Raw genomic sequence first — 72,089 nt, 5'->3', positions numbered from 1 at the left:
AGCATCAACATCGACCATGTCAGTGCTATTCCAATAATTTGGGCGGCGACACGAGTCCAGTAATGACAGCCCGCGTGTCCGGCCTATTCAATGCAAATCTGTTTGGATCGGGATAGTACTCATACTTAATGGAACCGACTATTATATGTATACATACATATGGTCACATCTATATCCCTTGCGGGGTAGACAGAGCCAACAGTCTTGAAAATACTGATAGGCCACGTTCAGCTATTTGGCCTAATGATAGAATTGAGATTCATATAAAGTGACAGGTTACTAACCCGTCGCCTAAAAGAAGAATCTCAAATTTACACAATTTACGATATCCATGAGAAAGAGATGGAGTGGTCCTATTCTGGTCTTGGAAACCATACAGCACTCTTCAATGAAAGCCTAAAAAAATCGCATATATTTTCATAACAAATGCAAAACATCTTCCAACCACATAACAGTACAACGATATTGATCATCACTATGCTCAATACAAATTATTATATTTTAGTCATACACTAGCCTGCACAGGTCTCGTCTCATGCAACACAATGACCGCCCGATGACAGGGCAGCCCACACGCTAATCACACCTATCTTGACGGTACGGCGCGGGTGCAATCCACTTGGGTCCAATTATTGGCTCCTATATGTCTTTAAGAAGATGGAGAAACTTATTTGAGCACTCTGGAGAGGAGCATAGGGCATGCCTTCGACCTTGCATGGATCGTTGATTGGATGAGCTTAATCTACTTATCCCTATCTTAACTAATGTTATATCCAACAAATGCGAAAGTATGTTTATTGTTTGTTTTACTAACTGTTAAACCATAAAACCGATTTTAATGAAATTGCTTGATTGCTTTATAGTTGAAAGTTTGGAAAATGATATAGGCATTTTTGGTAATTACTACAAAAAAGGGAAAGCTAGTTTGAAATTATTTATTTATATACAGCATATATAAAACAGAACTTAAGTTTTAATAAAAACTTTGTAAGTCCTACACTACAAAGAAATTTCTCTCAATAGTAGTTTAAAGAAGCATAATTATTTAATTCTTTTTTAATTAATTAATTAAAAAGGTTGGTCCTAAGCGCAAGAACAATTGAGAGTACACTTCGATACCGCTGGCCCATTCATGCATATTTGGATTGCTTTTTTGTCTGTACGCCCACGTGGGTGTTTGACGATTAATTGTTTTAATTTTAGATATTTGAGGTTCTGTTATTAAATTTAGATCTATCAATGGCCAGAATTTAATTAATCGATCAAATGTCAATCATGTTAATCGATAAATGTAAAAATAATATTAAGGTCTTATAAGTTGACTATTAATTTATGGAGGTTCTACTCTTCGAAACCGCTGATGAGATAAAATGAAGGAAGATTTGTAAACTAATCCATCTAGTAGAGCAATAAAAATAACAACGTGTCATTAAAAAAAATGGGACTTTTAAACTCTTTTAAAAAGATTACTTATGAAATACATACATAGTCACGTCTATAGCCCTTAAGGGGGTAGACACAGCCAGCAGTTTCGAAAAAACTGATAAGCTATGTTAACCTGTTTGGCTTAATGATAGAATTGAGATACTAATGAAACAATAAAAATATAAATCATAAGATTAATTCAAACAAGAAAACTTACTCACTTATTAAAAATCAAAAACTGTAATTTTACACAGTTTTATTTTATTTATATTATAATATTTTAAATTATTAATAACAATGAAACCTTACATGTAATAAAATCACATTGTTACCAAAATGTATTCTTAGATGAAATGTCAAATCCAAACAAATTTACATATTATAATAAGTGGATGGACAGCGAAAGGTTGTCTGTCCGTGCATTTTGATGCTAAGAGAGTCCAAACTGGCCAGTATGCTAATGCGTACAAGAAATGTCAAGCCGCGGGTTTGTTGTGATTTGTGACGATGACTGTACGTCTTTGTGGACACGCCTTTTAGGGTACGGTCATAGATTATGCATGTATCTTATGTAAAAAACTAGCTGCGCTCCGGGACTTCGCTCCCGTTGGTATGACGAGATAAAAGTCCTTCTATCCGTCTGACAAATTCCATCAAAATCTGTGTAGTAGGTTTTGTGTGAAAGTGTAAAGAGTATAATTACTAACTGTCGCATTAATAACTATTATAATTATTGGCGAAATTGAACATATGAGTTAACACGTTCAAAACAGCTGAATGTGGCCTATTGGTCCTTTTCGAGACTGTTGGCTCTGTCTACCCCTCAAGGCAATACGTGATTATATGTACGCATATATGTTATATTTTATTATCCTTAAAAATTATTAAATGATAAAATTTCTAAAACATCAACAGAACACTTTTATATCTATAGTAATACTGTTGTCCCGGCAAACGTTGTTTTGCCATATACATTTTTTAAAATAATTTCTATTTAAAAATAAAATGTTATGGGTGAACAACCCTTATCACTAAGGGATATGAAAAATAGATGTTGGCCGATTCTTAGACCTAATCAATATGCTCACAAAATTTAATGAGAATCGGTCAAGCTGTTTCGGAGGAGTATGGGGACGAACATTGTGACACGAGAATTTTATATATAAGATATTGACACTTCCGCTCCTGTCACGTCACATCAAACTGTAGATGTGAATAAGCCTTTACTTGCTAAGTCACCGTTGAATAGGTCATTCATAGACCCCATTCATGTTATCTGAACATTAAACTTATTGTAATAATAGATTTCGAATTGTTTTACTAATAGAATTCATATTTTTTTGGACGATCTTTTGAAGAACTTACATACTAATAAGTATTATAAATTAGAAAGTTGGTCTGTTTAAATTTAACGCTTTCATTGCTAAATCGCAGGACCTTGTTTTTGTCATGATTTTTTTATGAACATGGTTATATCGAGGTCTAATAAATCAAATTATATTCTGTAAGCGAAACTTCGGTAAAAAGCTAGTTCAAAATAATCCAAATAGAATAATGCCTCTTTCCTGGAGGGGTAGGCAGAGAAGTAAATCAGGATAATCACCCAAGTGTCGCAAAAAATTTATACATAATTCTATATAAATAGTCATACATAGTTCTGAACCACGTTTCACGATATCTTTGTAATTTAGTGCTAATTATACAGTAGTAATCGTTTTAAATTATTGCAACTAATAATTTGGATTTGTGAATGCAGTGTTGTTTATTTATATTCTTGCAACGAAACTAATACGTAGGCGGAAGATTATGGTACAGGCGCAAAGAAAAATGCGCAACGCCGTTTTTATCGCGCGAAAAACGATCGCTATCCCGTTTCACGTCACAATAAAAAGCGAAACAGCGATAGTGTTTCGAGTAAACTCCAAAAGCAGAAAGTTAATGTAATATGTTAATAGTAAAAAGTGAAAAAAGTACATAATTAAAAAGAAATAAATAAATTGCATCGGCGGTCTCACTCCGTGACGAGATCAACTAATTTAAAGACGGCAAACAAATTACCGACAAATTTAAAGACGTTTTGTACAGAACTGTACTTCACAGTACCACAGATCGAGTAGATCTTAACTATCCTACGCAAGCACAGCATCAGCTGTGGGCAGAAGTCCATTTAGCAACATCACCTCATCAGCCCTCATTAATTACACGCCAGTTAGAGTTCGTTATTAACAGACAAAACCAATTATATATTTCCCAATAGCCAATGATTGATGCGCGCATTTATTTCAATTTTTATTGTGACTGTACTTGCGGTTACGAAAGGTTAGACAAAAGGTGTGATTTTTCTTTTGAAATCTTTGGGATTTTAACTGCCTCCGTGGCAGGCCTTGGGTTAATAGGCGTGGGTTCGAATCCTATGAGAAGTAATTGAATTGTAGTATGTACTTTAGTGCAAAAAAAACAGGGACGTCCTGGTGAATGGTCGGATCAAGTGTACCTAAAGCTTGCATGAATAATTATAAATGTGGATGAAGCGAAGTAAGTGTGAACATGTAGGGATCGGGGCAAGTGGAAATATTTAAACAGTCTCTGCCTATTCCTCCGGGAAAGAGGCATGACTTTATGCATGTTAGTATGCAATATAGGCTACTTATCTCTCTTTCTTATTTATGACAGTATAGATGCCGTCACTTCTAATTTTTTTACGTATTATATCTTGATTACTTACTAGAACCAATGAACCTCCTTTCTATAAACTCCATCTCAAAAGTATCAGATGAAGATATACTTATACCGAAATTACCAACTTGACATCATAGCCATTAATTTGAAATCCATGTAGTTATTTAATACAATTTTTGTATCAACCAGAGAATAAAAACTCACATAGGCCACATTTCAATAATACAATTGTCATGACGTCTTCGTAACCTCTTATTAAATAATCATACAACATGGCGTTCCTGGTCATTGTATAAATAAGTAATTTGAAAGGACCCCCAAGTCGAGCAGTTGTCGTAATGCCAAAAACTGAACCGCAGAGTGAAAGCTGCGTAAATACTTAATCTGCATAGAGTGAAGAGCTCGCGAACGTTCGGAGTAAAAAAGTAAAGACGCTTAAAAATTTGGCGTCGGGAATCGCGGGATGGGATAGCAGCCTGTCACTATTTGAATCTCGATTCGAGCGTTAAGCTATTTAGATGAACTGAAATTTGACTACTTACGGCGCTCAGTCTTAACTTTAGTGGTTAGTATTTTTGCTTATAGATATTGCAAGGCAAGTGAAAATAAATAAATAACCAAATTGATATGATTCCATCGATTTATCACTAAACATTCAATTGAATTACGATCTTATTCAGTGACACTTGTAACAATTATGCGAAAACAGAAACAATGACACGCAACAATACAATTAACTTTACATAAACATATCTTACATTTATAAATTAATGTAAGTATACAGCGTATCGGAACCAGTTTACCGAAGGATAACGTGTGTGGCAATCACTCTATTGACAATGCAAAACACACTGCTTGGACGATGGCAATTTGCGGGCTGGAACAAAAAATCCATGGAGTCAAAATACTGTGTTCATTTATTTATATTTGTTGAGCATTAACATTTTCCTGGCGTATATAATAGGATAGATTTATTTTCTAAATTGGATACAAGGTACCTATCACTTATTTACGTCGCATCACTTAAATCTAATTATAACTACTAGCGCATGTATAGAAGAAGCGGCGGAACACACTACACTGCAGCATTTCCATCGGACGTCAATTTACAAATATAGATCTCTTAAATCTAAATGGAGGAGACATGTCTCCTTACCATGAACCCTGCATATCTCGTGCATCATCCAGATTAAACTTTTCATTAAAACTGGTCCGTTCAGGGCATTGTCGACTGACTTTTTATGGATTTTAAAACAATTTTTTTTTAATTTTACATCTAAACAATCTAACTATAATTAACTTTAATACAATAAATAAAACATACATGCATACTATAATAGTGCCGTGTGGTTCCCGGCACCAATGCAAAAAAGAATAAGACCACTCCATCTCTTTCCCATGGATGTCGTAAAAGGCGATGGGCTAGCAACCTGACACATCTCAATTCTATCATTAAGCCAAATAGCTGAACGTGGCCATTCAGTCTTTTCAGGACTGTTGGCTATGTCTACCCCGCAAGGGATATGGAAGTGACCATATGTATGTATGTATGTATGTATGTAATACTATACATGTCTTATAGTATGTCTCCCTTACACCATAAGAGCAAACAGTCACGAAAAGACTGACAGGTCACTTTTCGCTGTATAGCTTATTATGGTAACTTACCTATACCAAAAAAATTTTTTATAAAATTGGAGACTCCATACATTCCAATCTGACCGCAAGTGAAGCAACATTTGGCCCGACCACGAATCATTGTTTGACACGGATATACACGGATAATACGAATATATTCAGCATTATCTCATTATCCAATACTGGTCATCACAATACCTCGCAAAATAAAGACGTTTTGTTACAATTATTCCTATTTTTTAACCTGGCAACATATGTGCTTCGATACAAAATTTCGGGTTAACTTTGAATTGAAATCGTGACTGCATCAGCTGTCATTGCTTTCGTAAACGCTTAAAATTACAATTTGTATCTTCCTTGTATTGTATGAACGGTAAATACTTACATAAAATCAAAATTGTTTTCTCTTTAAGAATGAGTCCATAGACAAACCTACACCTAATTACCATAGGTTAAATAGACAGGCTAATTTTACGAGTCAACAGCTTCTAAATTCAAATTCATATTTAGAACGTACGAGTACGACGAGCCGACCTCCAGCCCACATGGCGGCCCACACCACACCACACAGTCATTTGCGATTCGGGCCGCGCGTCCATTGTTTTACTTTTATTTTGAATTTGGAATCTGATGTTTCGACAGTTGAAGCGCCAGTCGTTTATGCCAGCAACAATTTAAAAAAGACCTTTATGAGTTAAACCTCTTTGTATTTTTAAGTGTTTTTATGTGTCAAGGTAGAATGGTTCTTAGTAATATTGGTCAGCCGTTCCAACTTTCTCCGTTTGCAAAACGTATTAGTGTTTGGTGGTTTTGCTTGGCTCATGATCAAGTATGTTTATGTCTCGGACTGTGTCATAACTTTCTTAACGTCCATCTTATATCCTTGACAACGCTCACTTTCCAAGAAAAATTACGTTGTTAAACTTGCGTGATGCACATAAAATGTATGTGAATAAACTTAAAAAAAAAGAAGACATCAGTGTGTTGAATAACGAATTTTAAATAACAAATAAATAAAGCCTAAATTCCATATCGCTTATTATATTTTTATATCTTCTGTTTTAGGACGTCCTGGTAAAGGGTCAGGTCAAGAGTACCCGAAACCGCCGAGCTTGCATAAAGAGAGTTATGAATGTGAATAAAGCGAATGAAATACTAATGCAGAAATCGTGGTTAGTGGAAAGATGTAGTCTCTGCCTACCGTATGTGGCGTGATTTTATGTATGTATGTATCTTCTGTTTTTCCATTAGCTAGGACCATATCGACCGATGTTTAGACACAACTTTTTCATGGAATTCCTATGGGAATTAGCAAACAGGCAAATACTAGTTTCATAAGAAATTCTCAAATTTTGGAAAAAAAAGGCAATAATGCAATTTCGTTCCATTCAACCGAATAGGCTAAAAAGTTTTTTCAGCGTTCCGTTTTACGTAACTTAATACACTACGAGGCTGTCAAAATATTTGCTTTAGCCGGTAATTTTGGACAATGGCACAACAGCTAATAATTCCTTAGCCTATTGAGAATTTAAAAGGTGAGCGATTGTCATTCTAATTCGATTGTTGGCGCGTTCGCAACTATTATGTAGATGTTCGACATTTTATCGATACAATCGAGATTCGTCTCGAGATAACGATGTATCGTATTGCGAATCGATATTAATTCGAGTAGGTTTTTACAGCTGCTAAAGTGAACGTGTGAAATAATTGTGTCAATAAATAGATATTCATATATAAAAATACTAACAGAAAAGACTGAGCTGAGCCCTAGTGCCACAGTAGGTCGAATCCAGGCCAGGGCATGATGAGAAATGAACTTTTTCTGATTGGCTCGGATCTTGGATGTTTATAAATACTCGTTTATGTAAGTATTCATTATTAAAGATAGTATCGTTGAGTAAGTATCTTAGTTAGTACTTACTTCAGGGTTAACTCAGTCTGTGTAATTTGTGCCGTATATATTTATTTATTTAAAAAAAAAACACCTTAAAATGCTGCTTCATTTATACTAATATTATATAGCTGTAGAGTTTGTTTCTTTGTTTGAACGCGCTAATCTCAGGAACTACTGGTTAAAATTGAAAAATTATTTTTGTGTTGAATAGACCATTTATCGAGGAAGGCTTTAGGCTATACTATATAACTACGCTTCAACTATTAGGAGCAAAGAAATATTGGAATATATGATAAAAACGGGGAAAATTATTCACCCTTAAGGGCTTCAGTGATGCCGTGATGAAAAAACTATTCCACGCGGACGGAGTCGCGGGCACAGCTAGTTAAATAACTCGGGTCGTACCTATCTATATAAATATATAGATAGGTACTAACACCATACAGTAATAAGCAATTATTAATATCATTATAGAAATCTTACAAAAACTGGTTGTCATTACATATATGACCTCTTATGGTCAAGTTCGATCCTAATTAATTCCTGATGGCTCAGACCAGGGTCACGGAGAAGATGACGTACAAATTAACATACAAACAGAAAATGTATAATGACCATACGGTCAACTAAGGTCATGGTTTTGTTAGATTTTACTATATTTCTATATTTTATGATTGTAAAGGAATTTAAGCTCTAATGTCAAAGATTAAAATTGAGAATTGAATAGTGTGTTCTTAATTTTTTTTTTAGCTTGTTCATGGGTCGTCTTGTTACAGAGTGACAGACAATAGATTTTTTTTTACTAAATGGGTACTAACATAGCTCACATTTTTGTAATGAAATTTTAATGAGTTAGGTGAGTTATGAATTTTCTAAATTTTTTATTTATCTTGTATCGGTGTGCGGTTCTCGGTTATCCGTCGATGTGGTAAGAGACGACTGAGGGATTTAGTACTTTGACCAGTTTGAAAACGTAAGAAACATTGGCATAATTTTTTCAGGCTTTGAAGGCTTACCACTATCTCTGAATCTAAATTCCATCATAAATCTGGACATGGTCTTGTGTCTCTGTCATGACTCTGTCTACCTCGTTTGGAATAAAGACGTGACTTGTGTATTATTCGGGAGCTCTCCTTACACATCTCAATTATCTTTTTTAAGTGTTCCAAAAGAACTGTTTAAACGTAATCCATCGGAACATATTCCCTTAAATTCTAATTAATATGAATAAAGGCTCAAAAGGCTATTGTGCTGTCTTCACACAAAAGCTACAAGTTAATAAATGTTGGGTAATTTTACGAAGAAAGCTGATATTAGCGTGTGTGTAGGCATTCTTTGTGGTGCGCGCATGCGGGTACCAAGACTTTAGTCTTGGCATAAAAAAGAAACAAAAAAAAATAAGTCATGATTTTACATACATACATATACTTTATAATAGGTAACACGTGGCCACTCCATGGATGGATGTCGTAAACGGCGACTAATGGAAAGGCTAAACTTGGAATTCCTCTTGTAGACTGTGGGCTACCAGCCTGTCACTATTTGAATCTCAATTCTATCATTAAGCCGTACAGTTAAACTTGACCTTTCAGACTTTTCGAAACTGTTCGTTCTGTTTACCCCGCAAGGGATATAGATGTATACTGTATACTGTACGACTACATGTATATACATATAGTCGTACAGTATTCATACATATATATGTATGGTATGTAAGGAGGTTTCTTTAATACTCAGTAGAAGTGTCAGACTACATGGCAAACACCACACGGAAACCTTATGCAAGTACTCAAAATAAAATCTTATTTCATTTGTAGGTAAAGAATAAGTAAACTAAAACAATAATACACCAATTTCGATGGCATTTGGCACAGGGATACATAGAAGTTCAGAGAAATAGTCAATTGTAAAAAAATTCACAAATGTATTGTAAGAAGTTGAAACACTATGTACTCAATGCTCATAATTTCCGCGACATATAACGGTTCTGGGTTCTTCATAGTTTTCTCCATGGAGATGTCATATGCCTTGACAGACTATCCCAGCTCATGCATAATGTTTTACATATATACATACGTCACGTCTATATCCCTTGCGGGGTAGACAGAACCAACAGTTTCGAAAAATCTGAAAGGTTAAGTTTAACTGTTTGGCTTAATGATAGAATTGAGATTTAAACAGTGACAGGTTGCTAGCCCATTGCCTAAATGTAGAATACCTATAGGTAACAAGATTACGTTATGTTATTAGAGTAGTGACTGAAGAATATAATTATAGTAATTAAGATTTTATGCATAAAGTTTCTATAAAGTGTTTTAAAAATAAAAATATTAATCATCACACACATACACATGGTCACGTCCATATCCCTTGCGGGGTAGACATAGCCAACAGTCCTGAAAAGACTGAATGGCCACGTTCAGCTTTTGGCTTAATGATAGCATTGAGATTCAAACAGTGACAGGTTGCTAGCCCATCGCCTAAAAAAGAATCCCAAGTTTATAAGCCTATCCCTTAACCGCCTACGCCATCCATGGGAAAGAGAAGGAGTGGTGCTATTCGTTTTTTTTTATTAATGCCGGGAACCACACGGCAGAAAATAATACTCAGTACGGAAAAGGACATAATATACCTAGTACTCTTTACCTCGGACAAAGCCAAGGGTGTTATCTAGTTCTAAATATCGACCAGCTGAGTCACGGTTCTCACCAAGCGATGCCGCGGTCAATACGTGGTGCCAGGCCGTGATAGACCCCATCTCAGGGTCGCACCCCTGCCCTGGTCTACCCCCAATTCATGGTGGTTAATTGACTCGTGTTACAGTTTCTTGGGTCATTTTGTATGTTAATTTTTAATGCCGTGAAAGAAAGAATTGGGACCACTCCATCTATTTCCCATGGATGTCGTAAAAGGCGACTAAGGGATAGGCTTATAAACTCGGTATTCTTCATTTGGGCGACGGACTGGCGACCTCTCACTGTTTGAATATCAATTCTATCATTAAGTCAAACAGCTGAATATCAGTATTTTTAAGACTGTTGACTCTGTCTACCCCGCAAGTAATATGGACGTGATTATATGTATGTATGTATTTTATATGTTACTAGCACCCCCGGGCTTCGCTACCGTAATAATTTCGGCTTAAAAAAATATTGTGCTCTACCCGTGTAGCAGATTTCACCAAAATCAGTATAGCAAGCGTGCAAGAATAAAAATCTTACATTCACACATACTTGTAAACTTTAGCATTTAGAATATTAGCTAGTTAGCACGTTATCCTACTAATATTATAAATGCGAAAGTTTGTATGTCAGTATGGATGTTTGTTACTCTTTCACGCAAAAACTACTGAACCGATTACGACGAAATTTGGTATGTGGGAAGCTGAAGACCCAGAATAACATATAGGCTACGTTTTATGCCAGAGTTCCCGCGGGATTGAAAGGGTTTCCATGCAGACGAAGTCGCGGGCGGCCTCTAGTATTCAATAAAAAAAGAAGATTAGATGAATGTGCTACAAGGCCAGATCTTGGTGACATCTCGTCTGCGTTGGACTGACCAGACATAACCCTATAGCAGAATAGTATAAACGTTGGAATAGAATAGAATAGAATAGATTTATTTTCAAAATTGGATACAAGGTATCACTTATTGACGTCACATAACTTAAATCTAATTATAACTACTACCGCTTCCAAAGCGCATGTGTAGAAGAAGCGGCGGAACAAACTACACTGCAGCATTTTCATAGTTGGCTCGATTCGTCTGTCTGTTTGCTCGGCTATGTCTCCAAAACGATTAATACTCGATATGTATTAGGGTGCTTCAAAATTGTTCGAAAAAATTTTTTTTTTAATTATTGTAACCGGGCACCTTTTCGATAGTTACCATAACACTAAAAACTTACGGGGGATTTTTTTCAGATTTTTTAAATAGGTTTTAGGGGTCGCTACCGCCTTTTGAAATATAGAGAAAAATAAAAAATCATGTTTGACATGAAATAATTTTTATTAGAGCATTATTATTTAAAAAATGAGAGAAGCTTTTAAAGTGTGATGTTAAATCAATATTTTAATATGAATTATTTTAAAAATAACGTATTAAAGATGTTTAGAAATCAAATTAAGATATCAAAGTGGACTTATTTGTGTTAGGAAATCTTTTCCTATAATCTTTGACCGCCAAAAGCAAATATTGTTTCTGCTCCTCATTGGTGGTATGAAGACGATTATATTCCTCCATGAGAGCTACTCCTCTTTCCGCTAAATCATTCACAACTTTCAAACATTGTACATATTCTTTACATTTGGTGTAATCATTGTCATAATTCCAAGAATTCACATCTTTTTTCAAAAAATCGCACGGCACTCCAATTGTTTTGAAAAAAGTGAATGTATTGTTTGTAACAAAATCTTCTAAGTTTTTGTTGAGGATAAGGTCACGATCAAGGGTCACTCTTTTAGGTGGATCTTCTGACCCTTGAATTTCGAGAGCACTGACCATCTTTGCTTTTGTTTCCGCTGTAACATTGTCGTCGAAAAATGCCAAGGCAACGAGCTCCTCAGACAAGTACCAAAGATGTCCTGTCATTTTTTTCAGTGCAACCTGTGCCAGTGATTTGTTAACCTTCTCGTAAGCCACCAAGTCCTTCAAAAGCTGTAAATCATTCTTTGGAGCTGACCTCGCGCAAGGTGCTTGGTACCAGTATTTTGCGTAAATTAGGACAACAAAAATGCAAACATCTCTTAAACCTTTGATTTCTTTTTTTGTAATTTTTATCTGTTGTCTAAATAAATACATTTTTAAAGCATAAATTGCTTTCGCCATCCATCTGGCTCGATGCAATCCTGCAGGTGCTCTAAACGATACGCCCTTTTCTGGTGTTCCTCCCAAAAAAATCACAATGAGATTTAGCAACTCCTTGTAATCGTCTCGTGGTTGAAACTGATTCAACTGTTGTGTGGCAAAAGAAATCATTGTGTCACTTATATCTTGGACATCCTTTAATGTGTCAGGGTCAGAAGTAACTGGTTTGAAGTCTCCTTGGTCAATTTGAGGCCAGTTTTTTTGAAACTTTTTAAATATCTGTATTTCTGGCCCACTTGAACAACCCAATGCCAAAACTACAACCGCTTCAAGTACGATTTCTAAAATATGGTGTCTGCACGCCAACCATAATAGCGGTTTTTCTAATTTTTGCTCAAGTAAAGTACAGGCTCCATTTATTCGCCCAGTATTTGAAGCAGTGGTATCAAATCCCATCGCCTTGATTTTATCACTTAGACCCCATGATAACAAGGTATCAACAACAGCAGAGGCCATTGCCTGTCCAGTTCCATTTGGCAGTTTTGGAACAGCTAATAGCTGATCTATTCCTTGGCCTGAAGCTAAGATTGGTAAACGGTCGACAACTTCATGTCCCGTTATATCTTCAAGCATTTTACCATCCCAGTGAACGGTTAGTGGGACCTCGGGCTTGAATTCACTTTTAAGGGACTCTGCAATTTTTTGTCGGCGCTGGATTCGTTGACGGCGAATAGACGATGAACTAATGTTGTAACTTGAAACGTCACAACCTGCGCTCTTAAGAGTTGATGTTAAAACAATGGCTGCTTTTCGGTCACTTAGCTTAGCAACGTCGAGACTTACAGCCAAACGGTCGTCGACTATTATCTTCTTACTTCTTTTTGGTTTTGTAATCGATGTAGATGGTTTTGGCGACGGAGTAATAGGTGGACTTGATTCTTCAATACCTTCCAAAGACGATGAAGATGATGACAACAACTCACACTTTTCAGTTAGTCGTTTTATACATTCTGATTCGCGCACCTTTCTTTTTTCTAACTTTTCATCCTGTTGTGATTTGATCGTTTGTATTTGTTCGAATTTTCTGTCTAGGCTGCCTATTTGTCCTGGACGTCCCATTGTTCTTTGTGCAAGTAGAAACTGTTTGTCTTCCTCTATAGTAATCAAATCTAAAGCACTGGCATGAGCGATATCAAAAAGACAATCCAGACTTTGCTTCCACCGTTCTTCCTTTAATTGTATCTGAGCTGAGCGCTTTTTCTTATTTTCTTTATTTTTTTTAAGCTTCTGCCATTCAGAGAAATATTTAAGTATTTTTGCTACGACATGTTTCTGAAGTCTAGTGGGAATACTGGCTTTTTCCCATATTTCAATAACCTTGTATGCCGCACGACCCGCAGCTTTGTTATTTTGATCCTTCTCTATAGTTTTGAAGTAAAAAAATAAACTCATTACTTCTTTGATAGACGGAAGTTTTACATGAGACAAAGTTGGTGTGACATGTCCTATTAACCAGATATCAGTATTTTTTCGCGTTGTTACACCACTTTTACTGGTAGACGCCATTATTCACCACAATCACAATATTGGCGGACTTATCAAAAATACGTCTTCACACTGGCTACTTTGTTTGCGATAGTGACACGTTTTAACACGATATTTTTTGTTTAGAACAATGCTGAGTCCTTGTACGCGGTTTATTTATGTACTTGCGGCGTGTTTAGATAACTTGCAGGGACATGTTTAGATTAAAGTACCGGAGTCATATTGCACCAAATAGAGTTTATTTTGCAAAACTTTGATGACCGGTAGCGACCTCTAAATTTCACTTAATTCTAAAAAGAAAAAATACGTATTCGTTTATTTTTATATTGAAATCAAATGAGAGTGTGCCCCACAAAAAAAATTAAAGTTAGATTTTTTGAAGCACCCTAATATGTATGAATCGATAAAAGGAACTCTTGTTGACCTTTGATTCAGCGGTCAATAATCGGTGCTCGACAGTGCCAAGCGCCGAGTAGCCACGATAATATCGCTTAGGGTTATTCTGGATACGTGGGTACAGAGTCACCCCATTGTTGTTTTAAATACGTCTTTATACCTTAGGGGGTGGACTGAGAAAGAAGTGAGTCGAAGGTTATGTCCAACTGTAAGGCTTTATAATACACTAGCTGTGCCCGCGACTTCGTCCGCGTGGAATAGTTATTTTGGGCATAATTGAAGAATAATTTTCCCCGTTCTTTTTTCACATTTTCCATTATTTCTTCGCTCATAAAAGTTGCAGCGTGATGTTATATAGCCTAAAGCCTTCCTCGATAAAGGGTCTATTCAACACAATAAGAATTTTTCAATTCGAACCAGTAGTTCATGAGATTAGCGCGTTCAAACAAACCCTTCAGCTTTATAATATTAGTATACATTTATCTAACGGACACTGTGGCGCAGCGGTAGTGCGCTTGTCTGTGACACTGGAGGTTTTGGGTTCGAATCCCAGCCAGTGCACGATGAGAAACGAACTTTCTCCTATTTTTCTTGTTCTTAGATGTTTATCTATATAAGTATTTATTATAAGTATACACTATATAAAACCGATCAAAATCAAAATCAAAATCAAAATCAAAAATATTTTTATTTTCTCTCAAATATCAAGTAGTAGTAGTAGTACCGATTCATATCTATTTATCTTTTTCGCTAAACGGCATCAGAAATTCGTGAACATAAAACAACATACATACAATTAGGGCACGCGTTTGTTGTTCTAACCCTTTGTCCAGGTAAGCGACCCTCCAGTTAATATGGGTTCTTATCAAAAATGCTTAACAAATTCAGATCTCAGGTTGACCTGCTCTTAATAAGGGTTAAAAATCATAAGAAGTGTGAATGGGACTGTTGGAGTGGGAAGGCCTAGACGTCTCCTAGGTCGTCTAGTAGGTACTAGGTAGGACGTCTACTAGAACGTCTCCGATTTGAAGGTACGAACGTACCTTCTAGCTAAAGGTCTGGTCAAGAATACCCGAAACCGACAAGCTTGCATGAAGAGAGTTATGAATGTGGATGAAGCGAAAGAAGTGTGCAGGGATCGTTGCAAGTGGTAAGATGTGGTCTCTGCCTACCCCTCCGGGAAAGAGGCGTGATTTATGTATGTAACATTAATGTTAGCCACTAATTTTTTTAAACAAATATTGTCTGTCTCTAAGATAAATATAAATACATTCATATAATCACGTATTTATTCCTTGCGGGATATACAGAGCTAACAGTCTAGAGAAGACTGAAGGTCACATACTGTTGCATGGCTTAATCGAGATTCGAATAGTGACACGAAGAAGTTTATTAGTTCCCTTAGGGGCCTTTTACGACATTCATGGGAAAAATATAGAGTATTCTTAAATCCACATCTATATTTAAAAATGTAGATATATATTTTAGTTTTTATTTGGATGAAAGATAAGTACCCTATGTTCTACTTGCGTCTCTCAATTATATATACCTATACGTAATATTTCAAGAAGATTAATTCAGTAGATAGCCCGTGAAAAGTCACAAACAAACTAACAAATAAACTTTCGCATTTATAATATTAGTTATGATGTTATACCTTCTCAGTACCCAAATAAAATTTCCTTATACGAGTATAAGTATATTGATGATCTTATGATAATTGGTTTGCAGATTCCAATACTGAAATAACTTGCCCTTTCTCATCAATACAAATACTATGAAATCAGATCGTAAAGCTTGTTTGTTCGGCGTGTGAAAATACCATAGACTATTCATAATGTGGCCTAACAAAGCTGATTGTAAGCCCACATAAATTTCAAATGTTTACACTTTAATATGGCAGTAATACAAGCTCTACTTCTGAGGTTTGCTTTCACGATATTTGATTTGCATACATGATGAAATGTCGGAAATATATATAGTTTATACATACATATTGTTAACGTCTATATCCCTTTCGGGGTAGACAGCGCTGAGCGTCAGACAGACTTTAGATGATTTATAACTCAAATGAGGTTCAAAATACAATCTGACTATTAAGGGCCTCTGTTGTGACCATTAGCTCTGTCTCCCCCGTAAGAGATTAGGTACATGTATTATATTATATTGATATTGTCAGTTTGCAAGAGTATGTTTATTTTCTTTTATTTATTTCGGTTCAAGATAAATCGATAAACTTACGTACAAAAAAAAATATTACAAAAAAATATAAAAAAAAAACACCATAAAAAAGATCAATATTAAAAAAAAATACATATGACAACAAAGTGTGCCAATAATTTTATCATCAATTTAACAAATTCAAAAACTACTAAGTAAATGAAAGAAATTTTCAATATAATATTTATAATTAATAATGAAATAATACATTGACGAACGGACAGGCAATCAAAGCCTATCGCAAGGTTATGAATCAGCTTCGGGCGTGGGCGGAGGTTGCAATATCTGAGGATGCATAGACTTGCGTAACAGACTATAGATTAATATACATACATACATACTTATAATCACGTCTATATCCCTTGCAGGATAACCAACCTGTCACTATTTGAATCTCAATTCTATCATTAAGCCAAACAGCTGAATGTCTCAGTCTTTTGATGACTGTTGGCTCTGTCTACCCATGAGACGTATTTATATGTATGTATCCCTTGCAAGCTGACAGACATAACCATTTTGAAGACTGAAATGTCATGTTCAGCTGTATGGTTAAATAATGGAATTGAGATTCAAATAGTGACAGGTTGCTAACCCATCGCCTAAAAAAGAATCCCAAGTTTGTAAGCCTATCCCTTAGTCACCTTTTACGACATCCATGGGTAAGAGATGGAGTGGTCCTATTCTTTTTTTTGTATTGGTTCCGGGAACCACGCAGCATCGAATTTTAATTTAAACATAATCGCAAATTCTCATACAAATCTCCCGGCTATAGTGACAAAAACAGATTATTTCACACGATAAAAGGTCATTAGTGTGACTTAATATCACGTTTCCTTATGAAGTATACTGATTAGCGTGGGCGACTGCATCGTTCATCCTAATTAAATTCATCCTACTGCATCTACAGAAGTAATGTGCCTAGATTTCTGTGGATGCAACACTGAATAAATCTCTGATGCTGGACATAAATTGAAGACGCGTACTGGACTGAATATTATATATTCATTTATTTATTTGAATAGTGCCGTGTGGTTCCCGGTACCAATAAGAATAGGACCATTCCGTCTTTTTTCTATGGATGTCGTAAAAGGCGACTAAGGGATAGGCTTACAAACTTAGGATTCTTTTTATAGGCGATGGGCTAGCAACCTGTCTCTATTTGAATCTCAATTCTATCATTAAACCAAATAGCTGAGCGTTGCCTATCAGTCTTTTAAAGACTGTTGGCTCTGTCCACCCCACAAAGGATATAGACGTGACCATATGTATGTATGTATTTATTTAAAACTACCTATATTTAGCCTCAAAGGCTTACTGCTAAAACTTAGTACTTAACTTCGTCTTGTCCTTCCATCCTTGTACCGTGTGGTGCCCGGCGCTTAAGAATAGGACCATTTGGACTCTGTACCATGGATATCGTATAAGGCGACTAAGGGATAGGCTACGCAATGGGCTAGCGCTATTTGAATTTCAATTCCATTATCAAGCTATACAGATAAAATTGGTACTTCATTATTTTTAAGACTATTGGCTCTGTCTACCTCGTAAGTGACAAAGACGTGATTATATGTATGTATGTATGTCTTGTCTTTCCAACGTTTCCAACGGAACTTATGTAAAGTTCAGTCCAGCAAAACAGCGTCTAATAAAGGTCAGTGTAGCAGTAGGCCTGATGTATAAGACATTGTTTTGGGTGTTTATAATGTCATGTTATCCTTATTCAGTGCGAAAATGCATTAGGTATTGTGTTGTAGTTGCTAAAGAAGGCATGTCAAGATGGTCATCGTAGCCAACTTTTGATCGTAATCTGAAGACATTGAGATAGAAGTCGTGTGGTTCCCGGCACCAATAAAAAAAAAGAAAAGGAGCACTCCATCTCATTTCCCATGGATGTCGTAAAAGGCGACTAAGGGATAGGCTTACAAACTTGGGATTCTTTTCTAGGCGATGGGCTAGCAACCTATCACTATTTGAATCTCAATTCTATCATTAAGCCAAATAGCTGAACGTGGCCATTCTGCAAGGGATATAGACGTGACCATATGTATGTATGATTTCTTATTTATGATTGTATAACGAAACGGAAACTTTTACACCATAAATGGATTTCCTGCCACAAACGAAACGAAATATCACTATTACGAGACCTACATACTGTCAACCAAACCACAGATTAGGGATGCGTTCTATTTTTAAAATTAAGGACACCCTTTTAAATACAAACCGTTATTTTCAATCTTTAAATTTCGAACGTTTTAAATTTCGTTCGTATTTCGAATGGCATAAGATGATGTCTTGATTCTGAGACGGTAAGTATAAGGTTGTCACGTGTCGTCGCTTCACCGACATATACATTAATTTCTGTCGACTGTCTATCCCACGTGTCGTGTCCTTGAAATGGGCCGAGTGTCTATTTAAAACCAGACCCCTCACAAAGGGCACACGGCTATTTTAATTACAGAAATCATTTGTCAATTGATAAATGGAGATTATGTTTCAAAAGTGCCGTGTGGTTCCCGGCACCAATACAAAAAAGAATAGGATCACTTCATGTCTTTCCCGTGGATGTCGTAAAACGCGATTAAGGGATAGGCTTACAAATTTGAAATTCTTCTTTTAAGGCGGCGGGTAATTTCAATTCTATCATTTAGCCAAACAGCTGAACGTAGCCTATCATAGTCATTTCTAGACTCATGGCTCTGTCTACCCCGTAATTGATATGGATCTGATTATATGTTTTATTCATATGTAGGAAAGATAAATAAAGAATTCTAAATATATACGCAATATGATACGCAAATCTGTACGCCTTTAGATTAATGTTAATTAGATATAATTTAGTGCTATTCTCATGTGAAGTGAATTTTGTAATTCTTAATGAGAATAAAGATCTTAAACCTAAAAACAAACATTCCATACTGACATGCTCACAAACTTTCGCATTTATAACATTAGTAGGACTATGTTAATATACATCAATGACTATCTTTAAATAGACAGTCTCATTTTTTTTCTACACCCTATCCTAATTGAACATTTCAACGGATACTTTTTTTTCGATCTTCCTCCCAGATGTGGAGCCCGGGGTTCGCGTCGAAGATTGCTCAATGCCTGTAACGTTATACGGGAGTGGTGTCGGGTTTGATTCCCGTTTTTGTCATTTGTCAACGTGGAAGTTGAAATGTGTAATTTAGTTGCTAGAGGCGGGAGGTTTGACAATTTAAGATTTTTACCGAATTGTTTTAAGCGTGGGTTATGTTTGATCGGATGTTTGTTATTGCTAGCCTTTAAGCCTGATTCAGCCTTCTGTTATTATTTCTAAAAATACTTTATTAGTAAAAACTAGGTACCTACGCAACAATTATATTTAGGTTGAGGCGCTATGCTGAATTTCAATTTCAAGGTACGTATACATAGTGATTTAAGCTATGAAAAAGTTAAGATTTAAATATAAATGTATGTCAATTATTATTTTCATATTTACTTTGAAATCATTAAGGAAGGATGGAAAAGACATTTTGAGAGGTATAAGTATTGAAAAAATTATTTTATAAATATTATTGATGCATTTGTCTTTGTATATTATTGAAATTAATACCAAGTGGATTTTTGTAATCAGATACAGGTAAGTATACAAATTCATAGTACCTTTTTTGCACAAAAAGAGAATAATTCTGTTTTATTGAAAAGTCAATTTCAAATGTTTTTATGTAACTTATACAACGAATTAATATTGATAACCGAGAAATCTCATAAAAGCTTCCTGTTCATAATTTGTGTCACATTTCCCTACCAACTAAGGGATAGGCTTATAAACTTGGGATTCATTTTTTGGGCGTAGACCTAGCAATTTTAACTGCTTATCGAATCTCAATCCTATCATTAAGCCAAACAGCTGAACGTGGCCTGAATACTGTTGGCTCTGTCTACCCCGCAAGAGATATAGACGTGATTATATGTATGTATTTATTCCAAACCAACCTCGACTTAGTAAAGAACCAAGTTCGATTCGAACGCCGTCTAGCGTCGAGTAGCGTCGTGAAAATTCCCTCCAACCCCCTAACACCCACTATCCCTTTCCACTGTCCCACACATCCCTACACATGAACGAGATGGCCATATATCGCCAGCGGAGATTTTCCACAAGAGAAAACGGACAACCCTTCATCTATCTCAGGTTTCGGGTATTAAGTCAGGTGATTAGAAGAGGACGGGGCAATTTTCAAGGTTGCATTTCTAGATGGACACGCGATGACCACGATTTTTCTCGCTGCTGACCTATCGGGGTGTGTTTGCGTTGCATTTTATGTTTTTCGTCATTACAGTCCTAAAAATAGAACAAAAGCATGGTTGGGAAGCAGATGTTTCTTAGACGTTCAAGTTTTTTTTTAAACTTATGAAAAGCATTTTTCATAGTTTACTTTTGACAAATTTTCATAACATTACAAATTAATTGCTCTTTCTATTTAAAATTAAAAAAAAAAAAAAACATTGTCACACCACAAAATGCTGGCCGAAAAGAAAATAATAAAACGAAAAGAAAGTATCCAAACAGTCAATCGGGAACAATTTGAAATTTCAATAATCGAACGCACCATTCCAAGTTCACCGAGAGACGGTTCAGAAACAATTATGAAAAAGTTCTTTTTCGCCGCCGTTCCCGCGCCAGTTAAGTCTCGACTGACACTCATAAAACTTATTAAAGTCAAGGACCGACCAAGATAAGTTCCTCGTAGCATCTTAAGTAAAATAACGTCGGGAAAAAATGTGCCGGGAAACTTGCAAACGAGAGTGAAAGATCTTTTCTTAGCAGTTCGACTACGTGTTGCTTTTGGTTCATGAAATATCAGTGATTTTAAATTGTTCATTTTTGCATAAAACGATTGGTTTGCTACGACTGCTACGATTAAAAATAAATCGAAGTTTTGCGTGTGCTACGATGCGGGTGCTACGAAACTTGTAGCAGTGTAAGCTACGAAAGACGTAGACCAATTTTTTTTTGCTACGACATATTAACGCTACTACATTGTGTTATAGCAATCACATTATTGTGCTATAGTAATCAACAAATTGTTGTTGTAATAATAAAAAAAAAATTATAAAAATAATGACAAATATAAAGGCAGCCCTGAAAGAAAGAGTGAAAAAAATACAGAAAAAAAAATTATCAATTTGAAAATGTTAAAAACCATAACGGTCTTTACAGTGTCCGCGCGTCCATCCAATTAAAAATTCCATCTCCTAATCGAGTCATGAAATATGCAAGCAAATATTATCCCTTTTCTTTTGTAAGCTGCATCTTCGCCCCACCCGCACGCACACCGACGCACGGCACTTGTGATTTATGCCCGTCTCTCTCGCACTTGCGCGGGCGGAGTTTCCCCACGCGTGGTTCATCTCCCTCGATCTGCCGAGACGACGGCGACCGCGAGTAACCCCTGGCCACTTCGTGCGGACTCGCACGCGCCGTACTCGGCCGGCCGAGCGAGACGGCGCGAGTCGTGGACATGCGGAGGCCGACGAGCCCTCGCGCGAAGGGACACAGGACAGACGCTCTTGGACATCGGGCGAGAGCGGGCGACCGGCCGCGCACCTGCCTCGCTTCGCACGCGTCGTGCTCGATCGCGAACGATAACAAAACATTTTCAAATTGAGAATTGTTCTCATCATATTCTAATTTCAATTCAAAATTCAATGGAACAATTTTAGTTTTAAATTTTTAAACGGACAGTGATTTTGAAAAAGGACTGAATAGTGAAGAAGTTTTTATTGTTATAAATTTGCGGAGTGACCAGTTGAGTTTTGGCGAATCGCAAGACCACTGACTGGGCAGATTAGATACGAAATCAAGTTTCGATAAGGCCGTATGACCACTGAAAATTGACGAATGAAAATTTGCAATGTTTTATTCACATTCATAATGAAAAGGAAAAAATCAGAAAATTAATAGTGGTTTTTTTTTTTAAATTGAAGATGAAGAAATTTAGAAGATGACTAAAGATGTTATTATTATTTTCCGTCGGACTTTCGACGGTTGTGTGATGCGTGGTATATTATCGGCGGTTTAGGGACTGCTATCAGCCGTTTGACCGGCGGCCCGTGTGAAGTGAGTTACTGAACTGTCATCCAAAGACAAGATATTAAGATAAATAATTCTGGCGATAAAAGAAGTTGTTGAAGATCTAAAAATAGGTGACCAAATCAAGATGAGAATTAAGATGCCAGCTGTACGCATCGCGCAAGGTAAGTCAAATTTGAGGAAAACATTTTATGAAAGTCAGCATTTTCAATAATTTCTTTTATCTAATCATCATCAAAATAAATTAAAAAAGATGCAAAAAAAAATTATCACATAAAAAATAAAAGAAATATTCTGTAATTGTTTTTTTTCGAACACAGACTATATTTCTTTTCACAACAAAATACGATTTCTTATTAATTAAAATATAAAACAAAAAAAAATTGCGAGTCCCACTAACTGCCTCCCGTAAAGATATCGTCTAAAAATCTAAACAAACAGACGCAATGCCCCATCTGTGCGCTATTCATGCGGGAACGAGCTACTTAATGCCCAGCCAGTGTCAATGTTGACACGAGACCTGGTCATCTTGTCCGAAAGGGGAATGAAAAGATGTCCGAGAGACGGACTTAAATATTCATCGAACTATGCATTAAAAAAAATACCTGTAAAGTTGTTTGGTGATAATTACTTAAGTTAATAAGTTTTTTTGGACAAAACATTACAAATAATGAATACTTACGAAAATATATCCTCCTATAAAATAAAAAAAAAAAACACTACTTTGAAAACATTTAGGTCGATGAGCGAACAATTTCAAAGTTCGGCGGTTCATGCATGATGTAGAACTTGAAAATGCTTGAACAAAAATAAGATGACAGAATAAGAAAATTTTACATTGTCTAATTTATAAGTTTGGTAGGGTAATTGCGCTGGTTTGGCGTCCAGTTCTACTTTTCGTCCATTTCACTTTTAAACGCATATAAAAAGAATATAAACACACCTATGCACGCATGTTGCAACTTGTCACGATCCTTCATACTTAAGCAACAGTTCTAACAACCACAAAATCCAATTTGTCAAGTGAAAACTTCGAAAAAATTAAACTCAGTGGCCGGCATGTGTTCGTGTTTCGTAGACGTCATTGCCGATACAAAAAAATAGCTGGTGCAGGAACACTCAGTGGTGGGTTTTATGACTATTTCACATAGATTGGGTAATATTTTGGCATGTAAGGATATTTAAGAGTATAACTAACATTATGTTAAGGTTATTTTACAATGTTTTTGTAGTAATCTTAGTAAAAGTTTGCGGACGAATACTGACATGCCAATTTTACCAATTATTTGGTATCCGTCCACGTGGACGGAAACTAAAACAGCAAGCTAAATATTTGGAATGTTCATTTTACTTTTTCAGACCTATAAAAAAATATGTGTTTTCTTTAGATATGAACTTTATTGGCTATTTGACAAGATATTTAGTTAACGTCCAATAATTTCTCAGTATTGCTTGTTTAAAAAAATGTTTAAATGGCATGGACGAAAACTAAACAGCAATTTTTTTTGTATTAGTTTTCGTCCATAATAGTGTGAAATCTACTTCTAACACATTTTCTTGTTAATTCGTACAGGTTTTTCTAGTAGGTACTAAACTTTGAAATTAATTGTTATAGATGGATTCGGGGAAATAAAAAAAGCAGGAAATCTACTGCTGAAGAATAAATATTTTTGTTGATTAAATAAAAGATTATAAAGACAGTTTTTATTTAACATTGCACTTTTACTCTTTTTTACATACTGGACGGAAACTAGATCACACCAGGGCGAAAACTAAATTTTTTGGACGAAAACTAGTGAAATCTGCCATTTAACATTTAATTATTTATATAAAAAACAATGAAGTTATAATTAAAAGTTTCTTAATTTTTATCAAAAATAGACTATATGAGGTATATAAACAAATATGAGCTATTTTAATTAGGATACTTTATCATATTATTTTTACGTCTGAAAGCTAGCAACTCCGCTAATTGGACGAAAACCAGCGCAATCACCCTATATCTTCTTTAAATCATAACATTATCTTGTCTGCAATGCCTGAAATATCTTTAATTATTATAGTAAACAATTAAATAGAAAATACTAAACTACAAAAAAGAAAAGAAATGAAAACATTATAATTTCTGAAGTTTGTCAACAAAGTAAAGTAACTTCAGATAAAGATTTATAGCCCAATCACGATCGGAGAAACGATAAAAATTAAATGGTTATTGAAATGACCATTAACCAAACAATGTAAGAAAAAAACATTCTGCCAGATGGTGCAGTTAAAATTTATGATTAAGGTCATTTTGACAACTACGTGTAATTACTGACCCATGCTTAGCAATTAGAGAACAGCCTTAATCTGGGCCCTGAGGTCAGTGGTAATAAACTTACAATGTATCAAATTGCCAAGCATAATTAATTTATTAACTGCAAAGATCACTGTAGGTGTATAATCTGAGAGTATTAAAGCAACTATGTTTTCACAGACAATTATTACAAGAAGCATAAAATTTTCCTGTGACTTAACTATGTTGTCTCAGCTATATTATATTAAAGCTTATATAGGTTGCTTTCTGAATTGTCTGATCCAACATTTGAGGCCCCTTAAATCAACATGTAACATTTAATATTTTTCAAGGTGTTGAAAAAATTTTCAATTTATCAAAACTGTGACAGAAATTATAGGTACAGTCACAAAATTATTACTTGAATACATTTTTATAGTATATCAATTGAACAGATTTTTATAGCATAAAAATGGAAAAAGCCACACATACCTAATACTTATTGTTAAAAAAAACACCTATCAAAAATAATTACCTATCATTCGTGTGATTGTTAAAATTGTTGTTTGATTTATCATAAATTATTTCAATGACAATGTAGATATACTAAAAACGATAATAATAAGCAAAATGGGTAATGTGAGATCTATCGTGGTCAAATCAACACAAATCATGTTAATTAAAGAATATTCTTTTGGCATTAATTTTCATTGTGCAAGTCCTTTACGTTCTACTGAGAACTTTCTTATTTATTCAAATGATCATAAAAGTTAAAATAACAGGTGTGTTTAATAACAATCATTCATTATTATAGAATTATTTTAGATTTATCATCATTTTTTCATTGATTTTATTCTATAACCATATTTTTGCCAATTTATACGTGTCTTGTGTTAACATTAGAAACTCTTTTGGCTCCATGCCTTCACCATTGTCCCCTTATCTTTAGTTCTCACTGGCCACCAGTTAGCGTTAATTTAATTACTCATTATGAGAAAGTGTAACATTCCCATGCTTTACTATAACCTTAATGTAATGGTCAAATCCGTCCGCGTATGAGAAAGTCACAACTTTAAAATAAAAACTATTTTATCATTGTTATTGTAAATTCAATTGAGGTTTACTTTGTTGGTCATAATGCAGACGTTTTCAAGTTCATTTTCGATCGTATCACCTGAGTAAATAGTGTGGAGAAGTAAAGCAATTGATTGCAAAGATAATAAACATAACATAGTTGATGATGATTTAATTTCATAATAAATATTATCATCTAGGTATAAATGGAAAATATCTACTTGATCTTTTTATTTAATTCAGCTAGAAAATCCTCAAAGAACTCCAACCGAAATCCCTAAATAATAATATTTCGTTGTATTAAAAAAATTAACATACTTTGTTTTACGAATACCGTAACGGAAATACGAGTCATTGAAACATCGGTATACCTATGTATAATCTTAATTGGTATTGCACGTGTGTGTGTCGCGACTCTTGCGCACGATTTCTTCTCAAAAACTAGCGTTGCGGCACACATGGGCAATTAGTCCAAGTTGACCGGAGGCGACGGGCCACTCTGATTGGTCGTTGTACACGTGACGTCACCGACAACAGCGGCCGTCGCGCCCGATTGGTCGACACGCGTCATTTCGTCGATGACACATTTGTTCTTATTTCAAAGCAAGAAGTTCGAGGAACACGCTTTTTGTCGCACCATACAATGCAACCCTCCTTACATGAAACTGGACTCTTTTATGTGGTCCCAAATATAAATGTAGTTGCTCAAAGCATCGAAAATTATTACTCTCATTACAATAAAAAAAATAAGCCAAACGCAATGAAAATACAAATGGAAGAAGTTGAACCAAACGTTAGAGCGTTAGCATTAAAAATTAAAATGGTCCAGGCTAACGCGATCCCAATTACGTTTAAAGGTAGAAAACCTTTCGACTTTTTAAAGCCGCCCTCAAAAGTGTGAATTAGGGAATCGTAAAATTACTTTATCAGGGACACCGCGGGCGTAACTTTTGAGCGAACTTTTAAAAATCCAAGTTAACTTTTTCCTGCCCGAGTGAAATAAAACATTAAAGGTCCCGTTGTTTTTTTTTTACAACAGCATTCACTAATTGATGTGGGTTCGCGTGTCCTTTGTCAGTTTTTTAATTGAAATTGTTTCTGTTGTTTTGTTCGATTTAATATTTTATTGGTGGTTTTTGCCTTTGTCTTTTATGTTCATAGAATATTCAGAGATACAAAGAGGACGTTTACATTGAAAGGTTTGTTTGAATGTTCGTCTCTTATTTTACTTTTTTTTGGTTTGCAGGATTGTTATGCTTAACGCTTAAAACTGTAATAAATCCAATTAGGATATGTTTGATAAAATTTACTATCCTACCTAATGAATCCGAACCTAATTTAAAAAAATATCTAATAACAATTGTTTCCAAAGATCGACCCAACAACAGGTTAACACAGGTTCTTTGTCACCCTCAACAATCTATATATATATATTTATATATATGCACTAATTTGTCAATTTATCCGTTTTTTGACCTAACTCATAACTATGCTCCCGTAGGATTTTGCAAAAAAAGACACAGCATTTTCTTCATTAATGTCAAATGTTATCAATACACTCTAATAGAAATGTATCCAAAATCTGCTAGATTATCTAAAAATCCAAAAGTACAAATATTTACTCTTCATAATATAATTATAGTTGAATGGATAGTATAAATAATATGGAGCTATTGACTTTCCCGAATCGAGCGGATGCTGCATAAAAGAACCGCACGTCAATTTAAACATTGCCTATATCTTGTCCGTTGCCACTTTGCGATTCAATATGTCTTCATTAAGCGAATATCGAAGCATCGCATTCACGAACGGAACCTTCCATCTTGATCCTTTGGCCTGGAATTATTGCTTCAATGTCTGTTGGTACGAGCATGTAAATGTCGTCTTTATAAGATGCACCTATTGATGCCATGAGATCTTCTTTAATTATTTATTCGTCATATTTTTATGCAATAGGACTGAATGTGCTATGAAATTTTATAGTTTGTTTGTTTTCAGTGTCTTAGTCTTTGATAAAAATCTTTCCAGTTAAGTCTATTTATTACAATAAAACTATAAATCATCGAACTTTATTATGTTAGTGTGAATACGGATGTACGGATAAAATAAAGAAATATTTAGATAAAACAAAGAACAAAGAAAATGGAGATAAATCAGATAAAAATCATAAGTAATTGAAATAGCACTTCATTTTAAGTCACGTCTTAAACGAGGTGCTCGATGACAGTGATAAGAATTTTGAATTGAAACAATCAGAGGTGTCTAGAAGTAAAGAACTACAGGTCAATGAGTTGTAATTATTATAAAGCATTCTTACAGCCGTTAATGTAATTTATAGCAAACAGCATAATTACGCAGCGAAACGCAACAAGAGTCGTGGGAAACAAGAAATCGGCTTCATCTCTACGAGCGGCAAAGAAACCAATAAATTGAATTCGTCAACAGTACGAATAACTTAGCAATTGACATCCTTCGTCCATTAGAGTAGGACAAACGCAAAGAAAGAGAAAGACCCATCGGATAATTTATCGCAGAGTACCGCCAGTTGATATTTAAATTATGGGAATGAAGTTAATTTTCGTATTTAGAATAATGATTCCGCGGACGACGGCCACCCGTTTGAATTTCGAACTGGACTGGATGTTTTTATTTTTCTTTTTAAACGATCGCATCGATCGGCATTCAGCATTTGTGATTCTTAAGATAAAGACGTATTGATTTACATATGTTATGTCAGAAGCGGGAGATACATTTAAATTGGATTTATTAGTCGGCCAATATTAACAAAGCGACGTAGGAGGCAGTATCTGGAGGTTGCATCTTTAGAAATTGTATGAAATTAAACCCGCAGCTGGAAACGTATATCGTCGCCTTTGTTATTTAGAACACAAAAATAATGCAGTATTTAAGTTAGTAAGAAAATGAAAACACTTTATTGCAACAAAAAGAAAACAGATGTAACATATACCAAAGAATATAGACAGTTCAAAAGCAAGTCTTCATAATAAATGCTGTCCTTAAACCTACCCTAAAGATTAACTTTACTATTAAGCAGCGATAATGTAAAATCAAAATAAATAAGGTAACTTGATTTAAAAAAAATCTCCATTGTAATTTACATGAAGCAGTAAATCTATTTATAATAAAAACCCATTGCAAAAATGAGGTAAATTAAAAACTATTACATAAAATGATCATCATACTAAAACTATTAACTAAAAAAAAACAAAACAGCTTAACGTTTGACGAAACTTTCAAACACCAGAAAAAACATGTCAGATTTTTATTTTTATTTCATTCCTAACTATCCTTTCCCTAACAAAAGGCTTAACTCTACTGACAATACAAATCGAATTACAAACATTGTAAACAGTAGCCATTTTTTTTTAAGTTTACACTTAATCTCAAGTGTTAGATGAGGCGTGCAGATAAACAAACATTTGTTACTTTATCTTAAACAAGTAATCTCTATTGTATATTATTCTTCGTATTGATGATTTGATCAATCATACTTTCAATATATGTATTTCGAATGAACAAATTGTTTGAAAAATAGTAATCATAGCGTCTTTGAAAGATTTTTTATTAGTATAAAATTCATACCTATTTGAAAGCTTTAACAATTTTTTAAATAACATAAATTATGTAACAACATAAAACTTAAAAAAGTATATGTAACTACATATTATAATTCGTAAAAGGTTCTTCGTAGACAAGTATATTTTTTTAAATTCAAAATTTTTATTCATTACTTTTATAAAGTGAGAGAAGAAAGCAAGAAATCAATATACATACGTTGATTAAAATAATAACCAATTTCTTTAATAGTTTCTCACATACACATTTTCTGATAAATTTCTACCAAAATCCTAAAGAATTTATCTAAAATTTTTAACATATCTCGACGACATTATCCTTCGTGTCCACAGAATTTAAAAACGATCCTTTGTTCTTACATAAGATCAATCGCAGACCTAATAAGGTGCGTTGGGGTAAATTCGGATTGTTTTTCGTTGTGTTTGACAGGTCATGTTTATGTTTTTTTTTCTAGACTTATATTTTAATTAAAACATTAAGTTTAATTGGGAATTGTTTATGAAATGTCAAAGTATCAAATCTAAATGCGGATATCTCGTTAAACTAAATGATTGCCGCATAAACAGAGTTTAAAGTACACAAAGATTTTTTTAAATCCATGGGTAAGATCGGATGTAGTGGGGGTAAGTTCGGAAATGATATCAAATCGATTTTATGGCTCAGAACATACAGCCCATAATAGCAAAATATGCGACCTTTAACTTGCCTTTAACCCAGATCAATCAAATTTTACTGGAACAGCCATAACACACAAACGACGCGGCTCAGTGACGGACGCGGACTGCGGGGAGGTGCACAACAAAATGGCATCTAGCGCTATGTTGTCAGTTTAGAAAAATTACTAATGATTTCGTAAATATTCAAAGAAAACGGTCTTCCCCCATTCACGATGTTACCCCAACGCACCTTACACCTACCAAAGTTTAAATCGTCTTCTGTTGAAAGGCCGACAATAACAAATTGGTATTAGAGCTTGACAAAGATGGACTCCTCCAAATGTCCACCCACTCTTTCTTATTGATCATGGTTCACAATAAATTAATTCTTATTAAGATTTCGTATTTCAAATGCTGTTCTAAGGGCTATTTTATTCTAATGGGCATTGGTCAAAAGCTTCGTATAAAAACGTTAATTGTATGAATTTGAATAGGATAGTTTTGTTCTTTTTGTAGGATTAGTTAGTGACGGATATTTCAAAGGTTAAAGAATGAAGACTTTTAAAGAGTTGAAAAAGACGGGTGATCTATAAAAAAATGAAATCCAATTGGGATAAGTCCGTCATAGTACATATTCTTCTAAATCCAATGACTGCTTTGTATTTTGTTATATTATTCTTAATGTGCAATAAAGAGTTTTCAAACAAACAAACTTTTGCATTTTAGAACTGTTTTCAAGATACTAGAACAATTGCTGAATATAAAAAAATACTTATAAAATCGCAGAGAAATATGAGCAGTAACAAAATGTGATAATACCCAAAAAGGAGCAGCAAAAACAGAATCAAAATTTCGATCAAAAATCAACAAAGACCCAAACAGGTTGACAATAGGATATCTCCGATAGAGGCACCTGAACCTCCGATATTTTCCCATGGTCCCATGGTCAATCGACAAACACCTTTGCAAAAACCAGCGTTCAACAAACAATTGGTCAAAGAATTTTTTTTTTCGTCAAAACAGCACCCACATTTCGATAATAATCGAACAATACAGAACGCTGTAGGCAAAATACATTATTGTGTCTCATTATTCGATACCCTTTCACCAATTTTTGGAGAAAAGAATTTACAAGTGTCACTTACTAAGATTTTTTTCTGGTATTTTGAGTTGAATAGTCCTGCTACCGCTGCCCCCATTTTTGTATAACTTTTTCGTTTTCAGATACAGTTTTAGAGATAGGCTGTTTTGTAGTGGTAAATTTGAGATGGATTTAGTAAAAGGTGATTAAAGGAATAAACGAATACATTTAGTAAATGGTTCTATATTTGTGATTTTTCTTTATAGTAATGGGCTAGATAACTTCAGAACGTATGGTACTGAACGCTTAGTAAGATAATATCATATTGAATATCGCTAACATAATGTTCATATACTTCAATATATGAGAACACATGTTGTTTAAACAAAGGCTATATTTTTATAAAGGCTATATCATACTATATTTTATAACATTACTTACCAATAACCATGTTTTCAAATCACCAGTTTTGTTATTAAAAAAATCAGCAAAAGTTTGATTGAAGGAAAAATTGGTATGTGTCTGAACTACCTGCGTTTTATATCGACCATTCTTCATCCACGTGAGTGATCCGTGACCATTGTCCAACTGCTTTTGATTTCTGAGATCTAAAACTTCGCTTTTTTCTATATTTAGGGTTCAGTATCAAATGAAAGAAGTGTGTCTTAGTGAAAACCTTAAAAATGTGAAATAATAAAGCAATAGAATTTAGTTATGTGTATTAAAAGTGTGTCCGAGAAACTACTACTTTAATAATAATTAGAAGTAGTCTACTACTTTAATCATAATTTTAAATTTAAATTTAACTTTGAAAGAAATTTTTTTTTTAAATTTTAAAGTATTTTAAAGTAGTAGACTACTTTAATAATAATTTTAACATTTTTCTAATCTGTGCCTTGTGGTTCCTGACACTCTAGATTTGTATCACTTTATCTCTTAAGTTTGCTAGCCCATTGCCTTGAAAGAAAATTAGTTTACTACAATTTCTTCTATAATTCTTCTTCTTGCTTCTTCTTTGTCCAAACCTTATACCATTATTTTGGGTTGGGCCTTCTCACTAGGTTAATTTTCCTGGGTTGTCACATCGGGAAGTTGGGCTTTCTAGAGGTCTCTGTATGCTTGACCTAAATTCAGAATTCATAATCCCAGACATAATAAGCCTTTCCTTGATCGCCTTGTACAATCTGCGTGGAAAGAGAAGCGTACAGCACATTTTACGTTTTTTTGTTCACTAACTGACCGGTACTAGAGCTTAGATTATATGAATCTGCTTATTTCCCTAGTTGCTTTTTACAACATTCACGAAAAACTGCTGGAAACCACACGGCCACTGAACCTAGAATTGCATTCATACATCATTACCTACATTATAATTATCTTCCGTGTGGGTTCCCAATTTAGAATAGGACCACTTCATCTCTTTGACATGCATGTCGTAAAAGGCGACTAAGGGATAAGCTTATTAACTAGGGATTCTCCTTGCAGGCGATGGGCTAGCAACCTGACACTATTTGAATCTCAGTTCCATCATTAAGCCACACAGCTGAACGTGGCCTTTCAGTCTTCTCAAGAAAATATGATGTTTGATGTATGTATAGGTATATATCTACAGTAAAGTTATTATGTGTTGTTTTTTAATTTTATATAATAGCATTTGCCATTGTTTTTACTTACGGAACCTACCACATATCATGCCAACTTGTTTCTAACCAATTTTTTCCATACCCACACGGGCTCACATGTCAAGACGAACAATTTACCAGAAGATCGCTTTGTGTCGGTAATTCAGGGTTTGAGTTCTGTTTGATGGAACGCATTTTTAGTTTTTTTTTTTTGGTAGACCGAAGCAAATATGTTCGGAATATTGAGAGTATTCAGCTGTATATACAGTAAACGATGTTGTTCCCGTCTTATTACATGTCTTTTCAGTTGTAAGAGACGACTAAGGGATACACTTTATGCAACAAATATGGTTACCTGTTTAGTTAGTATGTCTTCAGCTGAATATACAGTAAACGATGTTGTTACCGACTTACTCCTAGTCTTTTTAGTTGTTGGCGTAAGAGACGACTAAGGGAGACACTTCATGCTACAAATATGGTCCCCTGTTTGGTTAAAGTGTGTTACTTTGGGGCTAGTTCAATCTTTATTTTTCACATGATAGGTTTACATATTTATTTAAGTCCACTGCTAACTGAAGTCACTTGAATTACTTTTATTCATTCATTCAATCACGTCTATGTCCCTTGTAAGTTAGACAGAGCCAGCAGTCTTGAAAGACTGACAGGCCACGTTCAGCTGTTTGGCTTAATGATAGAATTGAGATTCAAATAGTGACAGGTTGCTAGCCCATCGCCTAAAAGGAGAACTAGGTTTACTTACATTAAGTAATTGAATTATATTTTATTTCTGGATTGTGGTGATACTTCAAAGGAATAACTGGGATGGTACAACTGTACCAGCCACCGCAGCATTGCACGCGCTACGCCGTTTTTATCGCGCTAAAAATATCGCCATTTCGCCTTTCATTATGACGTAAAACGGGACAGCGATAGTTTTTCTCGAGTGTGCTGGAGAATATTAACTTGTCAACAAAACAAAGTATTTTTAAGAGATTCCTAAGTGAGCGAATGTTCAGGCAAACGCTAGTTACTTAATCACGTTAAAATCTTTAATCATGCACCTGACCAAATCTAGGCTAAAACGGTTTGCGAAATATCACACTTTCTGTTCTCTATTCATTAGCTTCAAATAAATAGAGTTACTTAATGAATAGACCCGGCGCTACCTAATAAAAAAGAATCTTTATCTCGCCGACGGCAATCGTGTTGCAACATTTCAAAGGCTTATTGTTTCGCTAAAGAGATTAAGTGGGTGTTAAAAATCATAAGACACATAACCATAGGAGTGAAAGATGATAGGTAGATGTTCGTTTTTGATTTATATTGTGTTGTGGTGTATGTTAGAGCATTGTTCATCTGTCGCTTTTATTGCGTGGGCGGCTGTGTTGGATTTATAGCTCTTTACGATTTAACTAAATACGCGTATTCAATGACTGTTGCTATTTTTTTTGTGGTTAAATGTCACTTTTACTTTTTTTGTCAATTATTTGACAGTGATTTCTTTATTTAAATATTTTCTTTTTTAACATCTAAGTATAATAAGTATGACATTTTTTATATCTATAATTTTAACATTCCACTATCTAAATTTCAATTCTGTCATCCAGGTGACCATGACCACCAAGTCTTTTCAAGATTACTGGCTCTATCTACCTCGTAATTGTTGTTAACGTGATGTGTGATATCATTGCTAAACTAAAAAGATAAATATTTACACGTAATAAAACATTGTAATTGAAGGATTTCAATAACTTTAAACAATTTTTTTTAATTGATACCACATATAAGACAAAATTCTAAATTAACGTTGTTTTCCTGAAAAGGAGGAGTGTAGCAATTTCCAAATTATAATTTCAACACTCATATTTTTGCTTAATATATTTCACCTATTTCTTCTTAACTCTCCACAATCAATTAACAGCCACACTCATTAAAAGTCGCAATCAAAAATTAAAAAAAATTAAAAAAGAAGCTATAGACTAATTAAGTTCCCACATTTTGCCAGCATTGCAACAAGAAATGCCACTTGCCGTGAGGTCGTAACATTTGAGAGGGAGCTTTCCCAGAGCGGGCATTCGTGACCGCTGACACACAATATCTAGGGTACAGATAGGTTAATAGATACTTAATCTTTTAGTTTAAGATTTTTAAGTATAAAGTGCATACGTAGTACCTTTATAAGTAGGTACCCACACCCAGTTGAGTAATAATAGCCACAATTGTTTATGTCGTGTTATTAAAAAAAATATAGATTTTATTAGTTTACAAATAAATAAGTAGATAACTATTTGAAAAAATAATGACTTTGTAAAATTTAATAAACATAATCCATCACATTGTTTTTTTTTTAGAAATTTAAAAAAAAAGTTTTCGTTTTTAAATATTTTTATAACTATGAGATTAAGGCGTATAAAATTAGTCAAAATTCAAATTAAATTTTTTATTCATTATTATAGGATACTTCATATCGCTTAATAATTGTCAAAACGTATGGTTTAACAACATTGGTTGACGTCAAATAAATTACTTAAAACTAAGTTTACTGCATAGTATCTAATAATTTATTTAATTTCAGTTATTAACATTGCAAAACTTACCATGTAGGGGAGATGAATTGGTCTTTTCTGTAATTTTGTAATTTGTATTCTTGCTTACCTATGACCTGCTTAGATCATTTCAACTCAACGTTATATTTAGCTTAAAAACTGCCCGTTTCCATGTTGTTTCCTTGATTTCTTCAGAAATGATATTTGCCTAACTCTATACCTACCTGAAAAAATCTTATAAAAATGAAGGCCGTTTTCTTTAATTTATTTTTACACAATTCAAGTTTCTACTATGTAATAATATTGACAACTAACATTACATTTTTTTCTTTTTTCAAAATTGGTATATTGTTATTCATTTCAAAATTTAAAAAAAAAATTATTTCAAAATTTGGTGTATTGGTATTCATTTCAAAAATTTATAATTTTTTTTTAAGAAATATAATATCAGCCAGTATATCTCCATCCGATATTCACAATCTTTGCCAACAATTAATTCTCATAAAGTCACTTGCGTGCATACACTATGCACTTTTTAATATCCAATGCACTCTCCCACACTCTTCCGCAGTCATCAAAACGGTTTATTGAATCACCTTTTGTTGCTAATTTCACATGACCACAATTAGCAGATCCGAGGCAGGTCATCGGGAACATGGTAACAAGACAACGGTCACGACTTGGTTGCAACGTGGGGTCAGTTTACGAGTAATATGAAGTGATGACATGTGTGATTTTACCTTAAAAACTTGGAACTTTATTACTAAGAAGGAGAATTCATAATATAATGAAAAAATAACTCTTTTTATGCCACAGAATATTAAACCTTAAATTACCAAAACAAAGAGTAAATAAACTAAATTCAAAATTGTATTATTGATAGAATTAACATTATCTTTAAAGAATTGATATACCGCTATACAGAATACGATACGTCTCAAAATTAAGAAATAAAGGTACCAAACAAATATAAACCATAACGTTGCAGTATCGATCACTCGAAAAACCTAATTTCAAACAAAAATACCAATCAGTACTAATACAAATTGAGAATCACGCACGTATGCAAATCGACCACAGAGCGAGCAACTAACTGTAAATAGAGGCGAACATATAATAAATTTGACGTCGGAGATCGCCTTTCTTCCGATCGCTAGATAACCGCGGACTGACCCGAGTGTGAGACACAGCCTATTGTCTGAGACTGCACAGAACTTAAACAATTCATTCGAAAATGTATTTTAAAACCGCGTTTAAAGAGCTAATTTACAATGGTTATGGCAACACTGATGCTTGTACAAATTAACGTTGTACGGTTATTGTGGCTTCTGTTGGGTACTGGTTTAAGTGTGATAATTTTATAAAATGGTGATATTATAATGTGTTAGAATGTTACTATGTTCATTGTGATAATTTCAACAATTTTCTTAATAGACTGTGTATGTTTGTGTTTATATATTAAAATTTAATTGAAGTCAATAAAACCTTTTTAGGGCAAAAAGGCAAACGGGTCACAGTTCAAGATTACATAATTGTTGCATTGCCATCAACTTAAAAGGTTTTTTTTCATTTTAACATTATATACCTAGTAGTTATTAAATTTGGGTATATTTTATATCTCATTAAAACATGTACGCACGATGGAATTTTTATATTCCTCTCCTATTTAAGTAATAATAAGCTTAACCTAATATCATTTCAAATTGATATTTATTTTATTGTACTTTCGTGTCTATACACTATTAAATCTACGTTTTAAACGGTGTAAATCATTACGCTATGATTTAATTCACACCGCACTTAATTGGTTTCATCAATGTATTACTGACTTTACTCATACATAATCCAGTATTACTTGATCCCTCATATCTGTTATTGTTTCATCTAAATTCTTTGCTTTGGCATAGACAGTAAATCGCTAAGGGGTCACCTTAAGTTGGTTTTACAGAAGACACGGCAAGAAATTATGGGAATAAGATCATTGTGGCTTGTATGTGGCCAGTTTTTGTATCACACATCTTAATAGTATAAATAAAGACGTTACAATAGACGATAATAATGCACGTAAACATGCAAGGTGTATATGTGAGAAAGAATAAAAGAGAAAAGAATTTCCAATTGAATAACGTAATAAACATTTTATATGTTTAAGCTTTCTGTCTATCGGTCCACAACAAGTAAACTCTACGAATTTGATTTCGACCAGAATAAAAAAGAAATTACTTAATTTGATAAGACTTAAGAACTATCTCAAAATTCAATAACACTGGCCATCAAGAAAAATGTGACACCGGCATAAAATTCCGCAAATTTAAAAAAAAAATGTCATTTATTTGCCAAGTCGAACTTCATCCCACGCTGTCATTTTTTTTTATTTTTCCATTAAACCCTTTTGAATCTCCGACGTTTCTCACAAAGGTGACCACAATAGGTGCCTTGACCAGAATCAGAGCACATGTGTGTGAATATTTTTTGCATTTATTCGCGAACCTAAATCAATCCGAGACGGATCTTCCGCTTCAGGTGCATTAGATATAGGTACTTATTACATAATTATTTAAGTAGACGGTGTAACATAAAATTAAATATGATTAGCTAAATCCTTTATCCTTAAATGTTGTAAGATGAAATCAATCCATATTATTTTATGAAATAATACCTGTATTTTTATATTAATGCCTTTGCGACCACATAGATAAAGATCATAATTTTATTCAACATCATTGAAAATCAACTGCTGGACATTTAGAATCATATTTCCCAAGACCTAATAAAAAGAAAAAGATATTGTGTATTTTCAATATATTTTCATACCTAAGACATCCGCTGCCCCACAATACATTTCAAGTATATGAAAATCAGAACAAAACCACGGCGGGACGTTACTAATAACATAGCAATCACAACGGTACAGCACCATAACACCATACGGCACCAATGGTTTTAAAAATCGAACAGTTCACGATGATTGCTCGGCATAAAAGCCGAATACCCAAAAACCGCGAGCCCACATCACGCGCCCGGCTTTGTCCGGCTGTAATTACAAGGGCTCCACCACCACCTGTGCCGTTTTCACACGACCCTGGCACAGGTAGGATGAAATTCGGACGTAACAGTATCCTTTTTTGTTCTTCCGTCGTATTATTTTTTTTTGTTTAGAAATATGATCGCGTTCGATATTTGAACTTTTGGAATTTATTCGCTTGCCGCTTCTGTCATTTGTTAAGTAGCAGCGTTTATTGTGGTCATTGGTTTTTGGTTTAAGATTTATGATAATTTAAAATAATTGCAATTTGTAAATTAGAAATTAATTTTGCTACTCACGCAAACTTTTGTTTAAAAGTTTACAAATAATACAGGTATTAAACGCTCACATAACGTACCTTTATTTTATTAACGTGCCCGTTTAATACCTGTATTATTTATTAATAGTAGGTATAATGCAATGCGAAAATTTAAAATCTTGCATTACCTATTAATATTTATAACTACAAAAAACTAATACAAATTTTAAGTTTTTTTTAATAAACATTTTGCTATGATATCGGGCTTAATACGTGTTGTGAGGTCATTAAAAAATCAATACTGACACGGACTTTACGCCAAAATACGAAATACAAAGAGAAAGACTTTCCAAAAAAAAAACATCCACATTCACATAATATATGAATACACGCTCCAATATTTCTACCAAAATCGTCCGCATTTATGTCCAAACCATCGCACAATTTGCGCTAGGGCCTTATAAAAATCAAATTACTGTGTTTGTCCTATTATTTGCGTCACCACGCCAGCTGTACAGCGCTGTCAATCTCCAATGTTTGTTTACGTAGCAGCGAATTCTCTATACAGGGGTCATTCTTAATTCTATGGTAAAATTTGATTGTCATAATTTTATTACATATTTCGGGAACTTCGTTTAAATCTCGAATCTCGTCTAAATATTAGGGATAAATTACACGGATTGAGCTAGCCTCATAGATCCAGACTTGTGTTATGGACTACATACTCGTACTAACTCAGCGATACTATATTTTAAATACAGAATAAACAAACACCCATAACTCATATTGGCCTGAGTTTTGGATGTAAATATATTTAAATATTAAATGGAACAAACAAATAAACTTTATAAAAATATATAATCAATATATATTAACTGACTGATTGACATTACCTATCAACGTAAGTACAGCTTTAACTGCAGGATTCAGAGATTTGCAATTTGGCATGTAAGTTTCTATGTGGTTTGGGGGCAAGAGACAGTTTTCCCGAAATTCCTGCGGGAACGGAAATCTGCCGGATTTTACTTTCACGCGGATGGAGCCGCGGCTTGTTATCTATACAAGGATCAATCCCAATTCCACGGCAAATTTGATTGTCATAATTTTATTACATATTTCGAGAATTTTGTCCAAATCTGAGATAGCGTAATGGTGATAAAGATTCGCCATTTTGTTAAGTAGCCATTTTGAGTTATAACGGTTTTGATAGCAATAAATTTCACTTTGGATCCGTCATTTATGTGAGTGAAAGGATTTAAATTGGCTTAATCTGTTTTCTGGAATTTGTATTATATGAATTAAAGACAATTTTTGTCTTATTGGTATTGCTTACCAACTGGAGAGTGTAGAATTCAAATTATGTTTTTGTGTTTTATTTTTATTTATTTAACTAACAGCTGTAATAACAAAATATTAAATTGAAAATTTTTAAATTAAAAATTATGATTACTCATTCCTGTCAATTAAAGCAAATTTACATTAAAAATGTGATTAAGGATGAGCTTTTTAAATTAGCGTTATATTTTTAAATGACCCAAATAAAATAAATTGCAATAAACCAATTTCGACTGAAATTTCCGATCACGTTTATCGTACAAAGCGACACAAAGGCCGTACGACCAATAATTCATGCTAATACAAGTCCGTACGATTATAAGTCATCCGTCCATTCAGATCTGTGCGAAATCATATTCATTCGTTAATGCCATTTCGTGACGAGCAGTTTTTGCCATTCAAATAGGGAACAATTTTTTTTTCATACAGTCACTACGATTACGCATACTCGCTCATACATTATTAGGGGTGACTTCGTGTGAAAAAAATGTATACTTACCATTATAAATAAAGGTCGAACAAAGGGATGGGAGAGAGATCGGGGTCAGTAGAAAACGGTTTTTGATACGGGTGATTTTTTTACCTGAGATCTGGGGGTCTTTTTTTAATGGAATCTTTGGGGTCTGGCTTCTCGCGGTAGCCAGCCAGTCTGTGTTCATCTGCCAAGATGATCACATGGTTTATGGCCTTGCGAACTAGCCAGTGGTCGTGGACTTTAAATTTTTATACCATTTTAGAATTAATTTAGTACTGTTTATGTATTTTGAGACTTTGGTGATTTGGTGGTTCAGTGTGCTCCGTTATGGATCTATCAACGCGGAGTAAGTCAAGATTTTTCGACTCTGGAATTGACTTGAGGCGTAAAGGTATTTATAATGAATATTTTACATCCACAAATATTATTGAAATATCTTTAATTTCATTTATTTTCGATACGCTATACGCAATGCAATACTACTTTTACTTTTCAAGGTTGATTGAAACTCTTTTTAGTTTTGATAAATTTATTTAATTTCTTGTTACCGAACGTAACATATTTCCTATTTATTCTTTTTCAATGTTAATCAAGGGTGAGTCATGATATTGTCGATGTCGATAACAGCCAATATAACAGACAAATTGGGAAGTAATAGAGCAGTGAAAATGATATCTGGCCCCGAAATATATGGATCTGAACGATAACAAACATATTAACATATAAATGAGTCCGTAAGTGGACGATCTATATATTTATGTGTTCTTATAGATAGGGTACTTAATGTGTGGGCTATAAAATTATAGTATCGTGCTTCTTTAAGATTGTATTTACTGATATAGATTAATGTATATTTAATATTATAAAACGATATCGACTCTACAGGTTTCAAAACTATTATTTTTTAAACGTGTCGGATTTCGATACTTTAAAATAATTTTACAGATATATGTTTACGAAAAGAGATAGGTCAAAATGTTTCAAAGAAGCATAATGCGATCAGAATATATTTTATCTTCGTATCATATCAACTATTTAGATTTCTCATAGTATTCATACATGCATCATTTTTTTTATCCGTTCAGCGGTATATAGAGCTAATAGCCTCAAAAACCTTTAGGTTATGTCATGTTGCATGTGTAATGATTGAATTGGAATAAGATTTCTCATGATAACAGAATCTCAAAAATTTTAAATAAAATAAAATTTGGTTAAAAGACCATTGGGTTGACTGGTTGATACTCTATTTTAGATTCTAGTTAGCATTAAGTCCGCAAATTGTGCTACTCATTCGTATTTTGTACAATAAAGTTTAAATAAATAAGTCTCAGTGGAATTTCACAAAATTTCATATTATTAACATACACGGCATAGTTCACATGGGCGGCTATGGCGATGCGGTCATTATTTTGACAAACTGCCTCTGCGGCTGGAGTATTTGCGGTCAAAGCCGAGCAAGGAATGCAGTTTTATCACAAATAAACTTTTAAATATCGCCTCATGTTGATATAGTGGTGAGCTCTTGGCAAATGAGAATTCTGCGAATGGACGATTTTATATTACATACTCGTACATACATACATATTATCACGTCTATATCCCTTGCGGGGTAGACAGAGCCAACAGTATTGAAAAGACTGACAGGCCAAGTTCAGCTATCTTAAAAATCTGACAAATCCTCGTACCTACATATTTTAATAATTTATTTAATATAAACGAAATACTAAACAGCTGGTCATTTTATATTATATAAAATTTTCACGTGAGTACATTTCTCTTACTGTACTTGAGTGAGTACTTATTACTTATTTTTAACATTATATTTTTGAAAAAAAATTTGCATGTCATAGGTCCTACCTATATACATTTTTCTTTAATCGCGTTCCATTTTTGAATGTCAGTCCAATAACTCTTTAGTTTCGCTTTGTTGTTTAGTTATTGTACATTTGCATCGGTAGCTGGCAACACTCCCGTCCGGCGGTTTATGACCCCAGTTTTATTGCTTCAGGAAAAACTATATTTTCAACTGGAGATGCGCGTCCCCAAACGAATTAAAATTTTGTTTTATATAGTACGCGTAGAAGCCTATTTTCTGTCACTGTCCTGTCACTATTTTAATCATTAATGAATACATAATAACATAATCACGTCTATATCCCTTGCGGGGTAGACAGAGTCAATAGTCTTGAAAAACTGATAGGTCATGTTCCCCTGTTTGGCTTCATGAAAGAATTGAGATTCAAATAGTGACATCATCCAAAAGAAGAATCCCAAGTTTATAAGCCTTTTCCCTTAGTCGCCTTTTCCACATCCATGGGAGAAAGAGTAAGAGATGGAGTAGTCCTATTTATTTTTCTATTGATGCCGGGAACCACACGGCAGCCAATAAGTAGGTACGTACTGTATATTTCTAGAACTAATAGATACAGTCCCTGGCAATAATTACTCTCGGGCAGTTAACGGCAGAGCCAGATTAAGATTTTTCCCATAAATGCCCGGCGGGAAATAAAACTCCCAGAATTAGGGGTTAAGTGTCCGCCTTAACGGGTAGTCGATAGTGCTGGGCAACGATGTCGATAATATTTTTAATAATATAAATATCATAGAACTTTCTTATAACCTTTTTTATACATACTTAGAATCCGTATAAGTAGTTGTATTTTTTTAAGTAAGTTATGATAGTAGGAATATTGTTTGTTTCTAAACTCTTTATTGTACATAAAAAGAAATGTAACAAATATTCATTTAAGAGTCATATTTTAATTAAGGGCTTTTCCTTTTCGAAAAAAATGCTATCGAATTAATATGCTCGTATTAATTACTTTGTTGCTAGTGTATCTTTATAATCGATGCAATTTAACCAAAATCTCGTCATATCACTTACTCAAATAAATAATTTTTAATCTCATTCCTCTTATCCGTTTTAAATGTTTGCTCAATAAAGTTTTGAGAAAGTTCAATGTTTGAAGAATATCATAAATAATTCTTAATCATGTTATAAAAATTCTGGTTCAAATCTTTATAAGGATAAAATATTAAATTCATTTATTTTATATTAAAATGTAATATTAAATTTTACGACATCACAACATAAAACAAAAATTTTTTTTCAACGTTACTTAAAACAGAGCTAACATAGAAAATGATAACTTTGTAGTTAGAGTTAGACTTAGTATAGATTTTTTTCTGTTAATCGACAAGTCGACTATCGACACGTTCCCCTCCCTACCGTATTGTAGTGTAGTGTCTGACAGTCCGGTGTGACACTTTTATTGACACTTGTCGTGACAAATATCTGGAGAAAAGGCAGGGTACTGTGTTCTTATATATACCTACGTAGTTGGTACAATTATGATTACCATTGCTAAGGATCATTTTATAAGGAGGACCCTGGGTTCTAGTATGACTATGACCCTAAAGTGGATAACTGAGTGACGCTATTTGAACCTCAATCAAATTACCTTAGTCGCCTGTTAGTATTTTTAGTTATTTCCAGTATGTTGAGAACACAAAAAAAGGCTATTAAATTTTATTTATTTAAACTATAGTACAAAATACAAGTGCATATTTGTTCTGGCTTTGTGTTAAAAACAGCAATCTTTTAAAGTAATTGTTTTTATTTTCAAGTCCTTTTAAAATAAGAAAGATTAACCGGCTTTACGAAAACTAATTTAAAAGTGTAACGTTATCTTTTATCTTAACCCTAGTGAATTAGTTTTTCGAATACTTAGCCACCCCCAGGAAATTGATATTCTAAATTTTCGTAATAAATTTTACCCAAATTTTTTTATGAAACTGGCCACAAAAGTCCCTAACCGCATCAGGTTACGCACCTAGAGCGAAAAAAGAAAAAAAAACAGCCCTCTAACAAACCAGCAATACACCAGAGGCACAGAATTAGCGTAGCTTACTTTGTTTAAGGTAGAGCGCGCTACGAAGAAACAATATATATTTTCTTTTGCAATTTAAAGGAAAACATAAAAAAAAAATTCTTGGGTGGATTATATTTTTAAAAATAGAAGTGTTATTTTTCAAGAGGATGCATAACAAAATCTAATAAATTACTAATGTAAAATTATCAACACAATAAATTATCTTATCTTCACCTGGTGGATTACTTAATAATTGTGTGTTAAATCAAATCGACAATTGATTTTGATTAAATTATCTCGAAATATACGGACATATTCCTCATTTAATTACCTAAAAATACATACATACATACACATAGTCACGTCCTTGCAGGGAAGATAGAACCAACCGCCTTGATAAGGCTGATAGACGTTCAGCTGTTTGGCTTATATCAATGAGAGATATATAGATATAAGTAAGAAGAATTCAGATTTAAATAGTGACAGGTTGCTTAGCCCATTGCTCAAACAAAACTAGCAAGTTTATAAGCCTATCCTTTAGTCACCTATTACGATATCCATGGGAAAGAAATGGAGAGAAATGCACTTAAAACTGGCGGTCTAAAAAAATACTACCAAAAACATTAAATTTTTAAGCTTACGTCTCTTATTTACTAGTAAGTGCTATAAGCCGCGTTCTATAGTGCGATAGGCACTCTAACCCAAGCGGATTTTCGTACAGTTGTCTTGGATATTTGGTCTGTATTGGATATCAGTAACTTGATTATCGACTTGACCTTAATTCAATCACCCACGGACGCCATTTTTTCGACTCCCAAAGGAATTTCTATTGACTGTATTGTTAAGGTGATAAAATTAGATCATGCCTATTTATGCTATGATGATGATTGAAAACATTGTTGTATAGGGTGTTCTTTTAAGCTGAAAAAATACTTTCATGAAAATTTATATCAAAAGTGTAGTGAAGATTTCATATCATACTATTAATATATGGTCTATTTGGTAACTAAATTCTTACATAATATATTTATAATCACGCCTCTTTCCCGATGGGTAGACAGAGACTATGTTAAATACTTGTCACGAACCTTATTAAGCCAAATAGCTGAACGTGGCCATTCAGTCTTTTCAAGACTGTTGGCTCTGTCTACCCCGCAAGGGATATACACGTGACCATATGTAGGTATGTATGTATGTCACGAACCTTGTAAGTACACTTTTTTCGCTTCATAGTGGTTAACTAATATTAGAAGTACTTACATTTAACAACATAAGTTTCCAAACCGCTTGCACCAAGTCCCCGCCCATGCCTTTCACACAGAAAGAAGGCGGGTTATGTCAACACAGAGCGCGGCACTAATGACGTCATTTCTCAACATGGCCACTCAGCCACCCCTTTCTTTAAAATTACACTTGAAATGTATGTATAAGTACATACATACATACTCTCGTATATATCGCTTGCGGGATGGACAGAGCCGTAAGTCTTCAGAAGACTGATAGGCCACGTTCAGCTTTTTGGCTTGTGGAGAAATGAGATTCAAATAGTGACAGGTTGCTTGCCCATCGCCTTAAAGAAGAATCCCAAGTTTATAAACCTATCTCTTAGTCACATTTTACGACATCCATGGGAGAGACAAGGAGTGGTCCTATTCTTTATTTCATTGGTGCCGTGAACCACACGGCATATTTTAGTATGTATTTTTATACATTTAAGTTATATCTAATATTGATTCAAAAGAATAGAATCGAATAGATTTATTTTTAAAAATATGATACAAGTTATCGCTTATTGACGTCACATCACTTAAATCTAATTATAACTACTAGGTACCGCATCCAAAGCGCATATAGAAGAAGCGGCGGAACAAACTACACTGCAGCATTTTTATCGGACGTCAATTTACAAATATAGATTGCAATACATTGTACATAGTAGGTATATCTATATAATTGCATCACTCATATAAACTTATCACTAAATCTCCACTTACCGCATGGAATCCTTTATGGACATTCGCCGAAAGGTATGTTTTCAATGAGCTTTTGTGCAGAACGGCAGCTTCCGACAACTTGAAGCTTTTGAATGTTCATCAAAGAGACCGATGTCCAACCTTAAAGGCTTTTAAATAAACCTAAAATAAAAGGCTAAGTTAGACCACAGAATTATTAATAGCTTAGACATTGCAATGGTATAAGTGGAAGAAAAAAATATTTAAATATATACAAACATATATACATACAGTCACGTCTACATCCCTTGCGGGGTAGACAGAAAGGCCACATTAAGCTGTATGCAGTTTGTTACCGCTTCTTTTGCACTGACGCTTTGGAAGCGGCAGTAAATTTAGTCTTAAGTAATTTATTTGACGTCAACAAATGTTTTGAAACCAAAAGATACGACAATTATTAAGCGATATGAAGTATGCTAGAATAACGAATAAAAAAAAATTTTTTGAATTTTAAATTTTTTTTTGCAACTGGGACTAATGCCAGGAGGAAAAAGAAGAATCTGTATAGGTAATTAGTGTTTTATAGATGGTATATGTTTTATAAGGCAATTGAACTAAGCCATACATCTAATACTGCTTTAATATACAAACCGACCAGCAATCTAAATTGCAATACATTGTTACGATACACCCCCGCATCGATTTCGATTCTTATTATTTTATTCGGAGTCACCGCGGTCGTAAATTAATGACGGAACAGAAGTATAACTTGAAATGCAGAACGTGTGATCGGTGAAAAAGACAAAATATTTTTTTTTATTCGCAGTACCTTTGTTGTAGTTTGGAAAGAGTAGATACTACATACATATGTACATATAATCACGTCTATATCCCTTGCGGGGTAGACAGAGCCAACAGTCTAAAAAAGCCGTGACCTACGTTCAGCTATTTGGTTTTATGATAGTGAAATGAGATTCAAATAATAGTAGAAGAGTAGATACTACAATCATATTAATAATATTTGTTAAATATGTATTGAACAATTCAAGAATTTAAAAATTTAAGCAATCATATGTAGTTGTTTATAATCGCACACAATTTTATAAGCTGCTACTACTAATTGATCATTAAAAAAAAATCATCTCTCGAAACAAAATTGTACCTAGTTAAAAATAGGTAATTTTATAAAGCAGTGGCTTAATAAAATTACCTATTTTTAACTAGGTAATGACTATGTTCTTTGCTGTATTCCGAACTGTATATACTCCAGACTTATATTAAGCAGTTAAAGAAATTATTCGAAGTCAACAAATATTGCGAAACCAAATGATGTGACAATTATGAAATGATATTCAAGATATTAATTGGAATTTAATATTTTTACGTTAACAAAATTACACATTGACGACTGTGTAGCTGTTACAAATATAATCAACGATTTTTATAACATTACTTCGGATTGCTGCCAAGCGTTACACATCTGTGTTGTCATTAATTTGCGTCACATTGAAAAAGCTCTTTTTCCACCGACAACAAAAGACTGAGACCCCATGCCAATTAATGTTGGACACGGTGGTCACGATTGTGTCAATGTGGACACGTTTTTTTTTTGTCCAAAACGTCATATTATTGATCGACAACCTTTCATAATTTCTAATGTGAACATTCTGAATTTTGCCCTATACCGATCTATCATTTAATATATTTCTCTGTTATTTATTGCTACATGAATCTCAATCTATGCTAATATTATAAAGCTGAAGAGTTTGTTTGAACACGCTAATCTCAGGAACTACTGGTTCGAATTGAAGAATTGTTTTTGCGTTAAATAGACCATTTATCAAGGAAAGCTTTAGGCTATATAACATCACGCTGCAACTATAAGGAGCAAAGAAATAATGGAAAATGTGAAAAAAAAACAGGGAAAATTATTCATCCTTGAGGGCTTCAATGATGCCCGAAATAACTGTTCCATGCGGACGAAGATGCGGGCACAGCTAGTTCTATTATAAAGCCAAACAACTGAACGTGGCCTATCAGTCTCTTCAAAACTGTTGGCTCTGTCTATCCCGCAAGGGATATAGACGTGATTGTGTGTATATGAAGTATGTGTGTAAGTACATCGCATAAATTGCGGGATCTATACAACAAGACACTCTATACGCCAACACTTGAAAAAGGTGCGAAAAATCCGACTTATTGAAAAAATGTGGACATTTGTATTGTCTCTCGCCTCAGGTGACGAAAGGGCCGCCTCCCCCGAAGGGCCGGTCCCCGAAAAGTTTAAATTAGCTCGTTACCACGACACACGGCAGTTCTGAGAGTTTGTTTTTTCGAAAAGGTCGAAACAGCAACTTGTGTGTTAAAGTTTTGGTACGAACATTAATTTTAATTGCATTTTGTCCGGATTTAACGTGTTGCCAAACGTGTGTAGTTACAGTTAATTGTTACTTATACTCTTAATTGGGGATATTTTAGGCTTTAGATCAAGAGGAGCTCATCAGTAGAGAGAGCTAACAGTCTAGAAAGGCAAATGACAGGCCACGTTCAGCTGTTTGGCCTTAATGATAGAGTTGAGATTCAATCAGTGACAGGTTGCTAGCCCATCGCCTAAAAGAAGAATCCGAAGTTTATGAGCCTATCCATGGGAAAGAGATGGAGTGGTTCTATTGTTTATTCTGTTAGTGCCGGGGACCACAAGGCTCTGCCGGGAAAAACTCGGCTCTTGTGCCATGTCGCTTGAAATTTTGAAGAAATTTTATAAAATGTGGTCATTGTCCAGTCATAAGCACATAGTAAGTCAGATAAACATGATTGAGAATCTTTTGTTTAATTTTATTTATTTATTTTAATATAAATTGTTGTAACTCAAAAAAAAAATGTAACCTCCTAATAATTAATTAGCTTTTTAGTGCGGTAGTAGACTAAAAGTCTTTTATTTATTTTATTTTTTTTATAAAAATAAATTGCTGTTTTCGTGTCAAAAAAAAACAAACACATAAAGTAGCTTCAAAAATATATACTCATACTTAACCAAACATTTCATCAATATACATTATACTTTTATCCTATAATTGTAATACCTCTTCAAAAGGAGCAATAAATTATGAGAAACATCCATTGCGGCGTGGCGCGTGGGTGTAAATTGTAAAGGTTTTTGTCTACCGCGCATGCCCGCTGACCACTGTCCACTCACGAATGTGGGTGTGGTTTCTGTGACCCACTGAGTGAATTTATTTCACGTGAACCAGTTCGATTGGAGATTGATCGGGCGAAATAGGGGGTGAATATTTGGATAGTGTTCTTGTAAATGGGATTGAAATGTTTTGTCCTTTTTTTTGGGATATACGTTAGTTTTTAAAAGAAACATTGTGAAGCTTGATGAAGAATGTTTATAATTTCTATAGTGTGATACTTACTATCATTACCTATATAGTAACTAAATTTAAGTAACTTTGTTATATTTGGTTTTTTTATGGAAATCAACTAAACGATCAATTTGGATAGAAGTTACGAATAGTGAATTTAGATTAAATGAATGATTCAATGAAACTTCTATTACGTCATTTAAGAAAAACGTAATTAGTTTAATATATAAAGTAAAAATACCTTATCGCATTATCCACTTTCTGAATCTGTCCTTTTAACATTCGCGTTACAAATTATCAGAAACTATACGTTTATTTCGGTCAGCATTTAAGTTCGATATAAATTTAAAATTAAAAAAAAAAAAACATATCATGAAAAAAAACTCACGTTCCAGGCACGCGTCTACCAAACCAATTAACCACTCAAACAAAGCGTGCTACCTTTTCACCTTCCTCATATATCAGGAAGTAAGGTTCACTATCACTATTAAAACATCCTATCGGAAACACATAAAAAGCACCATTTGCCACGAGCGTCCCTTCAAATCAAAATCATACATTTACATAATAAAACCCTCTATGTAAACTTACTTGTGTAAATGTCAATATACTTTTTCTTATATTAATTTAGTTCTCCTGTTACCGCGTTCTTTTAAAGTGGAGCGAGTCGTACTTACAAAGAAATTCAAGGAGAAAATAATAATAAGAATGTAAGGGCGTCTACGGTACTTATGTGAAATTAGCCCGGGTCTTTGATGTGCCGAATAGAGAACAATTGTGCAGTGTGAGAGTGCCTTTATAATTCGAGCTGCGAACGCTATTGGTGGATTTGAAAATGGAAGATAATTTTCTGGTATTAATTAGCTGCACTAGAATTCACTTGTTTAATAGATGGGTGTAGATTTTTTTATGTATTAGGGAGGTGTTTCTTCTGTTTAATAAATATTGCAATAAATTTTATAGTAAATAATGTCGAACTAAGGTCCAGCATTTCAAAATATTAGTTTGGATCTTGGAAAATTTATTAATTTAATTTAATATATTTATTATTTGTTTTATCCAATTTCATATTAAAGTGATATGAAAAACGATGAAATAAAAAGCAAACCTTGCGTGATTCACCAAATTACCGTGAAAACGGTCACAAACCCAATAAACAGCTTCACAAATGAGACATTGTAAATTTCAAAAACTGCACCCGTTATTAAGAGACATCTGTTTTGGGCCAAAAAGAAGTATTCCAGCAAAAAGTTCCAATAACCCTTTCATATCTTTTGACCGCAAAAATAATTACCATTCCAAAAAAAAATACTTATTTTCGATCTTATGTCAAAAGAAATAAAAGCTCCAATGTTGACCATTGGAAGATAAGTGGACTTGCAACTGACACCTTGCTTTTGAGAACCGTGACTACTAAAAGCTGTAATTAACTTGACACAACAGAGCTTTAAAGCGTCGCCCACATGTCGCATGACCCAGTGGTGTGAAGTGCTCTGTGCAAATTATATGTCTTACAATATTAAGCCTGGAAGTAAAAATATTGATAGCTTTACTAGTATGAATACAAATTTGTTTTTTTTTTTAATAAAACCTTTTAGACTGACTAATTGACCTGAAACTTGAAAGAAACAAGTATATTCATTACCAAAAAAATTAAGAAACCTTTTCGTTGATAAACTATTACAAACTGCGCGGAAAGAAGCAGACTAATTTTTTTGGTCACTAAGAATATGAAGAGATCTCTTCCTCTTGGCTATAGCCCCGGTTGCATCCTCACCATTCTGGAGAGGAGCCCGGGGTATGCCTTTGACAAATACGATGGGATGAACCAGATGAATGTGTTAATAACCTTATGCACCTTCTTACATGGGAAAAAGATGGAGTGGTCACATTCTAAAGTACTTGGAACCACAAGACTAAGTAATGACAATCTTAACCTTCCTCTTCTTCCACAGCGGATGCGGACAGCGCGGCAGAAGGCGGCTCCCCTACTCCAGGCATGCCTGGAGACACCCTCACCTGCGGGGCCTGCCGGCGGGCCTTCGCCCTGGCGGACATCGTGCGGTTCATCCAGCATAAGATCTCATCCTGTGATAAAGATCTCACCTCCTACCATTGCTATAGTGCTGGTGAGTTCTTGGTCATCATCGTCCAGTCTTTTACTGTGATGAGGGTTTCAGATCCTTTCATTGCTATAGCGACCCTAACTTAGATGATAGCTCTCTATTTTTTTAAGAAGAAGTGGTGTATTCTTAATACTTGAAAATAATCGTAACATTATCAGCGACTTAACAGTTAAGTTTCTTACTTTTATAATAAGACATAATTCTCATCAGCATTAAATAGATCATCTTTACAGCAGCCCATATATCCCAAAACGAAAAACTTATCAATTATTTTTCACAGGACCGAACTCCGACCAAGAAGATGGTTCTCGACCAGGGCAAGTGTCCACAAACGCAAGCCGAAGACCTTCACTGTTAACTGCCAGAAGACCACCCAGCAGCAGAGTCCATACCCCACCTCTGGCCAGCCCTTCAATAGCTCCCCCTGACCTTCTAGAAGATGGAGGAGCATCAAGTACACCCAAAAGACTACTTGATGGTAAGATCAGAAATGCTTCGTACACATTTGTTAAGCATTCGCAAGATTATAAAGACTCGGACGAAAAAGACCAAGAATTGATTAAGATGATGATAATAAGAACTATATTATCCCTTGCGAATGCATTTTAAGTGTGTACGAGGCATAAATCTTTTAGTATGTTAAAATTAACTAAGAGAAGTGTAGACAATAGTTAAGTGAAAGGCCAGATTTTTATTTTCAAATAGTGTGTTATATTCGACATAAACACAACAATGGTTGATTAGTAATTTATATCCATTGTCACACATTTTCAATCAACAAACTTTTCAGTGATGAGTATTCCTAACGTCGGTGATGATTTGCCCCCAGAACCGGACGTAGGAGCGTCGACACCAAAAAGAAGAGCATCCACATCACCAATGCCGTCAAGTTCTCCTGATGAAGATATCAAACCTAAAATCAAACAAGAACATATGGATACCTCAGGTTCCCCTGAAGACATGAAAAAATCTAGGACAGAAGTAGCTGATGCTGAATCGAATACTATGCATAGCGGTAAGTCTTACAACCATAGATTTTATTTACATTAACATAACAATTAATTAAAACGAAATTATTAAAAGAGAAATTAAAAGGACAGAAACATAGAACAAAGGCATACTGTAAAATAATAAGAACCCTTACAAATCTGTCCATGGTGCCTTAAAATTCATAAGTTACATAATTTTGTAAGCTGACAACACAGTGTTAAAGGCCAAAAAATTTCTAACAAAGGAAAATGTTTTGTTGGATTTCAAATACGATTAGGTCAGTTTACGAATTTAATTTCTTACGTCATGCCTCCTAATACCATAGACAGACAACGGAAGAGACACGTGCGTTAGACAAATTCCTTTTTATTTCTAAACTCCGCGTCATCGTCTTTTCATGTTGTGTTTAGTACTTTATTAATGACTCCTGCGATTTGGACAGCATCAAAAGCAGTTTCGGAGACAATTTTATCTTCACGTTCAGTTGCTTTTGTCCTTGTTGCAAGTTGCACAACAACAATACTGGACTCGGTAAACGCAAGTCATGTTTCGACTATACATTCTGGATTTTGGATATAGTCTCGTCACACTTCTAAATCGTTGGCAGAACAGGATGTTCAAAAATTTTTCGTATTAATATAAAAAAAAAAGAATTTGTCATAGGTATTATTTAATTAAGATATGCTGAATATTTTTGCAACAAAAAACATAATTTGATTTCAACTTAACACAAAATTGAACGAAGATCAGAAATTGCATTTCTCGTATAGCAAAGTCGAACAAAACCTAACTATAATAATGCTTTCATTCCTAAAAAAGAAACTGCCGAGATCACTAATCCTTCTGCCGTTGAAAATTAAGTATAAAAGAGTTTGTGCACATCTGTATAAGCGCAATCTTGCGGGGGCGCTTCGAAAAATAATCTATCTGCCTAACCCTTTGTGCGGGCAGATGTGCCGTCATTTGACACTTTTGTATTAAACCGTTGCACAACAAAAGCCTTCTTAAACCCGAAAATTGTCGTTCGAAAATTCCAACCCGCATTCAAATGTTTTGTGCACAGAAATTATGATCGTCGGAGTAACCAGTAAAGATATTTCCTTCACTTATTTTAAACACAGACTTGTAGAACTTTTCTGTAGTTGTAATAGATATTCTTTAAATTGTTTGGTATTTGATAACTAAGCAGTATTAAATAATTGAATGCCAATTATTGAGTCATGTTGAAATGTCTCATAATAATGAATAACAATTTTGAATTTGAATTTAGAGAGGTTCAGTAAATGGAAAATCCTTTTTAGTGAGAAAACAATGTGAAGAAATGAGATTAAAATAAAAAATTAAGAATTGAAAAACAAAAAACAAGAAAATTTATTAAACAAAATGAATCAATATCAAATAAATAAATTCAGTTGAACTCATACTCAAATTTAACATTGAAAACTAACAGTCATCAACAGTGGTATTGATAAAATAACCCTGAATAATATTATGACGCAAGCTATTATTATCACGCCCGTATTTTCTATATTACCGTCGTGATATCATAGAAATGTCAATTGCAGGTTTGGCTCCACACCAGTTGTTTCAGCTTATTGAGTTTATCCTAAACGTTCATATTAACCCCTTCGAGTGAGCTGTCATACAAACTACATTCAATAAACCATGAGGGTCCCGGTAATAAAATATTGAATTGATAAACAGAAACAAAAGAAGCCAGATCATAAATTGTCTGAACTTTAAAACCGCATTCAAATATAAGTATATTGTCACAACAAGACTATAATTTTAATGGTGACAGTAAGTCGCGACCTCGCGCCAGTTCAAATAGGGATCTTAATTTTAATTGTATTATTACGTACATATTAATTAACCCCATCGCTATCTGAGCAGATAAAGGGGATGTTTTCGAAGAAAAAATTTATTTGCATGAGCACACGATTGACGTGCGCGCATTGTTATCATGCGCCTTTGTGATGACCCCTGTGTTAACCATAACTACACAGTTGACAAAAGAGCTGAGGTCCCAGAGATCACTCATTGAATATTCGACATGTGTGTCGTCCGTTTAAAGTTCAGTTTTGAAGGACATTCCATTGGCGTTAATGGTTTTTCATGAACGAGACGTTGTGATATTATAATTGTCAAAGATGCTACCGAGGTCCCATTGTTAGAAGCGGCCTTTTATAATTTTTTCAAAGATAAAAAATGTTTGGCGTGTTTTTGACACGTGGTACATGGCACCGGGTTCACCGTGACCTATGGAACTTCTTTGAGCGTGACACAATACTCGTGGATATTTTTAGTTTTTGTACAGACGGGAAGGTGGCCAAGTGGCGGGTTTTAAATAAGTGGGATTTAATTTTAGATGTGACGTCGTTTTGTGTGATAGCTGAGGGGAGGATTGTCTCGTGCTGGTCGTGTGTCCCTTTGCTCCATAAATAGTCGAAACCGATATTCTTCGTAATAACATTGGTGGCAACTGAAATATCGAAGCAGAAAATTCCATATTTATTTAGTTTAGGTGTCGTTAACATTTCGACAATGAGCTCATTCAACAGATGGGGCTGAGTCCACAGCGCGGTGGCACAGTCATTACCATCACAAAACGCTGGAAACCGATGGCCGACACTTATTTGTATCAAAACAAATATTGGATCAAGTGTGTACCCGGTCCACTGTGGTCTCATATTTGAGTAACAAATTAATGAATTGTCGGGCTAGATGTTTCGTTTTTAAACCGCTGGATCGCTACATTCAATATTTGTCGGGAATAGATACAAAATCCCATTAAGTGTAAACATGTGGCTGTGGTCGGGTGAAGAATCAATGTGGAGTTTCTTCGATAATTTAACATCAATTATGTGGTTTTGGTCAGCTGTATTGATTCGAGGTCCCCCTTGCTTTGAGCGTGTCCGCTGATAGTATTATCCTCTTGAACTTGAAGTGTATGGTCTACCGCATCGCAAAGCATTTGTCCGATATGTCCGCACCAGGACACGCTTTTTCCCTGCTCACTCGAGCATACAACAAAAAAGGCCCGAACCGTTGAACAATTCACAAATCTCTATACCTACCCTTCGCTAGCTAATTACGCATTCATAAACCGTTTTCTTGATAAATGATCGCCCCCGCAAATGATTTCTCGATTAAGTCCAAGATTTCCATATCAAGACATGTTTTCTTAAGGGTCGCCACAAAAGGGCCATCTCGCCGCCCAATCTTTAATCCTATCTCGGGACCTTTGCGGGCGAATTTAAATTTCTTTAGAAATATCGTCCTTATTATATGCGTGCGGGCTTCTATTCCTCGTGACGTCCGCGGGTGAGATAACATAAGTTAAGTCCGAGATTGTTGTGAAAAAACTACCGCTAACTTGACGAGATCCCATCTTCAGGGGTCTTCTCGTACGAAATTGGTCTCTAAATTTCTGGAGATAAAATTTCATCTTGCATGCTTCGGTCAGGATAAGTACAACCTTATTTTGTATATGAGGTGATAAGTCTTTATGAGGGGTCAACCTTTTCTATAAAAGCTTACCCTTTTAGTGAAAAGAGTACGTTGATAGCTGATTTAGGAATGGTGATAATGCATTTGGAGTCTGTAAATATATCATAGAGTTATTCTGATAGATGGCCTCGTCGACCCACGAGTTTCACTGGATGGGTACATTTATCTTAAAATTTAAATACAGTTGGTTCAATATTTGCCAATTTGAATTCTTACTATCCTACATATTTAGGAAAATTACATGCTTTTCGATATTAAAATAATGTCGTACAATATCAATCATTTACATACATAAGAAGTTTATATCAGAAAATGAGAACTGCTTAATGTAATCAGGAAACATTTAATTAAACATTAATGGAAAACAATAATTTCATCTCAGATATGAATTCTGGGCTTCTAAGCAATACGACGTCATCTAAATAGCCGAAATAAAAAAAAGAAGCAACTAGAATGTAACCAAATAAACCCACGAAATCAATTTAGGGTAGCAACACTGATTTTAAACCGTCACTTACGATCTCCCCTTCTCATTTTATTGTTTTTCCTACATTTTTTGTAATATGTGGTAATGGCTGTAGCACATGTGTCGTCACGTTGTTACGAGTTTAAAATAGCCCACAGTTTGGGATCCGCTGGCCGTCGACGGTCTTACAACGATTTTGGACACGTAATTTCGATACCAATATGTCACAATCAGAATAATGGCCCTAAAATTGATTTGTACAGCTTTGCTGTTGCGAAACTCCTAAAATGATTTCGAAACCAATGCAAACATCTAAAACTAAGTTATATTTAAAAATCATGTTACTTGTAACTTCGCATCCATGAAAATAACCAAAAAGAGAGCAAATTTAACAAATGTCTCCAATTGTAGTGATATACACATGGATTTGGCAGTTACTTTTTAAATTACATTTAGTCATTTCCTGTGTCTTTGTTTCGTATTAAACTATTTATTTTTAGTATTCAAAACTTTTTGAAAATAAAATTCTAAAACTGAACTTTAATTCTTATCGATTTGACATTGTAATTCCTAAAATCAGAGAGGGTTGCTCCAAGAATTTGAAGCATAAACTATAGTATCAGTAACGTTATTAAGTTATATTTGCGTTATACCGTAACTGATTTTTGTGGGAGGGTGAGCATTTGCGTAATATGATAGTTTACTGAAATCGCGCTCGGCTAGGCGCGCCGCCGCCATCTTTAATAGGCGTTAATTGCCGTTGTGGCGGGAAAATGTAAGAATAGATAAATGTTTAATATTTTCACTCATAGTATTAGTTATTTTAATTTTTTTTTTTGACAAAAGAAGTGACGAATTATTGGCGACATTTACTTTCGTCACTATTTGAATCTCAATTCTATCATTAAGCCAAACAGCTGAACGTGGAGTTCCGCCATTTCAAGATTTTTGGCTCTGTTACCCTACGTACTATTATATGTATGTATAGTATATATGACGACATTTTTTCAACTACACAACTTTTGTATATATAACTATTAGTTAACTTTAACTGCCTTTTAAAAACTAGCCCGTAAGTAAATAATTTTCAAATGATGATGAAAACACAATGAAACGGGCCCATTTCAGATAAGTGAAAATTTAACCATGATATAAGTGGTATTACTGTCACTAAAGTCAAACTTGAATCTAGAATTTGAAGTTTTTTATTTTCAGTTTGTGATAATTTTAATAATTAAATTTGACAGAATTCTGACAAATGAGATGCAACACCTCACGGTTATGTAATTGATTTTAATTATTAACGTCATTTTTTGCCTCAACATTTATGAGACATGTCTTACCACTTGAATCTACATGCGGTCAAATCGGTCATTATAAATAATACATATACGTACTTACCTACTTGCCGTGTGGTTCCCGGCACCAATACAGAAAAGAATAGGACCACTCCATCTCTTTCCCATGGATGTCGTAAAAGGCGACTAAGGGATAGGCTTACAAACTTGGGATTCTTTTTTAGGCGATGGGCTAGCAACCTGTCACTAGTTGAATCTCAATTCTATCGTTAAGCCAAATAGCTGAACGTGGCCATTCAGTCTTTTCAAGACTGTTGGCTCTGTCTACCCCGCAAGGGATATAGACGTGACGGTATGTATGTATGTATGTATGTACCTACTTAAAATGCTTATGAGAAATTGAATTATTATTTCAGTTGCGTCCTTTTAACCTAAGCGTCATTGTTAATGAGGTATCTCACCTTGGCAAAACAAATACCATTTACTCTTCTCAAACTTGACCATTTTGTATTATTTTAAAATAAACAAAGAGTTTGAGCATCATTAGCAAAACATATATGTTGTAATTAAAATCCAAAACCGTAAAAGAATATTTGAATATTCTTTTACTTTTATTTTTTACATTAAAAAAGTATTAAAAAGTTTGAATGCCATTTGTAAATATTCCCTGTGTTTAATTTAAATGGTTTAAACCGCGTTCCATTTTCGAAATTTATTTTTATGTTTCCACATTTGTTGCGAGCCAGCAACATGTCTCTAGTTATGGGTCACAATTTGCACCATTCGGGTTATAACTTGGCGGAGGATGGGAGAGGGGGGCGGAAGGGGAAGGCGGTCATTCAGCGCAGCGGCGCGACGGACATCCGCCGCATAACAAGTCGATGGCGAGTCTCTGGAACGCGCCACCCTGTCATTCTTATTTCAAATTTCGCATAGATTTAAAAATAGAACCGTTTAGTTTTTTCTTGGTAACGGCCATGTGTCATGATTATGACCTAATTGGCTAAGTTAAGATTACTTTTAACTAAATTGCACCGGAAAAAAAAATACAGAAGAAACAGATAATGAAAAATATAAGTAAACAACAAAATCATTAAAGACTAAAGATATCATAATTAAAATTATTTTTACTTATAAATAAAGTTATTTACATAATTACAGTATTTTCCAAAACTCTAATCTTTAAATAATGTACAAATGGCGGCTCGAGTTGTAAGTAGAAGTAGCCTCGTTAAGTTATTTGTAGGCTTTAAAGTTATCCTAAGTAAAAGGATACGAAATTCTACATAAATACACATAGCCACATCTATATCCGTTGCGGGGTAGACAAAGCCAACATTCTCATGAACCACGTTCTGCTTTTGGTTTAAATGTTAGAATTGATATTGTAATAGTGATAGGATGCTAGCCCATCGCCTACAAGAATCCCAATTAGCATTTCCCTTAGTCGCTTTCTACGACATCCTTGGGAAAGATATGAAGTGACGAAAACCATGGCGAAAGTTTAATTCCACGTTTAGCAAAAAAAATGATACAGTTTCATCAGTCACTATAATACTTTAGTCTTTGTATCAATAAAAATATTATCAATTAAAAAATAAAATAAAAAAGAATGCAAAAAAATTGCAAGTCGCATCTTAAGGGGTAGTTTAGTTCCAGTGCCGTTCGCTAGAGGCGCTGGGCGCTAACTGCTGGCTACCGGAAGCAGCGCCGTCGACTTCCGCTCAGGGATTCTGTGGACTGTTTTCACTGTGTATGTGTGTTTGTGGCTTAGTTTCGTTTGAAAATTGCAGATGTAGGAATATAAAATAGTTGGGACGTATAAATTAGATTGTTTTTACCATGTGACTATAGATATTTACGAATATTTGTAAACTGGAGACCGTCCGCGACTTCTTCCGCGTGGAATCAATCCTGCGGTAACTCCGGGATAAAAATAAATTTTGAAAAGAAGTTGTATGAAAATCATAATTCATACAACATCACTCAAAAACACAGAAACGTGTAGTAAAAAAAGTATTGCCACGATCAAAAAAAAAAAATACTACTACAAATAAAAAATCGAACATAATAATATCTAAAAAACCGGACTGCCAACCCGTCCGTCCCGTTATCCCGTAGCGAAACACCGGATACCCCCCTTAAGCGGCCCTAACCGCAGAGGGGGGGTCCAGACGGGGGGATGTTTAAAAATTTCACCCCCCATTTCACCCCCACAATGCTAGGTAATCAAGTATTACTGTCTGAAATCGAAACGGTCTTTAAACTTTTTGTTGTCTTTGAGTGCATATGTGTTTGTACGTCTTTTTTTGTTACGGGATAAATAGTGCCTCACATTATTAAAATAATTAATGATATAGCCGTTAGTTTGTTGGGTTTTGTTGAAGTTCCGGGTTCGGAAACATGATCAAAATTCTTCTCTTTTTATTTGGTTAACTAAATTTTATATTATCTTCTTGGACATTTTGAATTACCAAAATCTGACTTTCCCGTAAGGTATATTCTTGGATACCCGGGTCTTAGATTATCGGATAGTTTTGTTGTCATACAACATGGTTGTCATAGAATATCACATATTTTCTACGATAGAATAATCTGAAAACCCGCTTTTTACATCACCAATAACATTGAAAAAACAAATAATTACTACCATGAAAATAAACATTTATGATGGTAACCCTGAAATGGGCTAATACCATTCGAAATTCAAATTAACAATGGCGTACTTATACCGTATAATCCGGACCACCGGCCCACAAACAATTATCGGTATTTACCAAAGCGCGATGCTATCAGTAGACGTGTGGCCAGTAATCAATCGTAATCGTAATCCTATCGCCGTGACGCTACCGTGAGGTGTGGTGACCGTCTCTACGTAGAAAGTACGGTCGGGAAAAAGTATTAATTTTTTTTTGGATAATTTTTAGGTTACGTATAATAAAATATCTTAATTTTCTCATACAAAATAAATTATGTATTTGAAGATTTGTCCCTTTATTTTATCTGTACATAATTTTATCAAAATGCGTCCAAAATCTTTTGAGGTTAACTTTCAAATTAAAATAATGTATTTTCTGAATATTTTAACCGTATAGTTCAATGTAATAGTTTCATTTTCATAAACTATGAATTATTGTGCTTACTTACCCCAAAGGTAGACAAGTAACTCACAACAATATATACTGAAGCAAACTTAAATTAATTATATTATTCAATAGATGGTTTCTCCGTTTAATTTGTGAATTGAATAACTTTTTAAGTTGTTAGTACGAAATGATGACCAAACCCCAATACAATGAACAATGGTCTGGACAAAAAGGTCACAATATTGAAACGGTGATAAATCTTTACACAGGCTGATTCTGTTTTTAATCATAAAAATTTACAATACTTTCACGGTGTTTAATTTTATTGAAATTAAATCTAAATTATAGTAATATAGCCCACTTTAATTCTGTTTAATAATTCAAAGATGACTTATTCGATATTTCAATATATAATATTATTTTTAATGAATTATTTGTTGCCCTGTGATTAGAAACAGTGTTATAATATAACTTACCTACACTTATTCATAATACCATTTAAATCTTTTTGAAAGAAAAAAGACTAGATATTTATGAAATGAGCCGCCATTATATTGCTATACCGTATGTTTAAGAAAGGAAACTAAGTTTGTAAGATTATTATAATGAAAAAAAGAGAAAAGTCTTTATTTATTTGGATCACTAAATTATTCATGATCTTTTTAAATGTAATGTATAATTGAAGGCTGATCTTTATCTCGCTCAAAAGAAAAAGCATTGCCATTCAACGTTGCAATGCTGCCTTTTGGGCACTTTACCTCAGGACTTTGATCTGCCGGGACTTCTATTTTTGAAAATAGGTGTTAGTTTCATATTTATGTGTATTCGTAGATTTATATTTGTAGTTTATCATAATTAGCTTTATTTAGATTTATTTTAGTTTTATTGAAGGCTACATTATGTTATATGCTATTTTCGGTACTATAAGTGTAAACTGAAATAAGTTTCAATGACATTTAAGATCATCCTGTACGCTTTTTTCTTTCCGGTCGGTCACAATCTGACCGTTACAATTCAATAATCGTCTTAACAGTCGAGTCAGATCGCTTATCGAGCCGCGCCTACTATCTGTAGTGATGTACTGTCGATAATTTTAATTTATCGATATACGTCTGTAACCATGTTGCGTTTAGTTTTGAGCTAGTTGATATGTCTTTACGGTTATTTAGTATAGATTAAGCAAAAGAAATGTTTTCATGGATATTAAATGAATATTAGATTTTTATTATAAAAATTATTATTCTATATCAACATATTTACATATGTTAAGATCACGTCTTTATCCCTTACGGGGTAGACAGAGCCAACAGTCTTGAAAAGACTGATGGCCACGTTCATTTATTTAGTTATCATTTTATTAGGATAATTATACAATTATCGTTCTCTCACTATCTCATATTTTTGTGTTCTCAGTCGCACCTTTTACCACTATACTTTGCGGCTTGAGGTCCACACCATAACCTTAACAGCCCATAAAAGTCCAGCTGCTTGCTGAAATAGGGGGATTTTACCCATAGTCACGCTGGGCAGGCGGGTTGGTGACTGCAGTGTCTTTTGATTCTGGACTATGTTTTCATTTCCCTTCCTCGCCTCTTCCGATAATCATTGTGGATAAGTCCACCATTGTACATATTCTAAATCCAATCTAAATTTTGTAATCTGTTATATTTATTTTTATGTGCAATAAAGAGTTTGAAAACAAACAAACCACAGGAAGATATGGGGTGGAAGATATCTACTTTGCCGGCACCACACACCATAATATATGTAATTATTATTAGGCTTAATTAATAATTATCACATCAACGATAAAAAATCCTCGTCTTTAATATCATGTAGCGACTATCATTCAAATTAATCTACCAACTATCTTCAGACGCACTTATGATTAATAGCGTCATATCTGCAATTTGCTTCTCTGAAAATGTCCACTATTATCTTTAGATAAGGCGTTATATTTAGAAGGTCTATCTTTAGTATTTCAGACTTGTTATATTTGATAACGGTCAGTTTTGTTGCGTATATAAAAGTAAATCGTCTTGGAATGTAAAATGCGTCTTAGCTGATCGCGCTTAGAAGTTAAATTTCGATGCACAATTTATTAATGCATTTTGTCATCAGGCCCAGTCTTTTACATTCTTTTAACTAAATGTAGGTATATCTCTAGGATGGAACAAACAAGTATAATTCGTGTCCATTTGACTTGGTGAACTAATAAATACGTTATTTTCTTTTTTTTTGCGTAATTTTTAATCGTTTCAGTTTTATGACATTTTAGCTAGGTACTCTACTGATAATTAAAAATTGAATTGAGAAATTGTAAGTCAAATTCTATTCATCGATATAAATGAATAATTTCTAATATGACATTAATTTCCCATCACTAATTTAAGCTCTGGGGCACTCGCTCGTCTTGATAATAAAATGTCTCGGTTCACAATGAGCAATCAAATTACTGTCAAAACTGAGGGCGCGGGTTCGATGCTCGATGACCAACTTTCAGTACAGCACTATTATTGGTAAAACATACATATGTCACGTCTTTATCCCTTACGGGATGTACAAAGTGGAAAGACTCAAAGGCAACAAATCGATAGCTTAATATCCTACTAATATTATAAATGCGAAAGTTTGTATGTCAGGGTGTTTGATGTTTATTACTCTTTCACGCAAAAACTACTGAACCGATTACGATGAAATTTGGTATGTAGGTAGCTGAAGACCCAGAATAACCTACAGGCTACTTTTTATCACGGAGTTTCCGCGGGATTGATTCCACGCGTACGAAGTCGCGGGCGGCCTCTAGTTAAAAATATATTCACACCAATCAACAATGCAAAATTGAATGAAGATAGGTCCATTATAATTTAACTGTGAACAGGTAAAACAAAATAATTTCGACTGTTATATTAGCATCGATAGTTTTAAATGAAGTACTTAAATAAAAACCTTAATATGACGACGAAAATTCTCGTCACTATCAGTAGGTACTTTATCAAGTTTCTCTGTAGTACGTATAAGCTTATATCCTAAAGCTTAACTCTGAGCTTTCCGAGCGATTGGCACAGACAATTAGTTTACGAGTAAACTAGATTTGCTCAGTCCAGCTTCGGTCAAAGGCTGATTTAATTACCCACAGACCGAGTCTCAACAGCTTGGAATTGCTCTTTATTGAGCACAAGTTTTGTCGTTATAAATTAAATAGCTTTTAACCGAAAATTCGCTTGGAGAATAAAATGTTTCTTACCCTGAAATGTGGACGAGATCTGAAATTTTAAAGAGATAAATTAAAAAATAAAATAACAGAAATTGGTACTTACTATTGCGTTTAGTATTACTTAAATAAGAAGAAATAGTTTTCCGTGTTATTGCGTCCGTGAAAATCACGATATAGTCATCATTTGTTAAAATTTCTGAAAGTCACATAATTGGTCGTTCAGAAATATTAATACTGATCTATGTATATCGATATTAATAAAATGTCTAGTGTAAATTTTATGTTTAGAAATAGCACAAAAAGAAAGGCATTTTGCTAAAAGAACAAGATGCAAATTTCACAATTAACTACAACATTAAAAATAAAAACACCATAAAAATATGAAGAAACATAATACCTACCTACCATCTTATCCAACCCGTATAATGTTACATAGATACAGATTTCAATATCAACAATTTTAACCCTGCTGGTACGTGATTCTCAGCCGCGTATATTTCATAAGATTTTAAGGTGCATGAATCACCCACGACACGAAAGGGCGATCAGTCACCGCTGAACCGATCCCTTGGCCCTTCTGCTTAGAATTCTGCCCGCGATCACACTAGGGCCACTACGATATGTGAAAGCTATTACTAGACACTTTGCAGTGTTAATATTGCTGTAAATCTTCCTTCGAGAAGCGGTTTCCTTGATGGGCTACATATGTTTGGACAGCGTTAATATTTAACTGCCTTTTTTGGTGGTTAAATTGATTTTTAGCGTTCGAAAAGTGTTGGTCGACTGGAAACTATAATTGTTAAACCTTTGCTTTGTTTGTCCACAGAACCAAGTAACTACGTCTGCTCAACGTGCAAATCGCGCGTGCATTCCGCGTGGAGGCTACTGCAGCACGTGCAACACGTGCACGGAGTGAAGATATACGTGGAAGCACTGCCGCAGCAGCAGCCCAGCAAGCAGAATCACTCGTCTTCTAGCACTTCTTCTTCCAGCTCCGGATGCTCTTCAACTGGAGCCCCCCTCCCACCACCCACGTTACGACATCATCCCCTTTTACCTCCACCTGATATGCATTCGCCATTTGGTGTCGGTGGTCTACTTAGGATGCCATTACCAGGCAGCTTGCCACCTCTTGCTCACCCCTCTGTTCCCTCAGCGCCACTGTTCGCTCGGCCGAACCACCACGACCATAGGTTTCGAATGGAACAACTCGTCTCAGAGCAATTTCGCCACCACGGGCTCAACTTGGCTGCCGCAGCAGCCGCTGTGGCAGCAAACTCGCTCCCTCCTCACCAAACATTTCCTTCGCCAGCGGACCGACCACCCGTGGTTCCGACTTCTCTCTCAGGACGAGAAAGACAACCTCCAGTATCACAACCCCTTTCTTTAGAACCCCAGCTGGATTTTTACTCGCAGCGCTTGCGGCAACTGGCCGGTACGACCAGTCCAGGGGCGGCCACAGGCAATTCGAGCTCTCCTAGCCCCAGGAAGCATTCTCCTCCGTTCGCTTCCCCGTCGCCCTCCCGAGTCGGCCAGACTCCACCGGCGGGCGCCGGACCCGGAACGGTGGACACGCCTCGTGAAGCGACGAGGCCTCACAGTTCGACGTCGCCCGAGCGCCGCATCGAGCCCATAGCGGCCGACGCGCCTCCACCAGAACAAAGATCGACGACGCCGACCGCCAAGCGCAGCGACGAAGCGGTCCATTCCTGTGAGTTTTGCGGAAAGAAATTCCGATTCGAGAATAATCTTTTAGTACATCGTCGGTCACACACTGGCGAGAAACCTTATAAATGTACAGAATGCGATGAATGTTTTGAAAAGGCGTCGAAGTTAAAAAAGCACATGAAGATACATCGAGCACCTGATGCTACTGAGGATGGTGAATCAGGTGGTGATACGGGGGAAGACGACTCAGACGATGAGTTGGAAGATGAGGAGTTAGATGGTGAGGAAGAGGAGGAAAATGAGGACGGAGAAGATGTCGAAGAGGCTGAAGACTTGACTGTGTCGAATAGTAGCGTTCCGTCGGCTCCTCTCAGGAAACAAGCTCCCGCCATTCCCGCTCATCCGCCCAGTGCATCTGTTGTAGGTGAACTAATGGACAAATTTGGACTATCTAATATTGCGCAATATAGTGAAGCGTTCAAACAGGCTCTTCAAGAGTCTGGTAATTCTTTAAAGTGGCAATTAGCTAAAGATAGAGATAATAACAACGGGCCGCCCAGTGATAAACCCAACGGCATGCCCCCGACGGCTGCATTGCGATTGAAAGAGGAATTCGCTAAAATGCCTCCTCAGCCGCACCCACTTTTCAACCCTTTTGAGAACCCGTTCGAAGCTTCGAAGCGGATGAAACTAGAAATGGAAAGAGGCGAAGGTTGGTGGCTGCCTACATTGCACGCGCAACGACCGCCGGAGAACATATTCGACGGTCTCAAGAATAGTAGCAATGGACTGTTGCAGAATCCCTTGTTGAAATCTAAAGACGGTCGTCGTAATGATACTTGTGAGTTCTGCGGGAAGGTTTTCAAGAACTGTTCAAACCTGACGGTCCATCGGCGGTCCCACACCGGAGAGAAACCTTACAAGTGCGAGCTTTGTTCCTACGCATGTGCACAAAGTTCGAAATTGACGAGACACATGAAAACCCACGGGAGGCTAGGGAAGGATGTGTACCGCTGTCGGTTTTGTGAGATGCCGTTTTCAGTGCCCTCTACTCTTGAGAAGCACATGCGGAAGTGTGTTGTGAATCAAAGTAATGGTGCGCCGTTGGCATTATCCGATGACTCGAACGCGTGTCGAGACGAGGCTTCGTGACTCTACCCGTGGGGCGGGCTGCGCTTGCCTCCGCCCGCGCCGCCTAGCCAGATTTTCTAAGGCCCATTTAGTTTCATTTGAGACGTTGCGTCTTGCGTCGAACTCCCTTAGAGAAAACGTTTCAAGAACCTTTCTCGACTGCAATATTTATTAAATCAAAATTATTATTCAAATTGATATTTCTCAGTAATTTCGTGATGGAAATTTTTGATAGTTACAAAATTAGTACGTTTCTACAAGGCAGTTTGACGTTTGATCTACTTCTAGTCGTAAGGAAATGTTGGCGTATTATGACGACCATTGCAATATGAGCCCAAAGGGTGGAACCGAAGGGCATTATTTTAATTATTACGATCGACATATCTTTCGTGTTCTCTACCAGTGTTTGTTCCCATTGTTATATTTTGCTAATTGTTTAGTTTACAAGGACTTAGTAGCTAAATTACTTGTGACAGACTTAAAGCTAAATCACGGCCTACTAAATTTGTTCCCAAAATCTGATTCCTTACAACTTTTATTTATAAAAAGGTAATTGTTCTATCATGTTAAACAAGTATGAAACTTAAATTTGATTTTTATGATTGAGTTTCTGCAATATAGTATCTTTATAAATAACTTTTATTAATTCATGAAAAGTTTATGATTTCGCTTAACGTCGCCAATTTAAATCTTAACTTTTTTCCTTAACCAATGTTACCTTTTCAAATAAGAATTTATTTTAATTTTAATCCTACTAATATTATTAATGTGAAAGTTTATTAGTATGTATATGCGAATGTTTGTTACTCTCTCACGCAAATACTACTGAACCGATTACGATAAAATTAGGTATATAGGTAGCTGAAGACCCAAAATAAGACATAGGCTACTTTTTATCCCGGACTTCCCGCGGGATTGATTGCACGCGGACGAAGTCGAAATTTATTGAACTATAAGCATTACGTCTGTAATTTACATCGATAGCTACTAAGGCCATGTAAACAATAATATTGTTTGGGCTCACTGCCGCATCTGTCTGATTATGTTAAATTTCGTTTTGACATGTTTTTATTTATAGAAAAAAAATGTAGGAACCAATGCCAAAGTTAGCTATGTTGATTTAACGCGACTTAGTTTAAGTTGTATAGTGTCAATTAAAGATAGATTTTTTTCCAGTATTGTCTAGGATCTTGATAGCCATGTAGTAAGTGTTTCGGATTAAGACCCATTAGATTATCTGTACATTACTAAGCGAAAATGTTTCCTATCTTAGATAAAATAATAGTTGTGTAAATATTTATGTAAGTGTAATGTGTAAATTGAGTACCTACCTATTGATGTTCATATTTATATTTGAGAAAAAAAAGGTGTTTCGCAAATTATAAATTTACAAAAAATTTAAAAAATTAAAAAAACGGTGAGTTTCCTGTAATCAGTAAATTTAAATAAGCATTAAAGCAAATTTGGAATCGATAAGGGTAGGTGTTATTGTAATGTCAATATAAAATTAGTATTTAAATTAATACGAAAAGTCGATCTTTATTCCTTTATTCTCGAAGGGGGCTAGTTATTTTTTAAGACTGAAAAATATTCCAGTTTTGTTTTTTTTTTAAATAAATAAATGTTTTCATTGTGATTCTGATTCGTGGAAGATACTCGATACCTTTTTGAAAATCTTTCAGTATACGTACTTAATGTAAATTATAATGAATAGAATTTATATTAGATAATTATAAGTAAATTATAATAGAAACATTTTGTCGTCCATCAAGTCTCCTCATGAATACTGTTTTGTTTTTTGAATAATTTAGGGCTTCTCAAGACGACGTACGGGTTTCAATCAAATATGTGCTTTATGTTGTATTGATAAGACCTAAATCTGTTAATCGGCCAATCTACAATGTATAAAATTGTGTACTGTCCGAAAAATATGACCGAGAAGTCGTTTCCGTATTTTATATACATATATACGTATGAAACGACTTCGATGTTTAATTATTGTTTTTATTTAACAAAAAAAAAAATAAAATTCGAAATTGTACAGTTGTCAAGAAAATGTTAAACGTAGTAGGTAATAATATTTATTTTGACATAATTTTTGAAGTTGCCAAATTTCAAATTTATATTTCACGTATATTTATTGTTTAAATCTATGTATGTATTCATTGCTATATGTCCGTTTGTGACTGTCTATATACGTAACAAGGACGACGATTGGAGACAAAATATAGTGAAACAAAAAATGCTACTAAGACAAATTTTATGGTGTACCTAACGTGAAAGATGGAACTGTTTTTATTATTTTTCATTTTTATTATTTTTATTTCAATAAATATCCACGATTTGTTAATCAGTTTGTCGTTTGATTTTACACTCTCATAATACATATACATATGGTCACGTCTATATCCCATGCGGGGTAGACAGAGCCAACAGTCTTGAAGACTAAATGGCCACGTTCAGCTTTTTGGCTTAATGATAGAATTGAGATTCATAATACATACGTACATAAAATCACGCCTCTTTCCCAGAGAGGTAGGCAGAGACTACATCTTTCCACTTGCCACGATCTCTGCATACTTCCTTCGCTTCATCCTCATTCATAACTCTCTTCATGCAATTCCTTTGCCACGACGTTCTTAATTTGATCAAGATACGTTCGTCTAGGTCTTCCCACTCCGACCTTTCCCTCCACACTCTCCTTGTATATCTGCTTAGTCAACCTGCTTTCATTCATCCTCTCCACATGACCAACCCATCTTAACATACCCTTTTCTATTCCTGTATCTAACTACATCTTCTTTCACATCACAACATTCTCTTCTTATAATACTTTTAAATATTATAAACAAGTAATACAACTCAAAATGACCTTTTAAGACTGTTGGCTCTATCTACCCCCTAAGAGATAAAGACGTGATTACGTTATTTATTCACTGGGTGGACAGGCCTTTGCAAGGTTAATTCAGAAGCCATTTTCTGTATTTCATATAATCAACGATCTTATAAACATAGGATTCTCATGGTAGGAAATAGGTTAGCAGCATGACATTTCACTTCGGATTAAAATTCCGTTACTACTATAATAGGACCATTCTATCTCTTTACCATGGATGTCGTAAAAGGCGATTTCAGATAGCGAAAAAGATATGTTGCTACTAAAGATCTTGTATATAGCCCTTGCAGACAGAGCCAACAGTCTTGAAAAGAGTCTTTCTCAGTAGTAAACAGTAAATCTAACAGAACAAAGGAACATTACTTATCAATAATGCAGGTAAGTATTAAACTAAGGACGATTAATTGATCAAATTAAGGACGTCCTGGTAAAGGGTCAGGTCAAAAGTACCCTAAACCGCCGAGCTTGCATGAAGAGAGTTATGAATGTGGATGAAGCGAAGGAAGTATGCAGAGATCGTGGCAAGTGGAAAGAGGTAGTCTCTGCCTGCCTCTCCGGGAAAGAGGCGTGATTTTTATGTATGTATGTATGTAGAGACTAAGTACAGTCTGGGTTACATCTTCACATACATACATACATACTACTTACGTCTATATCCCCCGCGGGGTAGGCAGAGCCGACAGTCTTGAAAAGACTGATAGGCCACGTTTAGCTATTTGGCGTGATTTTGTGTATGTATGTATGTATTAAACTGCTGAAACGGCAATGAACATGCTGAGTTCGATGTGTGGAGTATCATGTAAAGACCCCGTGAGGAACTCCCACATCCGCGGAACCCTTCATGTCAGTAACATAGCAGATAAAATGCAGGAGAGCTGCCTACCCCGGCACGGTCATGTCTTGCGGAAAACGGCAGACTACTTGGGGAACTGATGATTTATAACTGCAAATTTTATAATCAATAATTACATATGTTACTGAATCTATGGTGAACGATGTGTACCTATACCTACATGTAATTGGTGTTTTCATAAGAACAATATGTAATGTCCCTGTCATTACTTTTACTTTTACTTTACTTTTTTTTTGGACAAATTACACAGATTGAGTTAGCCTCGAAGTAAGTTCGAAACTTGTGTTACGAGATACTAACTCAACGATACTATATTTTATAATAAATCCTACTACTATTATAAAGGCGAAAGTTTGTATGGATGTATGGATGTTTGTTACTCTTTCACGCAAAAACTACTGAACCGATTACCATGAAATTTGGTATGTAGGTAGCTGAAGACCCAGAATAACACATAGGCTACTTTTTATCCCAGAGTTCCCGCGGGATTGATAGGGTTTCCATGCGGACGAAGTCGCGGGCGGCCTCTAGTACTTATATAGATAAACATCCAAGACCCAGGCCAATCAGAAAAAGTTCTTTTCTCATCATGCCCTGGCCGGGATTTGAACCTGGGACCTCTGGTGTCACAGACAAGCGTACAACCGCTGCGCCACAGAGGCCGTCAAGTCATTGAAAGTATACCTTCTATGTAAACACTGTTGGTGTACCAATTAAATAAATAAATAAATAAATAAATAAAACGATTAACTATTCTGGCGTAAAACGGCAGACTACTTGGGGAACTGATGTCTGGTCATGCCGCTGCCGACGGGCCAGGTAGAAGGGGCAGGTCGGAAAGATCATGGCTGCAAAAGATGGTATGCGAGCCAACGGACTGAAATCCTGAAGGGAGGTTGACCCCGGGCCCCGAAACACTTCTGTGGAGGGTGCGACCGAGAAGATGAGAGAGACATAAGAAAATAAAAAAAAGAAAATGTTGCAGTGCAGTTTGTTACCGCTCCTTCTGCACTGACGCCTTGGAAGCAG

General features: G+C 34.9%; 1 protein-coding gene across 2 annotated transcripts; it reads left to right on the top strand.

Moving 5' to 3' along the window:
- Positions 1–22,074: 22,074 nt before the first annotated feature.
- On the top strand, positions 22,075–69,664 carry LOC106139529 (B-cell lymphoma/leukemia 11B). Of its 2 annotated transcripts, none has more exons than XM_013340994.2 (5): positions 22,075–22,846; positions 51,775–51,948; positions 52,226–52,423; positions 52,775–52,960; positions 65,339–69,664. In XM_013340994.2, exons 1-5 carry the CDS (start codon positions 22,810–22,812, stop codon positions 67,330–67,332), a joined length of 2,589 nt encoding a protein of 862 aa, XP_013196448.2. In that variant the 5' UTR covers positions 22,075–22,809; the 3' UTR covers positions 67,333–69,664. The 2 variants fall into 2 exon arrangements, with proteins under 2 accessions (XP_013196448.2, XP_060804114.1); XM_060948131.1 differs by lacking the exon at positions 22,075–22,846 and adding an exon at positions 40,566–41,018.
- The last annotated feature ends 2,425 nt before the right edge of the window (positions 69,665–72,089 follow it).

Source organism: Amyelois transitella, chromosome 15, assembly GCF_032362555.1.
Source record: "Amyelois transitella isolate CPQ chromosome 15, ilAmyTran1.1, whole genome shotgun sequence".
Classification (NCBI taxonomy): Eukaryota; Metazoa; Arthropoda; class Insecta; order Lepidoptera; family Pyralidae; genus Amyelois; species Amyelois transitella.
Note: the sequence above shows the minus strand (reverse complement) of the source record. Positions and strands in the feature narration are given on the sequence as shown.

Excerpts from the sequence above, each read along its gene's own strand:
- LOC106139529 (XM_060948131.1), top strand. The coding sequence starts at position 40,955 with ATGGATCTATCAACGCGGAGTAAGTCAAGATTTTTCGACTCTGGAATT. Across the intron at positions 51,949-52,225 it reads CTACCATTGCTATAGTGCTG|GACCGAACTCCGACCAAGAA; the intron begins GTGAGTTCTTGG and ends TATTTTTCACAG. Across the intron at positions 52,424-52,774 it reads ACCCAAAAGACTACTTGATG|AACCGGACGTAGGAGCGTCG; the intron begins GTAAGATCAGAA and ends ATTTGCCCCCAG.